Source organism: Crocodylus porosus, unplaced genomic scaffold, assembly GCF_001723895.1.
Source record: "Crocodylus porosus isolate Cpor-Errol unplaced genomic scaffold, CroPor_comp1, whole genome shotgun sequence".
Lineage (NCBI taxonomy): Eukaryota > Metazoa > Chordata > Crocodylia > Crocodylidae > Crocodylus > Crocodylus porosus.
In genome coordinates, this window is record NW_017728948.1 from 12,595,059 (window position 1) to 12,665,589 (window position 70,531).

At 44.8% G+C, this 70,531-nt stretch overlaps 1 long non-coding RNA gene across 1 annotated transcript; it reads right to left on the reverse strand.

The window, feature by feature from the left end:
* Positions 1–41,337: 41,337 nt before the first annotated feature.
* LOC109322411 lies at positions 41,338–59,132 on the reverse strand. Its single transcript, XR_002104386.1, has 4 exons — positions 59,119–59,132; positions 57,792–57,801; positions 45,931–46,033; positions 41,338–41,351 (listed from the first exon to the last, which is right to left on the reverse strand). It is a non-coding gene; the product is annotated as an uncharacterized LOC109322411 (long non-coding RNA).
* Between the last annotated feature and the right edge of the window lie 11,399 nt (positions 59,133–70,531).

Sequence of the window (70,531 nt, forward strand, 5' to 3'; positions counted from 1 at the left end):
GCAACTCCAGGTGAAGTCAAATGAGAGGTGGGGATGCTCAGGAAAATCCAGTTTAAGCTGTCTTGAGTTGCAAAAGTCAGTGCCTTTTAGAAATGTTATCAAGGATACATAGAGAAAAAAAGGGCCCCTCTGCAACGACATAAGATAATTGCGAAGATGATCAAGAGCCGCTCAGGCCAATCCGAAATGCTGACAAGGGGTCATCTTATTCCTGGTGCAGTGCACAGAATTACAGTACAGGACTAACATGTGTGAGTAAGGCCTGCTCCCACAGCTAGCATACCCCCAAGCCCACTCCCATTCTTCCCCATTCTTACAGGGCTCAGGGGCAGGGGAACCAGGTCTTCCAACAGGGTGTCCATACAGCTGAGCCCCCTGTAGAAAGGCTGGAGGAGAAGGAAAATGGAAGTACCAGCTCAGCCCATTCCTACAATGACACCACTCCATAGACCAACAAGCTTCCACCAGCAGCCTATCCCCCACCAGTGAATAAACTGCCTGTGGTTTCTTGCCACGGGCTCGGTCCTGGAAGTGGGCTTCAGGAAGGGACTGCAGGAGGCTGTTGGGGCTGGGTGGAACGAGCATGAGAATTGATCTTCCATGGTATATACCACAAGCAGGTTTGGATCCTGAAATTCCGTCTGGGGAAGGCAGGATTTGAGTATGTCACTGGGCCAAACGCAGTTACATTGCTGGGGAGCACCCTGATTTGTAGCTCCACATGCACTGCCTCTGAAACTGCCCTTGGGCAGTTCTGTGGGCAACCTATTTAGCTCTGGGGCAGTGGCACACTAACGTGGCCATACTGCTTCTGGTTGAGGAGGTTGCACAGGTAGGGGTAGCTCAGACATCTCAATAGTACTGGCTTGTGCCACATAGACATATCCTGATTAGCTTCTCTAGTCCAAGGTGTCTCTTTGCACATCCTGCTTCTCTCTGGGTACAAGGCAAAAGGCAGAGTCATGGAGAAATACCTCAGTTGTCTCTGTGTGTGCTGCCAGACACAGCATAATCCTGCTTGCCCGAGCTAATTAGCCAGCCTCCCGCACCACGATATGGTGAATACACGACGTCTGGCTTGGAAGGCGGTGTGCACACAGAGCTGTGTGGTATGTCTCAGCACAGAGAGGCTCCCTGGTACCATAACTGAGCTGCACACACGTCCTTTATGTTAATAAAAATTGGTAGGTATGGCTGGGGGAGTGGGGTTGGCTAAGACCCCTGCATCCACCCCTGCCTACAGGCCTGTCCTTGATTAATAGGTTTTGATCCAGAATTCAAGTGGCGATTATGGGTATTATGAAAAAAAAGAAAAATCTGCTTCAGTTTAAGTGCGTGTCTGCTGCTCTTGGTCTCGTTTCAAAGAGAACACCTTGTTCAGATTAGAAAGCGTTTTGCTTTTAGGAACTAGACACTATAATTTGAAGAGGGCTTTTGCTCTTCCCAAGGAAGGAAACAATATATGCCCCATAAACAGAGAAAGAAAATTTCTCTCCTGGACTCTCACTTCTTTGGTCTGTTTGTACCACATGGGTGGTGCAGGGTAGCCAGAACTAACATAAAGCAAAGTACTCTGTTGAAAAGTCAACCCATTGGCAGAGAGTCATGTTCCCACTTTCTGCTCCAGTGCCATCTGCACATCCCTCTGGCAAAGGGGCAAGAGGGGTGGGCGGCACACCTGCATTCTTCCAACTCTCAACTGGCATGATGTCCTCCAGAGACTATCATCAGCTATGGAAATTAGTGTGACTGCTAGGGCTGAGGCCAGCAGAGACTGTCCTAGATAATCAGGCAGCCGATTATGGCTCCTGAATTGTCCTACCCTTCCAGTCTTTGCCAGGCGGATCTTGATGTAGGAGAAAATGTAGACCTATGTGTGCAATTACTGTAATTTTATTATACTTTCTGGGTGGGTATGGATATTCTTTTCTCACGCAACAGTGGGAGGGCATGGGGAGATCTCCAACCAGCCTGCCTTTTTTTGGGCAACACAATGTTTTCAACATGGAAATCTTTGAAAGGAAAAATGTTTTTTTTTTTACCCAGAGCCTAGCCTTTTTGAAAGTCTGAAAGTCCTGATCCCTATTACCTAATGTCACACAGCAGGTAATACCTTGCAGCTATTTATTCACAGAGCATTCATGTTTAATGTGTTTTTGTACTTGGAAACTGTTTTGGCTGCTGCTAAATTTTTCAATGGGGGTGACCTACATTTTTATGAGAGACACTAAGAGTTAGTGGACTGTGTGAATGTGGGAACAGTCATTTCTAATGATATGACTGCAACATTCAGAGGCCAGTGAAGACTCTTTGTGTACAGTGACAGCAGTAAACTGGTCAAGTGTACCTCTGCATCTTATGTCTGATTGCTCCATTATCTTAGTACCTAGTGATAAATGAACCTTATGAGATTAAGAGATTCACTTCAAATGTTTATTTGAACTTCAAGTGTGAAATACTTTCCATCCCAGAACATGAGATTTTATTACCAATCCTGTCATTAGACCCCTTTTATTTGAGTCCCAGACCTTGCCTGATGAGAAGCTATTAATGATGGTAAATTATGTGGTGTTTTGGTAGGATAGGAATGAAAGCGTTTCCATTTGCTACATGTTACTGAATTTGGCCTCAGACCTTTGAGTGGTATAAATTAGTCCATAAATTCCAACATTTGCCACCAAATGGTTTCCTAATTTTTATTACACATAGTGTGTGTAACTTGATGCCTATGACCCCCTGGATTATTTCTGATTCCAAAAAAAAAGGGAAGCAATTATCCCCCTGTCTGAAAAAGCTTTATGCGCAAATGCTGCTTCTTTAAAGATTTCACACATTTATATTTTCCAATTGTCCAACTGGTGCCCGTCAAGTGAAAATGTTGCAAATTTAAACTATGTTGGTGTATACAAATTTGCAGAAATAATTTCCAGAAACTGAAGTTTTGTAAATAATTAGATGACAGAATCTGATGCTTGGTGTTCTCCCTCTTCTTAGCTCTCCATTACAGGGGACACTGGAAAACTAGATAATATGTCACTGATTTTTTGACTTGTGATAATGTGCACAATAAAATTAAAATCTTCCCTACTTTCTGGGCAAATGTTAATCTTCTGGCATAGACATACAAACAATTTACCCTGGTCTAAAAAGGAGATGGAGCTTTATCTCTGCTCAGCTACTCTGAGGGCACGTCTATGTGAGAGACTACTGTGCAGTCATTACTGTGCATTTATTTAATAGTTGTATTAGTAAGTACTAAATAAATGCACAGTAAACAGTGTTACTGTGCAGTAGCACTGGCAAACATCTTTTAGGTGATGCTACCGTGCAGTAACCTAATAATACTGTGCTGTAGCGTCCTAGCACTATCTGTGCTGCGATGTACTACTGCACAGTATTTTTCAGCTACTACATAGTCACCGTGTAGACTTGCCCTGACATAACCACCTGTGTACATTCTCGTATCCTTTACTGGTATTCAGCAGCATTAGCTGAAATGATGATTTAGGGCCAAACTCATCTTTGATGCAATTGCTTTGCATCTAGGTTGAATATAACCTTTCTGTTCAATCCAAATTTCAAAGAGAAGCTGATAGATTGACAATGAAGAATACAGAGAAGTGGATAAAAAATGTCACTGATGAGGATAAATAAATGTCAATAAATGTCATAGATGCTGCTTTAAACCATTTCAGGATCTGACCTTACCTGGGATGGCTCCATGGGAGAAGAGGGTTTCAGAATATCACTACCTAGAAATGGTTCTACCTTTCTAGGTTAGTATATCCCCAACTCCCTGAGGGAGCATCTTTTGAGACGCCCTTCTTCAAGCTGGTAGCTCATTGAGGGTAAAAGTATGTACGGTACTTTAGATGAATGTATTATCAGTCCCATCAGCCCCACCAAGTATCCACAGTCCATAAGCTTTATTTGAATGAAGAGCTGCTGTCCAAGGAACACTTGGTAAGGGGTGTAATAAAATTGAATGATGTGTAGATAGCAGGTTCATTTAAACATATTAGCAGTACATTCAAATAAGGTGTTTATATAAATCCATTCAGTTATTCTAATAAAAATCAAATAAGGTGTTTATATAAATCCATTCAGTTATTCTAATAAAAATCTTTATACAGAAAAATGTAAACAAGGTTTTATAGCTTAAACAAGTTCTGTCTACCAGGGCTTTCCTTTCAGAGGGAATGACATGAAAATATTTTTTAGTTATAATAGATTTATATTCTGCCACACAAGTGCATTTCAAATGAACATTGAACATTGAGTATTTCCACAGAGAAATGTATGGAATTCTTTAAGGGTTGTGACTGAACTTCTGGTGAACAGTATCCCCCTCCCACCCCCGGCTCGAGCTCAGAGCTAGCCCCGAGCTCCGCTCCCCTCAACCCGCCCAGGCTCAGAGGCTTGGGGCTTAGCCAGGCAGCAGTTGCAGCCTCCTGTTGCCTCAGCTGACCAGGAGAAATTTGCTCCCAGGTCAGTATCTACATGTGATGTAAGGTGGCTTAAGTGGGGTTCCCTGAGTGATGTACTGCCTGCCAGGTGTGGAGCCCCTTCCCTCAACTTTCTTGCCACGACTTGATGCTATTATATAATGAGAGGGTTCTGTCACGGAGTGGGGCCTGCGAGCGGCCGTGAGCTCGCTAGCGCCCCCTGCCGTGTCAAATTAGGCGATTCAGCACCCTCTTATCCTCGCCCGCCACATCTTTGATGTCAAATGGTTCAATTAGGGAGGCTGCCACCTATCGCCTAGACACTGTGCTGATACTATCTCCGCTCCTAGTGGGGTGCCCCGACACCCCCAGCCTTATGGGCAATGCGTGCCTCCTACCTCCCCTTTAGCATGCCCCAAGCCTCGCAGCTGTTTCCGGACGTTGTTCTGTCCTTGCCCTCCGGCGCCCTCTCAGGCGCCCCTTGGGCTCGTCCTGCCCTGGTGCCCCTCTCTGGCACCCTGGGCTTGTCACCCGCCTGGCGCCCCTGGGGCTTGTCACACCCCGGCACCCGTCTCCGAACCGCCTGGGCCTATCGCTACTGGCACCCCTTTACCGGTGCCCCTGGGTCGGTCACGTGCCTGTCGTCCCTTTACAGGCGCCCTGGGCTGGTTAGACAACCTGCACCCTGATACTGGCACCCCTGGGCCACTGCTGCAACCTGCACCCCGCTACCGGTGCCTCTGCGCTTGCCATGCCCAGGCCTCACCCCACAGGGCCTGTCTCTCAGGTTTTTTCCCACTCCTCGCTTCTCTCTGGAGCCTCTCACCCCCTCTAGGGCCTTTTGCCACACTCTCCGTGCTTCTCGCCCCCTCTAGGGCCTTTTGCCATGCTCCCCACGCTCGTTGCCCCTCCTGGGGCCCTTTGCCATGCCCCTCATGCCCGTTGCCCCCTCTGGGGCCTATGCCGTGCCTCTCATGCCCGCTGCCCCACTCTGGGGCCTGTGCCGTGCCTCTCGTGCCCGCTGCCCCCTCTGAGGCCTGTGCCGTGCCTCTCATGCCCGCTGCCCCCTCTGGGGCCTATGCCGCCCTCACGGGCTGGGTCTCCGGCGCAAACCACTGTGCCTCACTGGCAACACTCACTGTGCCCCAGTGGGCACCGGGAACCCCCAAGCTAGTGGGGAGACCCCGTGAGGCCTCCTCGCACCCTTACAGCCTCACCCGGTCCTCCGGTATAACGATAACTGAATCCAAAGCCGAGCGGCTATAACTCAAACAGCAGAAGCCTACCGGCTTACAACACAATCCTCAGCCCTGAGATTGCAAACCCAGCTCTGCTCAATGCCGGCTTTCACCCATACCTCTGTCCAAGTACTCTCTCTCCCCTCGCATCATTGCAGCCGGTCAAACCGCCACCATTGACTCTGCTGCTCAGCTGTCCTGCAGAGCTCCTGCTCCTGCAGCTGCCAGAGGGGAACTGCTACTCTGGCTCCGGCCTGGGCAGTTTATAAAGGCCAGGCCCTGCCCCCTTTTGGTCACCTGACCTATCTGGTTGCTGCGGCAACCAGCACCTGAGCTGCCCCTGGTGATTGGCAGCTCCTTAACCCTATATTAGTCACAGGACACCTCCTTGATCCTGTGACAGGTTCAGTGGAGATCTTCTTCCTGGGGCTCCCCGGGGACAGCAGTACTCATGATTCGGGTGCGATGTTCCATGGGGCTCCGCCTCCCCTACACCCCATCCACTTGCCAACCGGATGGGTGCCAGCAATGGTGCCTTGGTCATAAATCAACCACGGCTTGCCTTGAGGGGGATCCCACATCCGGCTGCCCCTTCTGTCTCGACGAGTAGCCTTCCCTCCCTAGAAACTGGCCAGCTATGTGCGTAAGCTGGCACCTACTCCAGTGCCTCTGAGTAAGGCACTTTGCTCTCATGCCTCTTCTCTCTTTTTTTTCTCAAAAGAAATAAACCCCTGGGAAGGAGAAGGGTGTCGGGTTGCCTCCTTTCCCCCAATCTCCTACAGGGGACTCCAACACCTCCCCTGCTCTGCCTACTGGCGTTGCACCAGCTGTGATGCTTCTCTCTGTAGCAGGAACCTCAGCACACAGGGACTACCCACTCCCCTTCGAGATCCTGTGGGGGCGTCTCACCACCACACCATACATGCACTTAGGTACATTCATTTAAAACACTGTTTTCTAGTACCTGTATCTGTTGGTATTAGCAAACTTTAATCTCCTGTGCAGTAATTGCTGTCCGTGTGTAGACAGTGATGCTTGACTACATATTAGATTAGTCTAATGTGCAGTAAAGCACATGTGTAGACACACCCAGAGAGAGGAAGAATACTGTGTGTTCTTACTGTTAATCCTATGTAGATCATCAACCCAGGAGTTACTTTATCCTTCATCCACATACCAGATAGGGCGATTGGATCCAGACTATTCTGTGGTGTGTGCCCACAGAACATTGGCTAGGCCATGGAGAGGCCAAAGCAATTACTTTTCTTACTAGTGCTTCAGGCTTGCCCAGTACAGAGAAAGCTTTTGTTTAATGCTTAATAATGAATTCCATTCTGTTCTGTTTATGTCCCCTTATCACACACAGAGCCTCACTATCTGAGAGACTGTAGTTTAAAACCCTACGTTTTCAAATGATAGCAGAACACTTTGCATTATTGATTTTAAACACACATTTTTTTTTCTGGGTTGCAACATTTTTAATGAAGCATAAAGGGCCAGCAGAAGCAGATGCACTGGAAGCAAATGTTGCTAAAACAACCAAGAAACACACAGATGGTTTGTATGTTCTGATATCAAAGAGGCAGTCATATAAATGAAGCACGTGTGATAACCAGTTACATTTTATATAAAAAAAATGCTGAGTAGTTTTTTAAGCTTAACAGGCTGTCAAAGAAAAACATCGACCAACTGGATTAAGAGATTTAACAGGCAAAAAAGCTGCTTAGTCCAGATGCTTAGTAGCAGCTGTAACCTTGTGAAAATTGACCTATAACATAGCCACAGGGTTCTTGATTCCAAGAAGAATCTTCTCTTTAAGAAAATTGATTTGCTTTATAGACCTTGACCTCTTGCTATTTTTCATCCCCCATCAACCCATGGGGCCTACTGACTTCACTGTGAGAAGACACATGCTTGAAACACCCCCTGCCCCCTCCAACCAAACTGAGAGCTTTCCATGTCAGGTTTGTTGGGCCAAGGTTCATAACAACAAATCCTTCCTTGTTCTGCTGCAAGATGAAGGCGAGATGACAGGCATAATTGGCAAAACAGTTTTATATTTTTTGCTCCTTTCTCTCCCATGCTTCTGCTGATTACAAGTCAATAATGCCGTTAAGGAGAAATAAAAAAAAATTGTGACTTAGAAATACATTAATGGGATAAAAACTCTGACTTGTCACATCACTAAACTTGAAAAGATAATTGAGCTATCAATTTAAATATCAGACTTATGCCTCCCTGCAAGGGGTGCTTAGAAATGCTGAATAGTAGATGAAGGCAAGCTGGGCTAGTAATAGCTGGTGGACATCCAGAGGCCTGGAGGTTGAGACTAGATAAGTATCTAAAAAGTTGGCTTTTTATGTCAGTTTGATCTAAAGTCTCTGAACTTCTTGTGCCTTCAAGACCAAACTGGGGACAATTATTTTGGGAACAGGTTCTCATGAGATTAACAGTATTTCTGGTTTCTGGCTGGACGTTTATCGCAACCCTTATTTCTACATGTCTGTTGCTGTTTGCAGTTAAAGCCCCAAAACTATAGTGACATAAAAATAAGCTTACAGCCAAATTCTGGGCACTTTCTACAAGTGAGCTGTTTCAATGAAGGCAACAAGGCAACTCACTCATGTAATGTCAAAATTATAGGGTTAGTAGCAGGCAGCCTGGGCTACAGTTGTCCCCAGCAGAGGCATGTGAGCAATCACTGGGCAACAAGCCCTCTCAGCTGAATGGAATCACTCTATGGGATTTGCATCCTGGGACAGGAACTCTGGTATTTAGGGCAACATCTGCAGTTGCTCCATAGGTAACCACTGTTGAAGCCTGTAGCTGTTGGTCCAAGCCCCTGTTCATACATTCGGTTTGTATCCTGACTGCTGACTTTGGCCCTGAATCCCTGCCGGGTATATTGATTGCTATGCTCCAGACACTCAGGTTGTATTGTGGTTCCAGACTTTGGCCCTAACCACTGAGAAACCCTGCCCATGCCCCACTATATGGGCGTACATATAAAACTTGTATCTTGTTGAGCCACCAGGCCAGAAGGTGGCCTTTACCCTGTGCTGCCTATAAAGATGGGGGGAAAATGGTATTTGAAAAGAAATCACTAGTATTACTGAAACAAAACATTTTTTTTTTGTGAGCCAGGGAAAAAGTGGAGTCTATCTTAGTCTTAGGCCCTGCTACACTTTGAAATTAAAGCTGGATCAAAACCAGCTGTAGAGTTGTTGCCAGTTTTCAAGCACTAACTTTATAACAGGCTGACTTTTTATAGCTAGATTGTCATTTTTATTGTGTGATAATTACTTTGCACATGTGGCTGGTCTAAATTTATTGCCAATTAACCAGTTAATTGTGTGATAATTACTTTGTATGTGTGGCCAGTCTAAATTTATTGCACAATTGACCAGTTAATTGCATAATATATTTAACACATAGCAACGGCCCTAGTTTGTTGCAGGGGAGTTTCTTTAAGGCCAATTTGACTGGCTTCACTGAGCTGAGGGATTTACTGATAAACAGCTTAGCACCTCCTTCAAAGTGTTGAATGCCCTCAGCTCAGCATATCCTGATCCTTCTACTACAGGGGTATCAAACATACAGCCTGTGGGCTGGATCTGGCCCATGGAGCTGTAAGATGCAGTGTGCAGGCTGAACCCAGCATAGTACAGGCTACATGGCAGTCAGTCCAGGGTGCAAAGGCATATGCAGCACCTACAAAGGCAGTCAGTCCAGGGTGCATGCCATATGCAGCACCCTACTAAAGTGGCCCTATACACTGGCATTGGTGCCACACTGGAGTCGGCACACAGAGCCAGTCTGGCAAGGTGCTGCATGCAGCCCAGCACCACAGGAGCTGCACAGGGGGTTGCTCCCAGTCTGGTCTGCATAGGCCATGTATGCTTAGCAAACCTGCAGCTGCCACCAAGTTAGTGGAGTTGCAGACACACTGGAGGGTAGGGCTTAGGCTTTAAAGTGCTGTGGATAGACTGGAGAAATGTTGCAGTCACTCAGATGAGATTCAACAAGAGCAGGTACAAAGCTCTGCACTTGAGATGGAATAATGGCATGCAAAAATACAGCCTGAGGAATGATTGGCTAGGCTGCAATACTGCAGAGAAAGACCCGGGGGTACAGAGTAGACCATAAGTTGCAGATAAGCCAGCCATGTGCTCTTGTTGCAAAAAAGTTCAGTAGCATGCTGAGTTGTCAGGACTGTCACTTGCAAATCAAGGGAAATTCATTTACTGTATTCTGTACTGGTAAAGCCTCACCTTGAGTAGTGTCCAGTTTTGGGCCCCACACTTCAAGAAGGATGTGGAGAGTTTAGAAAGGACTCCAGCTGCAACAAAGGAAGTTTAGGTTGGAAATTAAGAGGACCACTCTGTCTATGAGGTTAGTCAAACATTGGAACAGGCTACCTAGACTTGCCATCCTTGGAAATTTTCAAGAGCAGTTTGGATAGACCCTTGACTGGGATGATTGAGTCAGGGATAATTCTGCCTTAAGCAGGGGGCTGGACTAGGTGACCTTGTGAGGTCCCTATTCAGCCCTCCTTTTTTATGATCCTATGACCACTAGTCAACAACTGCCTGAAATATTAAGACAAGCTATCATATGTATAAAAAGAGATTATTGGCTTCACACTGTAGAGCTGGAACAGAAATAATGCCTTCTTGACCTTGCAAGTGGATTTTCCATCTTTGAACACCCCAACCTTAAGTCTGAATAATGGAAGGGCTATCCCAACTCAGTTAGACTTTAATGTCCCCGTTTAAAATATACTCAGAAGACCTTTGTTGAGCTGGACAGGTTAATTGTCAAGAGCATGGGAAATAGCATCCTTTTCCCTTTTTCAATTAGTCAAGTTATTTCACATATGTGAAAAATATGAACAGGAAACATTATATTCCCTGTTTTTCCATAGTTAGGGTCACTCCAGCACCATGGAGGGTTCTGAGAGTCCTAGGTGTGTATACACAATGTCTGTTCTTGGATACTGACACATGGTCCTATGTGCAAGTAAGTGTGTGTGTGTGTGTGTGTGTGTGTGAAGGAACCCACACACTTACCATCTGAACTAAAGCCACTCTGCCACTTTGTAGTAATGCTACTTGTAAAGGACACAGAAAATGTCTTGTCATCTTCTCCAGACACATCTGATTATTGATTTCTGCTAATGAACAGGAAGAGATTGCCCCTATCCCAAAACTGAATGTGATGACCCAGCAGGTGTTTTTCAGTCCTAGGTACTGAAGCAGAAAGTCTTTCTCAGCAACTGACCCTCTTTTCCAGTATTTCTCATATAGCATGTGAATTCTCGTGTTACTAGATGCAGGAGGAGATGAGGTTCTCAGGCTCTCCGAATGAAATAGCTCTTTATAGTTCAATTACAGCAAAACTTTGTAGATATGTAGCTCAGCACTCCTGTTTCCTCGATTCTTCTGTCCTCTCTCCGTCAGATTTTGATATAAGTTTCAAAGCATCGATTATTTCTCCAGTGACTTAGTAGTTGTAAACATAAGGAGTTCAACCCTGTGAAACCCCAACCCTTACTACAATCACATTCTCCACCAGAGGGATCATAATTTGAGGAAGGCTGACAAAATTATAGAAAAGTACGGCTGGAAGGGGCCTTCAGATATCATCTAGTCCAACCGCCTGCAAGCAGTAAGATCATCCTTAAATAGCCTTGATTACCCTGAGAAGCTAAAGGATTTGGTCAATACAGTCAAAGAGGAGTATAGATTCTCAATTAGTATCTCCAGGACAAAAGCAGTGGCCACACCAAAAGAAGAAAAAGACCTGAGGATTCAGGTCGGAGGGAAAGAACTTGAAAGGGTTGAAGAGGTCGCATATCTGGGCATCCCTAGCCAGTATAGTTCATGTGAATGGGAAAGTCAAGGATTAGGCAGTCATGGAAAACTTATCAAGGATCTGAAAGAGGAGGGGGTCGACTTGAAACAAAGATCAGATTTGTCAAAACAGTTGTGTGGTTGATAGCCATGTATGGCTAAAAATGTTGGACCTTGAGAAATAAAGACTGGAAGGATCTGAAACGCAGCCTGGCCAAAAAACAGGGAGAAATCCAGGGTGTTGGAGAAAGCTGCTGTGACAAGCGGTCTTAGCAACACAACTAAGAGAAGGAAGTTATGGGTATTTGGCCCCCTGGTAAGAAAAGAAGAGGACTGCATAGAGAAGATGATCACTGAGGGATTTGTGGAGGGAAGAAGGAGAGAAAGACAGAAAAGTCCATTCTTTATCCATTGAAGAACATAGGAAGAATGGATAGAACTGGGAATCAGTCATACAACAAGTTTAGTAATGAACAGACAACACTGGAGAGAGATGGCTTATTGTGCCATGAGTCCTTGAACTGGGAATGGTTTGCTATTACTGTTGTTTTTGTTGTTGTTATCGAATGATAATAACAGTCATACCAGAAGGAGCTGAGAGAGCAGGATTGGGTCTCATGCAAAAAATAAATTCCAGCCTGGCCCACTATTTGGTTCAATCAAATTTAGTCCTTCCTAAAAGCAAGTTGGGTCCATCGTAAACACAAACATCTGCATGCTTATCCCATCACAGATGAATCCAGCTCATTATTTCAAAGCAGGAGACCCATCTTGTTCTGTTCCTTTGGCACAGACACGTTTATTATTGCAACAGAGTAAAACAGCTTTCAGTTGCAGGCTTTTCCCCACCAGAGAAGTCCAAAATTGTTGGAGGGTTTCCAGGGGAGAACAGACAGCAGTAATTCAAACTGAAGGTAGTGATCTGAAGCACTGCACTAGGATAGAAAAGTGTCATGCATTTACGCGCTGAATAAATGAGAGCTGCATGCCGATCCATGATCCATCCACCTGGATGTCAACTCTCTAAGCCTCAGGTACACAGGATGGTGAGTAAGCTGTGCTGTCCCAAGAGACCCTGTGAGTCAGAAACACCCTTCACAAGGCACAGTGCCCTCCCTGCTTAGCTCCAGAACAAACCTCAGCACTGCCACCCTAGGCCAGCTCAAAGGTCCACCTAGCTCAGTGTCCTGTCCCCAGTAGCAGCAAGTACTCATTCCAGGGAAATTTTAAGTCTTTACCAGCAGCAAAATGCAAACCCTCCTGCATTCCCTGTCCTGGCCTGCACCCACCCACTTTAGTTTCTATCCCTCTTTTCTCCACCAGTGGGAAAAATAATCAGCACATATTCCCCCCAGGAATAAGGCAGCCTCTTATTCACCTTACTCTGCTGCAGGGAGATGAACGCTCCAGCTCGGCCCTGGTACTACATCAAACATACATATGTGTACACATGATGCTGCATCAAGTCCTTGAGCATCTGTATAATTCTGCACTTATTTACATCCTTTACTGTGCATGTATCTGGCAGGATCCTTTGCTTTGAAGAAAAAAAATTTACAGAGGGGGGAAGATTTAAAGAACCATAGTTAAGAGACTGTTGTGCAGGAAGGGAAAATCTGATAACCATCGACAGCAAGAGTGGCCAAGCCCCGGCACACGTGCCCCAACGGCATGGGCAGCCTGTGTGTGTGGCGTGTGGCAGATCCGGGAGGAGCAGGGAGCAGAAACGGAGGACCAGAGTAGGCAGGGAGCGTCGGGCTGAGAGCAGAAAGCAGAGCAGAAGATCCAGCTGGGGAAAGGAATTGGGGGGGCACAAGGGGAGGGTGCAAGGCTTACCTTGTGGCATGCCTGCCGAAAAAGCCACCCTTCTCTAGGCAAATGAAAAATATGAAAACAAGGGAGAGGAAGAAATGATTCAGGAAATGCAAGCAGACATAACCTGAGATTAAATAAAGAAAAGGCAAATGTAGGCTGAGCGTCAGGAGAAGCTTCTTGAGAGCAAGCTACAATAGGCTATGTTAATGGGAAAGTGTCCCAAAGGCAAAGATGGGAGCCAACTGCTTGGCACATTGAAAGCTAAGCTGGACAAAGCTCTTCAGAACGTGTTACAGGGACGACTGCCAGCCGAGCAGCCGGGGAAGCGGGAACGAGCTCAGAGGGCTGTGCTCAGGGCGCACATGTCTATTTGTGATTTTTAGGTGATTGCTTCAGCACGGACTTGTTCTCAAGCGAGTTCAGCTATGCATTGTTCAGTCCTATAGAGGGCAGGTCTGTACAGCACAAGTGCCTCTGCCATGCACGTTGCCTATACACAGAAACTGATACTCTTTCTTTTCACAATTGCTGATTGTGAGCAGAGCGGAGAACAATTTAATGTCACACACTCGGCATTTCTGTCATCCCGGGCCCTCACTCCCTCTTTATCCTTAATTTGGCCTCCTTCTTGAAGCTGAAAGCAGGCGTTGAACAATGGCAGCCTTTATGGTGGTTGGTGGTGGCAGATTGGAATGAGGCGCTGTAACAACTGGTATAGGGGCCCGGGCTGTGGCCTACCATTGTCTACACAATAATGTAGCCCTAATATGGCTGTTCATTAACCAGTTCGCTGCTGTGCCTCATTATTTTCCAAAGTGAACACTTTAATCATGCCTCGTTGTGCTGGAAAAGCAATGTCTGGTGGGGGCGAGGACATTTTATACTGGACTGAAGGTAGTAAATAGATTTTCTAACAGGGAGCACAAGGAGCATTGTGCCATTGTGGCTGTCTCCATTTTAACCCACTTTGGGGCTATGTGATGTCAAACCCTTTACCCTCCTTCCCCTGGGCAATGGTTACCTTTGCCGGGCTATTCAGGCTTCATTTAAACCTTTCAGGCTTAGTAAAATGCAAGAAGGTGTATAGATACATGGCCTGTGGGCCCATTTGGAAACTCATTTGTGGGTGACTGCAGCACAAAATAGGCAGATTTGGATGGCTAATGTTAGAATCTTTAAATAATATTTAGGAGTCATACTATGTATTAGTCACACTACAATAACGCCTAGAAATCCCAGTGCGAACTGGGTGGACTTAGAATTAATTTTTGTATTTTTGTTTTGTTTCTTTGTACAGGTCTCATGCCAAGCATCTCTGCTTCTGCTGTCTGAAGAATACGTGAATACGCAGCGCTGCTGGAAAACAGGCACCCAGGTTTGAAAATACCTGTCTCTGCCTCACTCTCTCACTCATTTTTACCTTCAGCTGCTTTAGCCTGATAAGTAAACTTTTTACCCAGCCAGTCACAGAGAGAATTAATCAAATCTGAGAGAAGTCACCCATTTTTTCAAAGACCATTCACACTATAAAGCTGCAGGGTGAAGTAATTACATGCTTTAGAAGTTGCAGCATCTGAAATGAAGATTTGTGTTATTAAATACAGCAGGGATAAACATTAATAAGGCATTACGGTGATTTGGTCTGAACGAGCCATGGGACGGCAGCTCCCAAGTGATTATCCTGATTCTGACTCGGATGTGCTGTGCAACTGTGGACAAATTGCTTAACTTCTCTGTGTGAGTCTTCCATCAAAACGGTGGGGATAACATTTGCTTGTTGGCCATACAACAGTGTTATAATTTATAAGGATGCTTGAATGTTTGAAGATGAAGCATGCTACGTAAAGGCTACAATGAGCAATAGTCAGTGGTATAACAATAGTGTATGTGTGAGAAGAAAAGCAATGTTTTATTGCAGCCCCTCATTACACATGCAAGAAAATCATGTAATGTTTTATGATTTGTAATGAGTAAGTACTTCCTAGGTGGGATTCAACAGAAATGTAATGTCACTCCTTCTGCTGAATATTATTTATCATGCATATAATCATGTTAATAAGTATGCCATGCTGAAAGCCTGTATCATAACTTTGTTGAGAACCCAACAAACCAGAGCTCCCGGCAGGTATGAGACCCTCATGCTTCTCAGATATGTCTTTGTGTGTGCATGCGTGCTGCCATTGCTTACTGGGTAGGGTATGAGTGCTGTGGTAGCCACATAGTCTGGAAAATTTGCAAGAAGTGCCCTTCATCAGGACCTGTGCCTAAACCTGTGTCTAAAACCTCTCCCATCTATACAGTTGGTCCCATAAAAGAAATTGTCAAGCCACCCTTGCTTCTTGAATTGTCTGTTGGGAAAAATTCACTTCTTTATGAGAGGATCGCACAATTAAAAAGTTGGAAGGGCCATCAAAGGTCCTGTAGTCAGATACAGGATTTGCAATTCCTAAATCATCCCAGAACCCACCACTCTGAAGTGCATAGGCAACCGGTAGGTGGTGTACGGGGGTGCACGTGTGCCCCCTGATGGCCAACACTGATGCTGTTGGTAGGGCTGGTGCCCCCCCGACAGGGCTGCCACCGTTGGTGGGTGCCCCCCGGATTCAGGAGGCGCCAGTCACTTGTGTGTGGCCCTCTGTGCAGGAGTGAATTTAACTCATTGTAGACCCCTTCTGAGCAAGAGTAGTTCCCATGTACCAAAAAAAAGGCGGATTACAGAATGTGATGCAAACCTGATACCTAATAACTGAGGCGGTAGAAGTGTCGCTCTTTTAGTAATCAAGGTAGAGGAGGAGGATGTGGAGAGATTAGCTATCTGGTAATGCTGTACAGATCTTATGCCTCTCCTCCAGCAGTTAGGAATCAGACGAAGGCTGCAAGTTGTGACGGCTCACGCCATCTGTTTGGTGGCTTTTGTGATAGGAACCGAAGGATCCTGACCCAGTTCCAAGCAAACAGGTGTCCGTGCCACAAAAACCACCATTACAGATGTCAGTGTTGTTGGCAGCTTTTGCTGGGGGAGAAATGACAAAATGGGCCACGGAGACCAGACGGTCCTGGAAAATGAACTTTATTCTTGGTTCCTGGGTGCAAGGGCCCCAACTACAATCCCGGCTAGTTCCATGTTGTACTCATTATTTTCTTTGGCAAAGTCACCATGTCTGTCTGTTTAAATCTTATGTTCAGAGGGGGAATCCTCTGCCTTTTTGGTAGGAAGGTCCTAGATACAGAGCTCCTGGGGCCAAACCTTGCAGGGCTTACTGATCTGAGTAAATTAAATACAGAATCTGTTCCCTTGATCTGGACTGAAAGAGAGAGGCAGTTGCCTACGTCTTTGATACTGGGTGAAATACCAGCCCCACCAAAGTACATGGCAAAGTCCAGCTGATTTCAGTTGGACCAGAATTTTTATCTAGGGGCTTGGTATTCCTGGAAAACTAACAGAGCTGCCTGTAAAATTAGGTGTTTGCCTGAGTAAAGGGGACCCAGATTAAGTTTACTCATCTGAAATCCTTGAAAGGCATATAGGGAAGGGGGCTTTATTAGACATTTATTGTTGGATACCTATGCTTGGGTTGAACAGTACGTTTGGGGGCAGATTCTCAAGATGAAAAGCCCCAGAGAAGCTGATGGACCTATTTAGCTTGACACTAGTCGAAGGTGTGACCTTGGGGTTTTAATGTGTAGTAGGATTCAAGTGCTGCCATTTGAATTGGCTGGGACTTTACACGTGATTCGCACATAAAGCACCTTTTCAACCTAAGATTTTTTCATTAAAAAAGCCTTCTGTGGGCACAAATAAATTCACTTTTCTCATTTGCATCAACTCTAGGAAGCTGGATAGCAGAAGAAATAAGCCATGATAGCAATGTAAATGGGCCTTAAGTGAAACAAGAGTATAAATTATAGTGTAGCTGTTCAGTCTATCAAGCTCAGTTTACACTTGTGGAAAAATAAAAGAGGAGCCATTATGTCCTTATAAAAGCTTGACCTTGGGGTGTTTCTGAAGACATAGAGGCCTGCATACAAAGGAAAAATAGACTGTATATGATTATTTTTTAACAGACTTTGCTTGGGTTCATATACTTACAGCCTTTGCATTTTCTTCTGGAGCTAGAAAGAGAGCACCTAACAAATGAATGTGTGTGGTTCAGCAGCCCCAGCTGGCCCACTTCCCAATTTATTTTTCTTGATAAACAGCGTATTCCTGACTATAATGTCACTTGCATTCCTCCAAACTTATCATTAATCATGGTAAAAACCCAAGTTATACTTGCACTGTGTGAGTGCCTATGAACAGCTCCTTTGATAAGAATGTTTTTACATGCCTGGAGGGATTTAGCGTTTTGGACCTCCATCTTATAAGCAATACACTGGCCTTCCTCTGCAGTGGGTAGCCTGCAGGTCTGCTCTCGCTGCTGTTTCACACTGTGGAGATTTATCATGGGAGCACTTGACATGAGAAGGTGTTCTGTGCTAGTGTTCCTTCATTGTATCTGCCAATCCTTTGCTCCTTAACCGTATTTGTAGTGTGGCAGAGTGTAGTACATTCACTATCAATTTTCAACAGTCAAAGAAGAGAAAGCGAGAGAGTTGGGGGGATGGGAGAGAGGAAGGAAAAAAGGGAAAGCAGATGCTAGGGTTTAAATGTGAAAATATTTAGACAAGTAACATTGAGTAGTCACACAATTATGTTTCTTATTAGTACGTAAGCCGAATATAGCAGTTTGATAAATTACTCGTTGCCTCAGATTATAAGAATCAGCTGCTTGAGTGATGAGATAAATATACAGCTATGAGCCTTTTCCAAATAAACAATAGATGCATTGTCCTCACAATGCATGGATATACAAAATCACAGCTACATTATTATCATTCATAATTATAGTATCTGAAGGTACCCCTCACCCTTGTGTCTTGGTACACTCTGTATGTTTTGTACTGGAATTAATTAGCATGGATGTAGTCAGAGGTTTCAAGGTCAGAAAGGACCAGCACGACTTTCTAGTCTGACATCAGGCATAATACAGGCCAAAGAACCTCACAAAGCAGTTCTTGCACTCAACCCAATTGCTTTAAATTGGGCAAGGGCATATTTTATAGAAAGAAATCCAGTTCTTAAAGAAAACAAAACACAAACAAGCGATAGAAAATTCATTACATCCCTTGGACGTGTCTAATTATTCCCCCTGCCAGATGGACAAATTTGTCCCTGGACAAATTGTTCATCTGTTTGTTCTGAAACAAAAATATCCTATGGTTGACGTGTACCCACATCTCTCTTCTAATCAGGATTTAGGCTAGGGACAGAAGCTACACATAAACTGGATTAAGTCATCAGAAACTGGTTTAAACCTGTAACAAAACAGAAGCCCAATGCACATAAACCAATTTCAAAATTGCTGAAACTGGTTTAAGATAAACCTGGTTGAATGTAGTATATCAGACTTAACTGATTTGGGTCAAACCAATTTATGAAACTTCTGTCCCAGACCCCTTCCTGGTTCTAGTTAAATCACAGTCCCCCAGCATCACACAGCATACTTTCCAGCCCTGGGCTGGGATATGCTTTCTGTTCCAGCAGAGAAGGTTTGGTGGCAGAGGGGTGGCAGGGGGGTGGGGGGATGGGCAGGGACTACCTCCCCCCCAGGCAAACCCCCACTGCGGGGCTGAGGCCAGGGACAGGGCTTAAATCCTCCTTCTCCAGAGTATAGAGCTGCCCTGCTGCTAAACTTACTGAAACTTACTCCTGGACGCAACTGTGGATTACAAATCCCAGAGGCAGCTGGAAGCAGGAAGAAGAAGTGATAAGGAACCCTGGAGAGTCCTGCTACTATGATTCTGGACTGCAAATCCCAGAGGCCTTGTGGGCAGCAAGAAGAGGAAGGAAACACACAGCTCATGCTGGTTGTATGCCAGAGAGCCATGTCCTAGTGCCCCCCCAGCTTCTGGCCTGAGCCACTGGAGGCATGTGGCAGCATTTCCTGAATCAAAATTAAATGTGTGTCCAGTTGTTTCTCAGTTTAATCTCTGCATCTTAGACTAAGCTGCAAAGATTGAATCAATTCAGCCTTCGGTTTTTTGATTGTCTGTAGTTAGCCTTAGTGACAGGCTGAATGCAGTGCCACTTTCTGCCATTGATTCAATGATGCAGTCCCAGGATAACTGTTCAGATGCACTTTGCGATGTCCTGAGATAAACTATCAGTACTTGTTATCCTGTAAACCTTTTTAGGATTTATCCTGGGACAACAGACATAGACGTCTGAATGATCACAAATAGTTTATCCTAGGACAAATGTTTATAGCTTATGACTCAAGCACACTGAAAAGGTGAATTTCTGATACAGCATAGGACTAGGTTCCAGGATGCTAGATATATAACCTAGCCCGGGCCATAGACTTCCTGCCTGATCTGAGGTAAATTGCTTGATATCTCAGTGCCTCTGCTGCATCTCTGCAGACTGAAGATAATGCTCTCCCTTTCTTCCCTTCTTGTTGGTCTTCCATCATGAGGCTGTAGGGATCCTTCAAGACAAGGAGTGTCTCCTGCTGTATGTGCATTCAGTGCCAATCAACACTGGGCCTTGATCTCAGTTGCGGCCTCCAGACACTACATAGTATAAATAATAATAATAATAAGAAGAAGAAGAAAAATACTGATGTTGATGTGTTTCATGTGATCAAATCAAAGACACTGAACACATGAGTCCTTCTAGAGGGAAGTTAGTCATTTAAACAAAGCTACAGCGTCTTCTCAGCATTCATCAACCCATGCTTGTGTGTTCTGTAAGGTCCCAGCCCTACAATTACTTCCATGTGTATGGATCATGAGGCTCACATGCAACCAGTCATAAGGAGAGGGGTTTAACTTTGTCTTAAATAACTTGGCTACATATATCCCTTCTTTTGCCTTTAGTCTTTTTGTAGATCATAAGTGAAATCCTGCTCCCAAGTATAGCAGTGCAAATTCAGAGTAACTGCAGTAACCGCAGCAGTAAGGGGTTGATCCTGCATCAGCAAAATGAATACAGTATTTGACATCAGTGGAAGCAGGATAAAATTCAATCTGAAGGCCCATTAGCAACATCTGATTTTTTTTAATAACTTCTCTTCTGGGGGGTGGGGTATTCTTGTTTTCATTAAATGTATCTCAGTGAATCACAATAAAGTAATCTTTAGGAGAGGAAAAACAAATGACAAGAATGAGTTATCCAGCTGGTGTAGTTAAAAACAGATGCTAAATTTAGAATTTTGACCCAAAAGGAAAAGGATAATTAATTAGTGTGTACAAGTGCTGAATAAGACACAAGAGGGAGCTCACACAATAAATAATACTGACAAATAAATAACATTCTGAAATGGATCAAAACCATGACATATTTGAGTATGGAAAGCTAAAAAGAAATACAGGAAGAATATAATTCCAAGTTGTTGCTTGTGTTAGTGGCTCTAGTATGTAGGAACTCTAGCCATAGCATAGATCGTGACCTCATTGGGCTAGGGGCTATACAAATAGAGAACAAAAAGATACTCCCTTCCCCAGTTTACAGACTAAGCAAGATGAGAGATGGTTACAAATGGCTAATGGAGGGTAAGGAGATGATAAGCAATCGTCTCAGCATAATGGCTGTAGTTAGAGGTAGTCTAGTAATATTTGTTGTATAGTATATTGAATGAATTTGGATATGTCTGTAAAAATCATTTGATGCATAGCTTTTTCACTATTTTCCCAATTCTAATTCAGGTAAAAATTAGAGTCCCCAAGAGAGTAGTGAGGTTGAGACCAAAAATATAAACCCCAAAGTTAATTTTGTGTGTGGAATTAGAATTAAAGAAGTGGTCACCTGCAATTGTAGCCTGCTTTGGGGAAAAAGTCACACTCCTGTCTTATTAGAATACAGAACAAACCATTTTCTTTTTCCAAGTTAAACTTAATTCTTTCGTGCATTAGTTCAGTTAACCACGCAGTGAAGATAAAGAGATATCCATATAACTCTGAGTGCCCTACACACCCTGCTCTAACTTTTGTCAGTTGAACTTCCTCTGCCTTCAAAGGCTTCCTTGGCACTATTCAGTCATCACTCTCAGTCCAAGGGGTTCAAAAGAGGGTGGGTTTTTTTCATTTTTTTCTAATTCAAACCTCACTCCTCTGAATGCATCTGCATAATAAAACAAATATGGGTACAATGCTCCTGATTCAGACTTCTTGGCTATATCTAGAAGATACAATGCAATAATAGAATATCTGCTAATATGCAGTAGTATGGCGAAGTAGATTCTGGTCCATTCTGCTCACACAGAAGAATGAATAAGTGGTATAAGATACTTAATTCTCTGCTCTGGTTCTCTGTACCTTGAATTGCTGTGTGCAGGATACAGGAGGCTCTCCAAGGCCATGGCACTCCTCTGCCTGCCCAAGAGCATGGGCAGAAGAGAGTAGTGAGTGAATAGTGAGTTAACTCTCCCACTTACACCAGCCAGTGATCCACAACATGCCGGACAGTGCTTTGTACCATGTGGTGGAGAAATGTACACTGTGCTGGGTAAGGTCTTCTTGAGTTGTGGGGGAAAGAGTTAATCTGGTAGACAGGAGACACAGTGACTGAGTCACAATCTTTTCTCCGGGCCACACAATCTCCTCCTGGAAGTCATAACTGAGCCGTAATCAGAGAGGGCAAACAAGAGTTTTTTCCAAATAGTCACTAACTCTCTAATAAGGAGGGTACCTACATTGGGTCTTTATGAGAAAACAGAACAGAATAATACAAAGAGCAGCATTTGTTGTTGTAGATTAGACTATTGAGATTATCAGAGCCATTTGACCAACAAAGCTGTTAGTTAGAAACCCTGAGAACCTCATTATACTATATTATACCACATAGGAAACATAATGGTAAACCAGGTCTGGTGAATTCCTAGAGGCTGTATGCCGGGGCAAGGTGCCAAGGCTTTCAGAAATAGGTCTGTAAAGCTCAGCAAGGTACTTCAGGATGATCCATCTTTAAGTATGGGAATGCCTCCATTGACTCCACTTGGACTAGTCACACGCTTACGTTTAGACATACGCTTAAGCACTTTAATGAAGTAGGGCCTAAATCATAATGTAGTCACCCAAGTGATCTCATTTTCTAAACATGTGAGCGCTTATCAGTCCCCCATCGGTTTCCAAAAGGCTCAGTGCTTTGGAAGATCAGGCCTTGTATTTAGAAGCTAAGATATATATTTGGGTGCTTGACTGTAGGCACCCACTTCTGAAATTCTTGGCCTATACACACGCAGGGAATCAAATTTGTCTGGAACTCCCAAGTGAGTCTCGGGAAACCTACATAACTAATAAACAACATTTGCCCTTATATTAGACATAATAAACCAATAAATAATAAAAATAGGCCATCAAGAGCAAACATTTGACTGGAATAGTTTAACTATGCATGATCCTGCCTTGAACAATGGATCAACTAGATCAGTGGTTTTGGGCCTATGGTCTTTAGACCCCTTGGGGTCTAAAGGGTCCATGAAAAATGAGAATAATCAATCCAAAGTATGTGAATACCCACACTTATCATTGAAAGGGGTCTGCACCTCCATTTGAAATTTCCAAAGGTCCATTCAAAATTTTTTAGGAGTCTGCAAATGAAAAAAGGTTGAAAACCACTGGACTAGATGATCTCTTGAGGTCCCTTCTAGCCCTACTTTCATATGATTTTGTTTCTAAGAGCAGAGAAATTCTAGTATTTCCTACATGTCTTTATCATTGCCCCTATTTGTTTTGTTTTGTTTGCGGTCAAAAGGATTGAGAACCTTGGCAAAAAACAAAACCAATAGGAAGCCTTACAAAAACTTTGAATGTGACTTGTACATGGAGCTCCCATTGACTTGACTGGATAAACTTATGGGAGTCCAGTAACTGGGAACAAAATGTAGACCTTGTTATTTTTCACGTTCCTCAGGTATCACAGGCATTCTCTACAAACAAATGACAACACTTCTAGCAACTGAAATGATCAGGGCTATCTACTTATGTGATTGTCATTACAGTAACATTTCAGCATCGATGGCTAGGTACAGACATTCAAAAAGCTTGAGGCAGAATCAATCTAAATTGCACAGTTTTCTGTAAGTGGTGTAGTTTAGATCAGTAGTGAACAGAAAACACATTCAGCTTTTTTTGCGTGGGGCGGGGGGATCTTAGACCACCATTCTTAAAACAGTTTGTGTGTGCTGAACTTCAGTTCTGTTGTGGGTGTAGATCAGTTTCTAATCACTTATACTGATACAAGTGTAATGTCTGCACCTAGCCTATAACTTCCTAAAGAATAAAGCCCCTAAATAGAAGGGATGGGTCAGTGAGTCATGACTCTCTTTTCCATGGCTTTGGACTGAGTCAATACATTCTTCAGCAGAGAGGATATTCTGTAGCCAGACTCCACAGCTGTGGAATTGCAGGATGCTGGGGCCTGGTTCCTGGGCTGGCAAAACTGCTCTCACAGTGCACTTGATGCATTTGATCTCTGGAGAGGAAGGAGTAAATACTACATTCATGGCACCCTTGCCAGCTGGCTCAGGAGGAGCAGCATTGGCTTTGATTGTGCAAGCAGGTGTTTGTTTCCCCTCTCCGTCAGATGGAGAGACTGAAGGAACAGCTGTAAGCAGAGCAAGGTTAAAAAATAGGGGGAAATAGAGATTAAAAAAAAATAACTCACTTGTCTGGCACTGGGAACCCGACATGTTTTTCATCAAAATTAAAGCAAAAGTTGCGTTGTTATTTTCTGCAGCAATACAATTGGCTAATACCAGAGCCACACATTTTTGAGAAGTAAAAATGAGCCATATGTCTTCCATAAAAACATCCTGCTACAGTTGAGCCTGCTATTTAAGCTCTATGGTAAATCATTTTCTCTCACATGCCATTGTTAAAGCAAGCAATATTTGGATTTGCCGGAAAGTATTTACAGTGCAGGATTATCTTTCCTTTTTATCAATTTTGCATTTGTTATTATCAGCACGTGGTAAAGAAGTTTAAATCATCTCCAAACTCAAGAGCAAGGAATTTTTACTATTCAATACGGTCTATTTTACTTCCAGTATCTACGTTACCATAATACAAATGTTACTGAAGTTTCCTTTTTCTTCTTCCTTTTAGTGAGGCGGCTCACTTGAGCAAATAGTTCCTTTGAAATGCTAATCCTTCTCAGATGTGTTTTTTGTTAGATCAGCTGCACTGTTAAAATACTTTCTCTTTTCCCTTTAGCTTGAATACAGAATAACACTTATTAGCCATATGGACACAAAGTAGCTCATTCGATGAAGACAACTGAATTAAAGCTTCATGTAGAAAGATGAATTAGCTGTGACACAGGATGAATAAACCACAATTATATTAAAACTGGGTGTCTTTTACAGCAGCTTTATTTTTTTAAAATAGAAATAAGATCATAGATGTTAATAATCATGACTATCCCAAATTCAATCCAGCACAGGTCTGTAAAGAACATGTAAAGGAAAGTGGATCAGGAAAACAGAGGAAACAATTGATTTGGAGCAGAAGGGGTGTTTCCAAAAGAGTCTATCCTGTCTGTATTCACAGCACTTTCTTTTAGGGCATATTCCTGTCTTTTGGAGCACTGGAGGGCTTACATTTAAGAACTGAGCTCCCAGTTAGCCCTACCTGAGTTAATCTACTTAGGTTTGCAACCCTTGGTTAGCCGAAGCTAAGTACAAACTTCCAACCTTCAAAGCTATCCACAAGTAACTCTGTGCTGTGCTCGCTCCTGTATGTCATTAAGATTTCTGGGTTCATATACTGTGGCACATTGTGCTGCAAGAGTTGAGCACATCTGTGCTTCTTTTTCAGTGAATTGTGAAACATTGTCTACATGAGGGGACTTGTGGGAAAGCTTGAGAGGACTGGCACCTTTCAAATGTTGTAACCTGTACCCTTACACCAGACTGGATAGGTCATCAGCCTGTATGAAAAAAGAGATCTTGGTTCTAACCCCAAACCCCAAGCTAAGCAGACCAGTCTCAGATGCAGTCCCACCGAACTCATGGATGGGAGCTGGAACATGGGACTGTCGGGGGAAGAGCCTGGGCTAAAACTGAAGGGAATATGTGCCATAAATGTCCAGAATTTCTGATATGCTAAGCATGTTGTAAACTATTTGGGAACTCTGTCCTGCGTGTCTGAATGGCAATCTCTGGGGTTGAAAAGGGTGTTCAACCCTTTTGAAAATCCAACTGCGATTTAAGTACCTAAATGACAATTCAGCTCTTTGGAAAATATGGCTCCACCTTACTTCACTCAGAGATTTATTCTTATTCCCCAACGTACAGCCTCAAGCCTAAGTCCAAATGTGGGCATGCAATATTCCACAGAAATATTTGGGGAAGCAGAAAATATCTACTTACATATACAACTTCCAGAGAGACAGGAAGTTTCTACTGTATACAGTGGCTGTGTAAGTAGATCCAGTACAGTTCATAGCTCTCCAGGCTGTACTTTCACTAGAGGGCAAAAATAGTATCAAAACCCTGCCCACACCCTCAGCTACACCTGTGCAAATCCATTGATGCCCATGGCTTTTTTTATAGGGGAGAGGTCAAAATAGATCCTGCTTATACTAAGCAAGAATGTGGTAAGCACTCGACAGAGACCGGAAAAGATAGGAGCCCTGTGGAGAGCTACAATAGAAACAGAGGCAAATAAGTATAGGCCGCCAACCCACAAGACAGACCTCCCCCAAAGGAATCCTATATGTTCTGCTCTATGTAGGTTCTTATACTTTTCTTGTTTCTATAGTATCTGAGCACTATTATAAATATGATGAATATCTGTCACTTGCAGTTCATTTTTCCCTGTAATGGGGGATGTGTGTGTGTTGCAGTGTGTTTTATTTTGGTAATGTTTCGGGCTGTTAAGCAAACTCTTCTCTAAAGATGGTGACAGGTGGAAGCCTTTTGCCCACTGAGGATGTGGTGAGGTTGAAGATGGTGTTTAGTTGTTGAACTAGTTTGACTTAAGGCCTCTAAGAAATGTCCACCTCCTGCACAGGTAAGCCTTACTGCAACTGCACTGGTGCACTTTGAAGGCTCCTCAGCCCCTTAGTCTGAAAAGTATACAGCTGACTCAGACCTCCTGTTTCCCATTTCAATGGTTACTTTCCTGTGTTTAGAACTTCTAGTTTAAAGGATCCAGAAAGGCTGGAAGGATATCTATTCCTGTGAAGTTGCCTTGTGTAACCAGTGATGCCGGAGACCAATTTGGAGTCTCTTGCTGCATGCTATCTCTTTCTAATGGCACAATAGCTGGGTTGTGATGATTTTACTCTGTAGATTTGCAAGCTATTATGTTAATGTGTTGACATGTGTCTGCAGAAGCTGTACTCTTCTGGCATTGTGCTTTCATGAATAATGGTTTGTGGGAAAACTGATTTCAAAATAATTTATATTCATGTAGTTCTCCTTGGCTAAGTACAGACAGTCAAAAAGCCCAAAGCTGAATTGATTCAGTGTTTGCAGGTTAGTCTAAACTGCACAGATTAAATTGAAACAGAAGTGAACAGACATTCACCTTTGATTCAGGAAATGCAGTCATAGGCCTGCAGTGGCTCAGGCCAGAAGCTGGGAGGTGCTCTGTGGCTGTGTTCACTTCCTCTTCCTGCTGCCCCTGAGGTCTCTGGGATTTGCAGTTCAGAGTTATAACAGCAGGACTCTGCAGGGTTTCTCATCACTTTCTCTTCCTGCTTCCAGGTGCCTCTGGGATTTGTAGTTCACAGTTCTAGCCAGCAGTAAGTTTGAGTGGGGGAAGGAGTGTTTACTCTTCCTCCTTGGCCCCAGACCCCAGCTGGGGTTTGCCGGGAGGGGTGGGGAAAGCAGCCCTCCCTTCCCCCTCCCCCTGTAGACTGGGTTGCATCCCCAGCAGGGCTTGTCCCTTCCACCCCCTTGTCAGCCAGCCCTCTACTCCAGCTACTTCTGCCTGATTTCAAGCCAACATAGCTAACCATCTCTCACTTCTATGAAGGACCTTCGTGCAAGCACTCAGGATGTGAATTTGCCTTAAGTTGGTCAACACTTTGCAACATTATACAGTAATTTAGGACCAGAAGTGTAGGCAAATATCTTGGCCCAGAGAAACATGGAGGATTATAGGCTGCCAGTGCATAGTGAAACCCACTGGAATTTAGCTAGGGTGCTAGTAGGAGCTAATGCCTCTACTTTTTAAGAACCAGCAGTGACCCTTTTAGTAACACTTCCAACAATATTCAGGCTGGGATCCAGTGGGAAACACAAGAAATTGGACTTGTCTTATTCCTGACCTGGAGTTTTGGTTGAATAGGAGACTGGAAGTAATTTCATGTAATGTTTTGCAACCTGGTGATGTTTTCATATTGTTTCTAGGCAGAAGACAGTGAAGCCCTCTACCACAAGCACCATAAACTCTTAATGAGTGGGTCCATTCAGTATGTTGGATATTCTGGTTTATCTTGACTGTCCTACTTGATGGTTTGTTGTAACCTTCCAATTTCCAGGTAAATTCAAGTTATGGGGAAAAAAGACTCTAGCTTCCCATCAGCATTTCTATGCTTGTGGAAGTAAAGCAATATAACAGAGAGAGAGAACAACACTGCATTTCCTCTGCTTGTATTTTGACTGGTGAAATTCTCTGAAACAGTGGATGTGTTGGGAATCAGGTGACACATGCTAAAGCCTTTCCCTGCTTTGCCTCACTATGTGGTGTTTTTGTGCCCAGGTTCTTAAATGGTAATAAAATGCTACTTTTGTATGTCATGTGCAAGCTCTTTGGAGCAAGGACTGACTGTTGGCACATGTCTGTGCACAGTCAAGCACAATAGGGTACTGCTCTTTGCTGGATGCTGCTGTACGGTAGATGCTACTGTAACGAAAGTAATAACACAACTGACATACATAATAGAGGAACATATACTGCCAGTCTTTGTGCTGAACCTTTTTTATATTATTCTGGTCATCATCATCAACAATCGGGTGCTCTTCACCCAGCTCTACCATGCAGTTTATAAATGGGGCTTTTTTGAGTCTCAAGAGGAGAATGAAAATATGTCTCTTACTATTATAATTTCAGATTTTTTTTAATTAATTCTTCCTAAAAGGCATTCAACCAGTTCTAAATCCAAGCCTTCAAAACTGAGTTGCTACAAATGTAATGCTCCTTTGTTCATTCCAGTGGGATATCAGAAGATCTCCCTAATTTATTTTTTAATGCATTTTGTAGACATACTGGCCATTCTTTGAAAGGAACATAAAGTCATCATTGTTAGTGCATACATATGGGGTAACAGCACATGCTTCTGGAGTACTAGACTTTCTATAATGACATTAAATGAAAAAAGGAGATGAAGTAATGCTGATCTCTATGACAGCCTCTGTCTGCAGGACAAGGATTTAATTCAGAATTAAACCACATTAGCACTGAAGAAGCCATTACTCACTTGCAAACTTTTTTCAGAATCATTTCATTGCTCAGTACAATAAGGCACCACATTTATCCACAAACTTATGATGACTGATGCTTTATTTTGCCTTTGAATGTTTCTTTAATGAAATCTTGGTGCTTAAAAATATCCGGTAACATAGTTACCATTTTGCTTTCAGATGAACAAAACAGCCATTCTAGCACAACTTGCAGGCGATTTGGCTTGGGAACGTTGACCCTTTTTTCAAACAAAACCAAAAAATCAGAGATTAGTGGATTTCCAAGAATGATACTTAATATCCATAAATACTTCTAGAGTAAAACCTTAGGTGTAGTTCCCTGTCACTTTTTTGTAGACAGATTTGTTTGTGTTTTTCATTAACTGAGAGAGACTTTAGCTTGGTAAGAAGGCCTGGTCTGTGAGTGCACAACATAATTTCATCGGATACTGAGGTTATTCGTTTTGTTCTCTGTAAAAGGCTATGATGAATCATAGAAAGTTAGGGTTGGAAGGGACCTCAGGAGGTCATCTAATCCAACCCCCTGCTCAAAGCTGGACCATCCCCAACTAGATCATCTCAGCCAAGACTATTGTATAGCTAGGTCTTAAAAATCTCCAAGTATGCAGAGTTTACAACCTCTCTGGGTAACCCATTCCAGTGTTTTACTACCCTCCTAGTGAGAAAATTCTTCCTAATATCTAACCTAAACTTCTGTTGCAGCAATTTGAGGCCGTTGCTTCTTGTTCTGTCATCTGCCTTTTTGGAACCCGCTTCAGGCAGTTGGAGGCTGCTATTCTCCAAACTAAATAAGCCCAGTTCCCCCAGCCTTTCCTCAAGTCATGTGCCTCAGCCCCCAAACCATTTTTGTTGCCCTTCACTAGAGTTTCTCCAATTTGTCCACATCCTTTCTGTAGTGAGGGGGCCAAAACTGAACACAGTATTCCAGATGTGGCCTCACCAGTGCTGAATGGAGGGGAATAATCAATTCCCTCAACCTACTGGCAACACACCTACCAAGGCCATTTGCCTTCTTGGCACCAAGGGCACACTGCTGGCTTCTATTCAGTTTATTGTCCACTGTAACCCCCAGGTCCTTTTCTGCAGAGCTGCTGCCCAGCCAGTCAGCCCCCAGCCTGTACCGGTGCATGGGATTGTTCTGCCCTAAGTGCACTTGTCCTTGTTGAATCTCATGAGATTCCTTTTGATCTAATCTTCCAATTTGTCAAGGTCTCTCTGAATCCTAGCTCTATCCTCCAGCATATCTACTACTCTGCCCAGCTTGGTGTCATCTGCAAACTTGCTGAGGGTGTAGTCTATGCCATCTTCCAGTTGTTGATGAAGATATTTCATAGATTCATAGATTTCATAGACAGTAGGGGCTGGAGGGGACCTTGTGAGATCATTGAGCCTAGCCTCCATGGCATTGGCAGGAAGTCTGCTGGGGTCAAATGATCCCAGCAAGATAAACATCCAGACACCTTTTGAATGAGTCCAGAGTAGGTGCTTGCACCACCTCTGTGGGGAGTCTGTTCCAGACCCTGGGCACATGGACTGTAAAGAAGTTTTTTCTTATATTCAGTCTAAATCGGCTTTCCAGGAGTTTGTGGCCATTAGACCTTGTTAGCCTTTGAGGAGCCCTAGTGAACAACTGTTCTCCCAGGTCCTGATGCACACTCCTTATATACTTGTAGGTTGCCACCAAGTCCCCGCTTAGCCTTCATTTCTCCAGGCTGCAGAGTCCCAAGTCCCTCAGCCTTTCCTTGTAAGGCTTGCACTCTTGGCCTTTGATCATATAGGTGGCTCTCCTTTGGACTCTCTCAGGCCTACCCATGTCCCTCCTGAAGTGGGGGCCCAAAACTGGATGCAGCACTCTAGCTGTGGCCTCACTAAGGACAAATAAAGCAGGAGGACGATGTCCCTAGTTTTGCGTGAGATGCATCGGTGGATGCACACCAGAGTTTAGTTTGCTTTGCCAGCTGTGGCATTGCATTGGTAGCTCATATTCAGCTTGTGGTCAATCAAGACCCCAAGTCTATTTTGGTCATGGTGTTAGTGAAGGTAGCACTGCTGAACCTATAAGCATGCTGCTGGTTCTTCCTCCCAAGGTGGAGCACCCTGCACTTCTCTACACTGAAGGTCATCAAGTTTTGGTCCACTCACTTGAGAGTATGTCCAGGTCAGCCTATAACCCCAGGCTGTCTTCCAGTGTGACCACTTTGCCCCATAGTTTAGTGTTATCCATGAACTTTGCCAGCCCGCATCTGATGCCTGAATCCAGAAGATGTTGAGGAGTACTGGCCCAAGTACTGAGCCCTGAGGGATGTCACTGGTCACCTTGCACTGTGTTGCTTCACTCTCATCCGCTAGTAGTTTTTGTGTCCAACCCCACAGCCAATTTCCCAGACATTGGACCATGTGATCGTTGAGGCCACAGCTCCCCAGCTTAACCATGAGGAAACTAAGTCAAAGGCTTTCTTGAAATCCATATATATGACATCAACCTCGTCTCCCTTGTCCAGGCAATGTGTCATCTGATCATAGAAGGAGACGAGGTTGGTCAGGCAAGACCTACCAGTAACAAATGGCTGGAATTCAGAAGGTTGCCAAAACCAGCCCCAGGACCAACCCCTGGGACACTCCACTTGATACTGGTTACCAACTAGACATCAAGCTGTTGATATCTACCCAGTGAGCCAGTTTTCTATCTACCTTACAGTCCATTTATCCAACCCATACTTCTATAGCTTTCCTACAAGAAAGTTGTGGGAGACCGTGTCAAAAGCCTTGCTAAAATCAAGTATCACATCCACTGGTCTCCCTGCATCCACAGAGCCAGTCACCTTGTCATAGAAAGCAATCAGGTTGGTCAAGCATGATATGCCCCTGGTGAATCCATGCTGACTGTGCCTAATCACCTTCTTCTCCTCCAACTGCTTAGAAATGGATTCCTTGAGGATCTGCTCCAGGATTTTTCCAGGGGCTGGGGTCAGGCTGACTGGTTTAACTTACTCAATTACATTTGACGGTATGAAGGAATGAAGACCTACTCAGTTACATATACCTCAGTAATTCTGAGAGGAAACAGGTATAGTCCTATGCAGCAAGCAGAGGTGTCTCTTGGGCTGCTTTAAATTATACTGGCCACTCATGGCTCCTGATACATATATCCAATATGAGAAATATGGGGAATAAACAAGATGACCTGGAAGCTGCAGCTTGTGAAAGGAACTGCAATCTGATTGGCATCACCAAGACCTGGAAGGACAGATCTTATGACTAGAATGTGAACATCGAGGGTTACACTCTGTTTTGGAAGGAAAAGGTTGGGAGACAAAGTTGGTGCTGTTGACTCATATGTTAAAAACACATACACTTGTTCCCAGGTTCAGGAGGAAGAAGACAGCAAAGCAGAATGCATTTGGGTGAAGATGAAATGTGTAAGGCATCACACTGATACAATGGTGGGGATTTATTAGAACCCACCTAATCAGGAAAAGGAGGTGGATGAGGCATTCTTCAAGCAGGTGACCAATCTATCCAGGAGCTATGGGATGCTATTGATGGGAGACTTCCATTTTTTCCACATCTGCTGGAAAAAGTGCAGCCAAACATAAAATGTCAAGCCAGTTCCAAACTTGTGTGGAGGACAACTATCTTTTCCAGAAAGTGGAGGATACCACTAAGGTATCATCTATCTTGGACCTTGTTCTGAGCAACAGGGGAGAACTGATGAAGGATGTGAAGGTGATGGCTAACTTGGGACGAAGCGATCATGAGATGTTAGAATTCCAGATCCTGAGACAGGGAAAGCATGAGGTCTGCAAAACTAGGACACTAGATTTTAGAAAGGCAGATTTCATCTGACTCAGGTTGCTAATAGACATGGTATCATGGAAGAATAAATTGAAGGATAAAAGCACCCAGGAGGGCTGGGAGCTTCTAAGGGGCAAGGTATCAGAAACCTAACAAGAACCTGTCCCAACAAGATGGAAGCATGAGAAGAGTGCCAAGAGACCAATGTGGCTGCACAAGGAGCTTCTAAAATGCCTCAAATGCAAAAGGAAAGCATACAAGCAATGAAAGAATAGGCAGGTCACCAAGGATGCGTACCAGGAAATAGCAAGAACCTAGAAATCTGTCAGTCCTCTGTTAACAAGCCAAGTGGAAATCCTAACCACAGATACAAAGAATGTGGAGCTACTCAACAGCTACTTTGCTTCTGTCTTCACAGAAAAAATTAAGCTGCAGCCAGACATCTAATAGAGATTATCTGGATAAGGAAGACGGTAATCTGAGGGAGGAGACAACAAAAGACATGGTCAGAGAGCTGAATGAGTTCAAGTCAGCAGGGCCAGATGAACTTCATCCCAAGGTCCTGAAGGAAGCAGCAGAGGAGATCTTGGAGCCCCCTGGTAATGATCTTCATGAAGTCATGGGAAACAGGCCAGGGACCACAGGACTGGAAAAGGGGCAATGTAGTGCCCTTCTTTAGAAAAGACAGGAAAGAGGACCCAGGGAACTATAGACCAGTTAGCTCAATACCTGGGAAGTTACTGGAGTATCTCCTCAGGAAGGCTATTTGCAAGCATCTGGAGGTGGAAAAGTTATCACAAGCAACCAGCATGGATTTATGAAAAACAAATAGTGTCAAACATGATCTCCTTCTTTGACAAAGTAACTTCTTGGGTGGGTGAAAGGAATGCTGTGAATATAGTGTATCTGGACTTCAGCAAGACTTTTGATAAGGTCCTGCATGACCTTCTCATAAACAAATAGGGAAAATGCAGGTTGGATAAAACTACTACAAGGTGAACAGATAGCTGCAAGCAAAGAGTAATCATTAACAGGTCCATGCCAGAATGGCAGGAGGTTTCAAGTGGAAACCTCCGTGGGAGTCTGTCCTGGGCCTGGAGCTGTTCAATGGGTTTATTAGTAAAATGCATACAGACATAGAAAGCTTCTTGAGCAAGTTTGCAGACAACATGAGATTGGGAAAAAACGTGAACACATTAGAGGATGTGAGTGCAATTCAGACGGATTTCAACAGATTGGAAAGTTGGCTAGCGCTAACAGAATGAAGTTCAGTGCAGACAACTATAAGATGCTACACCTTGGGAGGAATTATCAAAAACACATACACAAAATGGGTGTCACCTGGCTAGATGGCAGCACTATGGAAAAGGGTTTGGGAGTTTTAGTAAATTACAAGGTCAATATGAGGCTGCAGTGTAATGCAGAAGCACAAAAGGTGAATGTGATTCTGGGCTGCATCAATAGACGCATTAGGAGACAAACACAGGAGGTGATAGTGCCTCTCTACTTGGCACTGGTTAAGGCCTCATCTGGAGTGCTGTGTGCAGTTTTGAGCTCCCCATTTTAAAGAGGACATGCAGAAGTTGGAGAAGGTCTAGAGGCAGGCAGCAAAGTTCAAGAGCTTGGAAGGCAAGGCATATGTGGGAAGGCCGAAGGAGCTAGGTACGCTCAGCTTGTGAAAAAAACACTTAGGAGGGGGCATACTAGCAGGCTTCAAATACTTGAAGGGCTGCTTTAAAGAAGAGGGAAAGCACCGTTTCTCTCTTGGTGCAGAGAGGAGGACATGGACCAATGGCTTGAAGTTGCAGCAAAGTTTAGATTGGTTATCCACAAAAACTTCCGCATGGTTTGAATAGTGAGGCAGTGGAATAAACTGCCTAGGGAAGCTGTGGGCTCTCCATAACGGAGGTGTTCCAGAAGAGGTTGAACAGCCACTGGTCAGGGATGACCTAGACAGAGCTATGCCTATTTTCTACCGTGGGTATTTCCCATGATTCTGGGCTTTGATGGCTGCTTGCATCCCCACCTCCAATCCCACCTTCTTCTGTATCGGGGTGTTTTTAAGCCTCACCAGAGATATTGGGTGTTGGCTACAGCTGAGGCTGGGGACTTTAATTGGGGTGTGCTGACTTTTCTGCTAGAAACAAAACTGGAGGTTCCTGGCTAGAGGATCTTGCCCTTCTGCTCAGGGTCAGACCGATCACCAGATTTGGGGTCAGGAAGGAATTTTACCGTATGGTCAGATTGATACTAACTGTGCGGGGGGGACTGTTGCCTTCCTTTGTAGCAGGAGGCATGGCCTCCTACCCAGGACCTATTGAGCATTTGTTGACAACATTTTATAGAAGCAGGACATTGGCTGCTGTGGTTCCCATGCTTTACCTGTTGCAGGTTAGGGTGTTATGTCTGTGCTGTGTCAGGGTTAACAGTAGTCTTTTGCAGAGTGTAGATTATGGTTGCATGGGATAGTTTGGACAGGGCTGATCCTGCCTCAGGCAGGGAGTTGGACTACATGACCTCTGGAGGTCCCTTCCAGCCCTGCTACTCTATGACTTCCCGGAGCCATTCTAGCAACCAGAAAAATCAACAAGGCATGAATACAAGCCAGGGCAACCCTCTGACTCTTCTCCATCTGAGAATTGCCTCGCATAAGAGAGATCCCCTGAGATGGATCTGCCAGGTTGCCAGCTACCTCATGCATTGCTACAGTACATCATAAACAGGGCAGGGTCCTGGATTTAGTTCATGGCCTAAATGGATTTTGTATATATAGTTTCTACTGTTCATATTTGTATTGACCTATGCTTGAAGGGCTGCTATACTTGAGAACTTTGCCGCAACTTCAAGCCATTGGTCCATGTCCTCCTCTCAGCACCGAGAGAGAAAAGGTGCTTTCCCTTTCTTTATAGCAGCCCTTCAAGTACAGGTCAATACAAATATGCATAGTAGCAACTGTATATACTAAATCCATTTAGGCCATGAACTAAACCCCTCTTCTTTATAGCAGCCCTTAAAGAGGTCATATTATTATTGACCTCTTCAGGATGCAAAAGCAAGGATTCTTTTGGTGCTGAGTTTCTGTCACCTGTCTATCTCCAGTTTCCCAGCAGAATAAAGTGACTTTTGCCTGTAAGAGGGAAGCTTTTGGAGAAGAAGCCTGCAGCCCCCATTAGCAGGATGCTAGAGAAGGCACCAAAATGCATTGTGCAAGAAGGTTGTTGCCCTGAGACCAGCTCCCGACCCGCTGGGAGAACTCTGAGAGAGTGCAGGCGTTTCTTTCTTTCAGTGTCATAAGCTGGGTATCACCAAACAGTCAAGAGCAAAAGTCTCTGTTTAGGACTGTGTTATATTAAAACAAATCAGTAGGCCTTCACAAGAAAAAGGGTTCTTGTTTCCTTTATTAAAAAATCTCAGACTCTTGGTTAGAAAGCCTCTTTTGAACAGGGCCCTACCGCACCCGCTGTTTATTTACTGTTATCTCTTAATGTTACACGAATACAATTTAAAGTGTACAGAGGCCAAAATGTTCGGCACCTGTCAAGGTAAAACAATAAATGTGCAGATGCTGGAGCATGTTGGGTAGGTGCAAACTTTTGAAAATCAGCCCTCGCAATGGTGGGTACTAAATACTTCAAAAATCTAGTTTGTGGTACCTAGACAGGTGTGCAAGAACGCCGAAGGACAGATAACATGAGTCGTAGGCATGTTCTTATTTTCTTAAGACCAGCTCCAGTGGAAGTACCACTTTTAACCTTTAGTCTTCTAAACACATCCATATGATGAAATGTGTAACCCAGAGTTCAGTAGTTTTCACAGTCTCATTTCATACGGCATGGCAGCCTTTTCATGTGTACCACTGATTTTTTTAGACTCAATCGGCTCATTCCCACTGGTTTCTTGTTACTTTTTAAGCCAGCGAGGGATGTTTGCCCTTTTGCACTGAGCACTGTACTCTCTGTGTTGACGTGAGCTCTGCAGAGGGTTATCGGTTGGACATGCTCGTTGGTGCCAAGAGAAGATAATGCACTCTTTTCAGACTGAAGCCTGCCCGTAGGAGTGTTCTGAGCATAATTTTCACAGGCATTACAGCAGTTAATCTTTCATTTGGCACTGCAGGGAAAAATAGCTTGGCCTTGACTGCCTCCTCAATAATGTTTTTAAGCAAGCTAATGACTCTTTCAGGGTGGGTAATCCACAAGCCTTCGCAGTGTTACATTCATCTCCCTGTTTCATTTTTGCCAGGTTGGCTTTGTTAACCAGCTAAGCATGCAGTAGTAGCATTTAAATAAGAGGAATCCAGCTACAGGAAGGTATTGGGTTTTTCCAACTGTATAATACTGTTGGAGGGAGGAAGTATTCTTTCTGAACATGTGAGATGGGGTCTTTTTGCACAGCAGTAAGTAAATTTGCACTGCCGGTTTATTTTTAGTCCAAGATTTCTATTGAAAGAAAGGCATACACGGGGAAAGTCCATCAGGATGTACAAAACAAGGCTGGCCAGTCATTAAGTAACAAGTAACCTGCAGATCTGATGGTTCCTGTACACATTTATGCCACAGGTGTTTGAGACTAAGAGCACTTTCCAACTGATTCAGAGCCAGAACGAAGTCCAGCTGAATTCAGCGGTGCAGTTGCCATTATTGACTTTGTTTTGGGGTCATGGATAGGATACAGATAGTACAGTAAACCTGGAGGCAGGACACCCAGGGACTATTCCTATTACTTGATTGTTGATTCAACACATCAGGTTAGTTAAGCAAGTGGCTTAGCTCAAAATTTACAGAAGTGGCCTCTGATTTCAGGCAGCTCAAATTTTGCATCTCTAAAGGAGCTTGAACCGAATTCTTTCAAGCTCCTCTTCAATGAATGGGAACTGCAATGGTTCACTACCTCTTAAGTCATTCCCAAGGGCACTTGTACATGTGATAGGGGTTTAGCCCTCAGGGTTTTATTCTATGCCCCCAATCCTTTCTTTCTTTCTTTTTTTTGGTCAGAGCTGGAATCTGCCCATGGCCAGGGGCAAGCTGCCAGTGGGCTGAGTGGCCCCTGGTCCTTTGCTCTGTGATGGCGGCCCCCCCCCTCCCCCTCTGGGGCCATCTGGGCAGGCTGCTAGTGGGCCGGGTGCTGCCCCCAGCTCACAGATAGATCCAACTGTTCCCTGAGCCTGCCCAGGGAGCAGCACCAGTGGGTGGGTTCAAGGACCAGTTGGATCAGGCTAGGTACTACCTCTGAGCTGGGGCAGCACCTGGCCCACTAGCAGCCCACCCAGGCAGCCACAGGAGGATCTGCGGAGGCTCTGCTGCTGCAGAGGGAAGGACCGGAGCTCCCGCAGCTCAGGCACTGCTTGGCCTGCTGGCAGCTTGCCTCCTGGCTCTGCCAAAAAAAAAAAAAAATGAGGATCGGTCCCTTTGCTTGGAATATTTTGATACTTTGATCATAAGCTCTTTGTGACTTAGTTTCCCTCTCTAATCGGTAAAAATGATAATTTTGGCAGTGAGTCAAGACTTCTTATAGATGATATATTTTATTGGACCAGCTGGCAACTTTTGGGTATCATAATGCCCTTCCTCAGGGAGGCCTTGAGGAAATTTTGGAGCCATTAGCTATCTTTTTTGAGATCTTTTGGAGGTGGGTTAAGTCCTGGATGATTGGAAAAGGCACATATAGTGCCCATCTTTAAGAAAGGGATGGAGTCAGAGTCGGGGGACCATAGACTAGTCAACCTGACCTCTATACCTGGAAAGATCATGAACAGATCCTCAAGAAATCCATTGTGAAGCACCTAGAAGAGATCAAAGAGATCAGGAATAACCAGCATGTATTCACCATGACCAAGTCATGCCTGACCAACCTGATTTCCTTCTATGATATAATGACAGGGATAGTAGATAGGGAGAGCACTGGATGTGATATACCTTGACTTTAGCAAGGCTTTTGACACTCTTTCTCACAACATTCTCAATGACAAGCTAAAGAAATACAGACTAGATAAAAGTACAGTGAGGTTGATACATAACTGGTTGGATCATTGTGCTCAGTAAATAGCTATCAATGGCTCAGTGACTAGTTGTGAGGAGATATCAATGTGGGGTGCCCCAGGGGTCTGTCCTGGGTCCAGTAGTCTTCAACATTTTCACAAGAGGTGTCAGTGATGGGACTAAGTACATCCTTAATGAGTTTGTGAAGAATACCAGGTTGGTAGAGTTGTAGGTACTCCAGACAGTATGGCTAGGATCAAGAATGACCTGGATAGACTGGAAAAATGATTCACAGTCAATCAAATGAGATTCAACAAGGACAAGTCCAAAGTCTTTCACTTGGGACAGAATAATTGGTGGCACCAGTACAAACTGGGGAATGACCAGCTAGGCTGCAATACTGCAGAGAAGGACCTAGAAGTTAAAGCAGACCAGAAGCTGCATATGAGCCAACAGTGTGCTGTTATTGCCAAAAAATAAAAGCTATCAGCCTCCTAGGTTGTATTAACAGGAGTGGCCCTTAGAAATCAAGGAAAGTGATTCGTCTTCCCTACTCAATACTGGTGAGGCCTCACCTGAAATACTGTGTCCAGTTTTGGGTCCCAGACTTCAAGAAATTTGGAAAGAGTCCAGTACAGAGCAACAAAAATGAGTAGGGGCCTGGGAGGCAAGACTTATGAGGAAAGGATGAAAGAACTATGGTTATTTAGTCTGCAGAAGAGAAGACTGAATGGGGGGGATTTGATAACAGTCTTCAAATACCTGCAGGGTGACTTGAGAGAGGGTGGAGATGGGCTTTTCTCTGTGACGGCAGGGGACAGGACTAGGAGCAATGGCCTCAAGCTGCAGTGGAGGAAATGTAGGTTGGAGATTAGGAAGACCTTTTTGACTACAAGGGTACAGACCACTTAGAGAAACTGTGAAATCTCCATCCTTAGAAGTATTGAAGAGCAGGGCAGACAGACACTTGGCTGGGATGGTTTAGTCAGGGATGATCCTGCCTTGAGCAGACTGGACTAGACCTTGTGAGGTCCCTTCCAGTCCTACTTTCCTACAATTCCTATGATCCTATGAAAAGTGTTAATAGCTCCAGAACCTCAAACAAATATTAAGAATAAGGTGGTAAGTAAGAGGTTTTCTTTAGGCACATGTAGTGTGTCACCTAAGTGAAGGTGATAAAGATCTCTGCTAAGTGAGGGAGTAGATACTGAAGTATCTCTACCATACACCAACTGTGGCCCAGATTTTCCTACTTCTTACTTTTGAATTTCCCTGGTATACTTTTTATGTCTCTGGCTATTAAATGCCAGATCTTCATCAAAAATCAAGACTATAGCTGATGCTGGTATGTCAGTTTACCCCATTTCAGTATCCAGACACAAAGACACAATGGCACCTTTCACAGGAGGAATTTTTGCCCTAGTATCCTCAAGACAAATGTTCCTACCCACGTCATTGTGTGCTTTTCATATTTGCCTGATGATCTTCCATTCCAGCTGAACTGTTTACAGGCCAGCTATGCTGTAGTCACTCATATAGCTGCAAAATGCTTTGGAATGAGAGGCACTAGGTAAACTGCAATGTCTTCTGTCTCTAGCATTACTCACGGGATGGCCCACCCTGCTTTCCGGCTATGAAAAGACAAGAGGAGAGAGAGAGAGAGATAGTCGGTGGCTTGTTTTTTTGAGTCAGTTAGGTCCATAACACAAAGAGAACATCACCTAGCCTTCTGCACAGGGGAATCATTAACTGGTAGAAAGCTAATAGCAGCGGAGAGCAGTTATGCCCAAAGAGCACAGCAGTTATGCTTAAACCACTGCTGAAAGATTCCCCAGGGACCTTCCACCATTGGCATAAGCATTAATGTACACGCACACACTGACAGACAAAGTGATTATTGATGACTTTTCTCTCATTCGCAGGCATTTTTTTTACAGGCTTCGACATCTTGATCCCTTCCATAAGGGAGCTAACTTGTGCCAACAAAACAAAAGGCAAAGTGTTCATATTTTCTTAATAAATTCTGCTACTTTCCTTGAACCTGCTCTAAACCTTCTTATCTGATGTCAAGTAATTTAAGCATTTTTAACATTCTAAAGACTTGTTAATCCTTTTATAAAAAGAAGGTAGAAAATGGGCTTAGAGTGACATTTTAACAATGTCTGTGGAATGTTAAGCCAATGAAAAATCCTAACAATGGTTTCGAGCATTTTTGCCTGAAATGTCACTGGAGTATTAGTGCATAGTAAACTGTAAGCAATTTATTTTATTTCCAACTGCTTGTCAGTGACTTAAAATACTCTAGAGGCTCCCAGCATGAGTTACTGGTTTTTCCCAGCAAGCCAAGATCCCACACATGAAGCATGAGTCCTTTACAACCACTAGCATCGTCATTAGAATTGCCAAGTACTATATTAATATCTAATTATCTCCCATCAGGAAACTCCCTCTTGTGGATATGTTATGCAGTCAAACAACACTTGATTTGTGTCTGGTTCCAGAGCCCTTCCTCCCCCTATTTTATTATGAAATTCTGGATGAATCCTAGTGTGGAAGGTAGTTGATGAAAGATCCTAGAGTTCTGTTACTGCCAACACAATGGGCATCATAATTATTTACTTATTTATTTGATTTATATGTCACCCTTCCCAACAAAGGCTCAGGGTGAATTACAGGAAGGGGACATAAACAGAAGGTCTACAAGAGAATAAAACAACTTAAAAGGGAATTAGAATATCAACGTAAAAAAGCCCCCCTAAACAATATCTCAGGCTGGTTTAGTTCACTAAATGCCTGTCCAGCTAGAAAGGTCTTGCAGTGAGCCCAAGAGGGAGGGAGGGAGTTCCAGCCGAGGAGCAACTTCCAAAAACAGCATCCCATGCATTTTGCTAAGTGGAACTGGTATCCTAATAGTACTTGTAACAGGTTGATGTTGGCTTATCTTAGGGATCATGATGGGGCATAAAGAAGAAAGCAATCCCTCAGGTACATAGGGACCATATCATTTAGGTCCTTACAAGTCAAAGCCAACACCTTTAGTTGCTCCCAGAAAGAGGCTGGGAGCCAGGGCAGACTTTAGAGCACTAGAAGGCAGGCGTTCTGCAACAGCACTACTAGGGTCCATTGCTTTCATAGCCCAAGTGCACCTGGAGCTCCAGGCTAAATTCAGCCCTTAGCCTCTGTTGCAGGAAGATAAACACCACTGAGAGAGCCACCTGGTTTTGCATAATTGTTATTTTAACAGTGCATTAATGAACCTAGAGCTGCTCTTGTTCTGCAGTCAACATAAATATGACTGTGATCAATGATGTTCCTGCCTCTTCCTAGGTAGTAAAGTCAGGATTGAGTCCCCACAGCATCAAATAAACAACTACACAGCCGTCAGATAGTCAGTTTTGAGTACTACTGACCAGTGATAGATATGAAGTGAAAAGTGTCCTGGGTGTATACCAAGCCACTGAACATATCATATCATACAGCAGAGCGGGCAAAATTGGTCTGTGGGCCAAATCTGACCCACCAGGCCATTCTATCCATCCTGTGGAACCCCTTAAAAAATTAACAAATTAATATTTATTCGCTCCTGGCAGCCTGTCAAAGGTGACAGGAGCCAGGGGCAGTAGGACCCAGAGAGAGCCCTCAGCAAGCTTAAGCAGTCCAGCCCTGCCAGATCCCCAGCCACTTCCCTGCTTTTCTGCTCCCACCCTGCCCCAGCACCATGTGGCTCCCAGCTGCATCACCAGACTGCAGAGCACAGGACCACGCTGGTACTGGGGAAGGGTGTGTGTGTGCATGTGCAGGCTCATGAGCAGACTGTGTGGGTGTGCAGGCTCAGGGGCAGGTTGTGTGTGTGTATGTGCATGTGTGTATTCATAGGATGAGTCCCACATGTACACCCCACCATACACATGCACCCACACCCCGCCTCACACTGCCATACACAAACACCACACACCCTCCTCCCATCTCCCCACAAATGCTATACCTACCCACACCCCACATGTCTACACACCCACCCACATGCTCCCTCATCCTACATACCCACACACCCACAGCCCCTCAGAAACTTATACCCACCCACCACAGCATACAAGAGTAAGACTTCATTTTAAGCTATTATACTATTACCTCTATGACTACACAAATGCATGTAAATCAAGGCAAAACTATTTTTTTAAATCAAATTAATGAATGTTGTAGATATTTGCCTTTTAGAATATAATATGGTATTTTTCTGGTTCCAAGATGGCAAAACTCCTTACTTAGAGGAGTACTTCTGGGGGCAAGGGGAGGGACTTCTGGTGGCAAAGGTCAGGAGTTACGGGGTGGGACCTTCCGTTACAAGATGGCAACCAGGGGGCGGGGCACCTGTCAAGGGGTGGGGCTACCCATGCAGTCCTTGAGAGCTTACCAAAACTTGGTACGTGGCCCTGTGCCTGAAATAATTGTCCACCCCTGTTATACAGTATATAGAATCATAGAATCATAGAAAATTAGGGTTGAAAGAGACCTCAGGAGGTCACCTACATGACCTCAGGAGGCCACCCCCTGCTCAAACCAGGACCATTCCCAACTAGATCATCCCAGCCAAGGATTTGTCCAGCCAGGTCTTAAAATCCTCCAAGGTTCTGGAGAGTCCACAACCTTTCTGGGTAAACTCTTCAATAGGGCTGTGCAAAGCTTTGGATCACAATTCAGATTCAGAGATGATTTGGATGATTTGGAGATTGAAACTATAAATCTGAATCAAATCTCTAGAACCATCAGGATTTCTGAATCGATTTGCAGCTTCCAAATTGATTCGGAAAAGATTTGGAAAAGATTCAGCGATTCGGAGATTCGGCCATAGAGTGTAATGGGGAATCAATGATTTATTTATAACTTTGTTGTTTTTCGGATGATTCAGATGAAATTTGCAGGGGTAGTAGTCACTTCTGGGAACATGAAGCTTTCCAAGTTTCAGGGTGATAGGTGCAGCGGTTTCTGGGAAACTGCACCTCAAATCCCAAAAGCAAAATTCATGTCACATGTGTGTGTTAAGCCACAATGGGGTGCGAATTGCAAGGTGATAGCACTTGCTGAGGCCATAAAACCGGTCCAGTTTCAAGGAGCTAGGTGCAGGGGTTTCTGGGAAACTGTGCCTCAAGCTGATGACAAGCAAAACTCGTGTCACATGTGTGTGTTAAGCCACAATGCGGTGAAAACTGCAGGGGTTGTAGCCCCTGCTGTGGCCACAAAGCCTGCCAGATGTCAAGGAGATAGGTGCAGGGGGAGTCTGTGTTCTGGGGCCCTGCACCTCTGGCCACAGGCAGCAAAACTTGTGACATGAGTGCTTGTGGGACTATGTGTTCAGGTGTGCCTTTCCTGGCACTGCAGCCTCTGCACAACATGGCAGTGTGCCCTCATGAGGCCTCCTCCTCCCCTACAGTTTCAGTCCGGTCCTCCACTGTAAATGACAGCAGCTCAAAATAACTTAGCTGGCTCAACACCAACAGCACCAGCAGCATCAAAGGTACCCAGACGAACTGTCACAGAGCCTTTCTCTTTATAAAGGAATGGACAGCAAAAACTAAAGATGTTGTGTTGGATATATGTTACTCATGGTGTGTGATGGCTTATCTTGTGTTTTTATGTTTATATATTTATTATGAAAAAAATTAAATAGAAAAATATATCTTAGGAAGCCTTTGGGTTGAAAAACCCTTTGTCAGGCTCAGGAAGTACCTGCAGTTTATGTGTCTCCTGGTCCTGGATGAAAGGAATAGTAAAGAAGCCAGAGGCTGGCCTGGCATGCAATGCAGGAAAGAAAGCCAGTCAGTGAAAATGGAAATGGAGGCATCATGGGGTGAGAGACAGGCTGGGGTGGAGGGGTGGAGGAAAGGGGGATGTAGTACCGCAGGTAAAAGAGCAGAGGTACCTGGGGAGTCAGATGTCTGAGTTTTGCCTGCCTGTGGCTGGACGTGCCGGGTCCCAGAACCCAGACTCCCCCTGCAGTTTTCAGCCTCTTGTGCCTTAATATACACACAGTGTCACCTATGTTGTGAGTTTCGCTTGTCATCAGCCTGAGGTGCAGTTTCCCAGAAACCCCTGCACCTATCTCCTTGAAACTTGGCAGGCTTTGTGGCCTCAGCAACTGCTACCACCCCTGCAAGTTTCATATGAATCAGCCAAAAAACAACAACGTTATAGATATTTCATTGATTCCCCATTATACCCTGTGGCCGAATTGCTGAACCTTTTCCAAAACTTTTCTGAATCGAATCAGCCAAATCAAATCAGAAATGTGATTCAGATCTCTGAATCAAATCAGGCAAATCCAAATCAGCTGAATCTGAATCAAATAGTTGTCTATTTGCACAGGCCTACTCTTCAAGCATTTTCTTACCTTCCTAGTGAGAAAACTCTTCCAAATATCTAACTTATGTTCCCTTGCTGCAACTTGAGACTATTGCTCCTTGTTCTGTCATCTGCCACCACTGAGAACAGTCTAGGTCCATACTCTCAAACCTCCCTTCAAAATCCCCTCTCAGTCTTCTCTTCTCTAAACTAAAGAAGCCCAGTTCCCTCAGCCTCTCCTCATAAATCACGTACCCCAGCCCCCTGAAGCATTTTTGTTGTCCTCCAATTTGTCCATATGCTTTCTGTAGTGGGGGGCCCAAAACTCCAGGTGTGGCCTCACCAGTGCTGAATAGAGGGCAATAATCAGTTCCCTTTAGCAGGCCAGTAGGGGGTGCTACTATGCTGTGCCACCCCCCTCACTGTGCCTGGTCCAAAACCGTGCTTCAGGAGTCTTCCCTGGGATGTCTATGTCCAGCCAATCCCCTTCCCGGAGACCTCCTGCAAGCCTTGGGTAATGCTGCCATCACCCAGGCACTGGTCTCTGTTAGGGCTCTGTACAGCCTGGGGTACACAGACCCAGCCTGTCTTGGGAGTGCTTTGCCCCCTGGAAGTATGTCTGGGTGCTCCTTATAGCCTGGAGCCTCCCTCCCCGCCACCCAACCTCCCAAGATATTCTCAGGTAGGACTGAATTAATCAATAAACCACCAAGCACAAAACACTGTCTGACCTCTCCCCTCAGGCATACACAGGTAGGCATGCTGAGCAAGATAGCCTTTTATTAATCAAAGAGAGAGAATAAGGGAGGGGAAAAACAAAAATGTCATGAGCAATTCAGAATAAGTTGAGCCTTTCATCAAATTTGGGTTTGGTGACCCTTTTAACACACGGCTTGGGTCTAATCTACCAGCTTGCTTTCTACTAACAAATCATCCAGAGAGTCTGTCTCTCCTGGAGGCACAACCTTCTGAGCCTGTGTTCCCAAAATGACTGCCACAGGGAGCAGGAGTGACTTCCTAAACCAGGTTACCTGACCCTTTTATACTTTTTCTGACCTCATCACCTGGTTCCAACCAGAAACAGGCATCATTTGAACACAGCTGATGCAGACCAATCCCTTTAAAAGCCATCAGCATCCCCAGAATACAATAAGGGGGAATGGGAGAGGGTCCTCTCCAGCCTGGCTGCCTAGGTGACCAGGCTGAGCCCAGGAATCAGAGTGAAAATCAGAGGCAGGACTGGAATGTCCCAGACCAGGGAGACAAACAAAGGAGGATTTCTTCACACTCTTGACCTGCTAGCAACAAAGCTACCAATGCAGCCCAGTATTCAGCTTATTGTCCAGTGTAACCCCCAGGTCCTTTTCTGCAGAGCTGCTGCCCAGCCAGCCAGCCCCCAGCCTGTACCAGTACGTGGGATTGTTCTGTCCTAAGTGCAGGACTTTGCACTTGTCCTTGTTGAACCTCATGAGATTCCTTTTGTCCCGATTTTTCAATTTGTCTAGGACACACTGAATCCTAGCTCTACTCTCCAGTGTATCTACTACCCAGCCCCCAGCGTGGTGTCATCTTCAAACTTGCTGAGGGTACACCCTATGCCATCTTCCAGCTTACTGATGAAAACATTGAACAAAACCAGGCCCGGGACTGACCCCCTGGACATTCCACTTGATACCGGCTCTCAACTAGACACAGAGCCATTGATTACTACCCTCTGAGCCTGGTGCTCTACCCAGTTTTCTATCCACCTTACAGTCCATTCATGCAGCTCATGCTTCCTTAGCTTGGATGTGAAGATATCATGGGAGACTGTATCAAAAGCCTTGCTAAAATCCAGGTATATCATATCCACTGGTCTCCTCATGTCCACAGAGCCAGTCATCTCATCATAGAAGGCAGTCAGGTTGGTCAGGCATGATTGGCCCTTGGTGAATCCATGCTGACTGTTTGTAATCGCCTTCTTTACCTCAAAATGCTTAGAAATGTATTCCTTGAGGATCTGCTCCATGAATTTTTTCAGGGACTGAGTTGAGACTGACTGGTCTGTGGTTCCCTGGATCCCTTTCTTAAAAATAGGCACTTTGTTTGCCCTTTTCCAGTCATCCAAGACTTCTCCTGATCGCCATTAATTTTCAAAGATGACGGCCAGTGGCTTTGCAGTCTCATCAGTCAGCACCCTCTGGTGCATCCCATCCAGCCTCATGGACTTCTATACATCCAGCTTTTCTAAATACTGCATAACCTGTTCTTTCACCACTGAGGGCTGCTCACCTCCTCCCCAAATTGTGTGGCCCAGAGAAGTAGTCTGGGAGCTGATCTTGCCTGTGAAGACTGAGGCAAAAAAGGCACTGAGTAGTTCAGCCTTTTCTGCATCCTGTATCACAGAGTTGCCTCCCCCATTCAGTAGGGGACCCACGCTTTCCCTGATCCTCCTCTTGCTACTGACATACTTGTAGAAACTCTTGTTATCCTTCACAGTCCTTGCTAGCTGTAACTGCAATTGTGCTTTGGCCTTCCTGACTTCCTAGTAGGCAATACAATAGCCAGATAAGAAAAGCAGCTTTTGCAACATGCTGCAGATGTTCAAGTGTAATTAAAAAGCAACTGTTTTATCTTGCACACTCAGATGTAAGTTCATGCATGGCAGGGGGGATCCAATGGTCCCAATCTGCTAGAAACTTTCTGTGTCAGGGGTGAAAAGAGTCTTCCAAATGGAGGGAAATGTCTTCTTTTGCTTTTCAGCTGACTAAATTTTAGTGTGATACAGTTTTTCTGTGTGCTTCTGACATTGCACAACTCTTACCTCTTTACATTTCTTAAATTATCTACAGTGGGCCAAAAGTATTTAGTAATAGAAGTCTGGTGTGGCAACTGCGAGTGTACATTCAGAGATGTCAACCTATTGATCTTCTCTGAAATTAACAGTCCTTGGCAGTAGAAATAAGGCAGAGCATGTTTTTCAGCAATACCAGAATTATGGGAACTCAGTGTGCAGTAGTTTAAGTTTCCAGTCCTGCCTCCATTGAAGTAATGGAAGTTTTGCAATTGATTTCACCAAGTGCAAGGTCAAACTTCATGTTTAAGTACTTTTAATACTGCACATATTTTGCTGTTCCTTCACTGAAGCAACTCACCTGAGTTGGCAGCACTGGCTATTAGCTCCACTCGGCCACTGTGCACTGAGATACCTCAGTTGACTTCAGTGGAGCTATACTGTTTTCCACCATCAGATGATCTAACTGTAGCTGTGGTTTCTTATCCCTAAACACAAGCATCCTCTTTTATTTGGCTTCCCTAGGACTAAGTACAAACAATCAAAAAGCCCAAGACTGAATTGTTTCAATCTTTGCAGGTTAAGCTAAACTGTGTAGGTTGAACCGATAAGGAAGTGAACAGACATTCACTGTTGATTCTGGAAATGCAGCCACATGACTGTAGTGGCCCAGGCCAGAAGCTCAGGATCTTTAGAGCATGCCTTCCTCCTCGGTTAGAGCAGACAGCTTGGGCCAAGGCAAGTGTACTTTAAAGCCCTCCTCACAATGTTATTGAGCGTGTCTGTGAAGATGCTGTTCCCTCCCAGCAGATCAGGTCGACAGATAGCTTCTTCCATCGCAACAGAAGGGAGTCTCTAACAACCACCACCACCCATCGCTTCTTCTTGGTGGTAGTGGTCTCCATTCTTCCTACCTTTGGGAGGCCTAGCCTGTCCTCTCCACCAAATGAATGTGCTCCTTGCCTTGTGTTGCTAGGGCTTCATATTTGTTCTTCAGACAAGCCTCTGCAGGTGGAGGTGAGTATATACACACAGTCTTCTTTACTACTTACATACCCATTCAAGTTTGTCTAACCTTTGATGGCAAGTTTGTCTAATCTTTGATGGATACTGTGTTATGAGGGAGTCATTCATAGATTCATAGATGTTAGGCACTAGAAGGGACCTCATGAGATCATCAGGTCCAGCCCCCCTGCACTTGAGCAGGAAAGACTGCTGGGATCAAATGGCCCTAGTAAGGTGAGTGTCCAGATGTTTACTGAAGATTTCTAGAGTTGGTGGTTGTATCACCTATGAGGAGAGTCTGTTCCAGACCCTGGACACTAGAGCTGTAAAGAAGGTTTTATAATCTAAATCAATCTTCTAGCAATTTATGACCATTATTTCTTGTCTTTTCCTTGGGTGCCTTGGTAAACAGATGCTCCCCCAGGCCCTGATGTGCACCCCTTATATACTTGTAGGCTGCTACCAAGCACTTCTGGTCCACTTCTGGGCCTGCCAGGGAGCATGCGGGGGACCTGCTCCCCTGGCTCGATGACTGGTGCCTCCCAGGTCTGCAGAGGCACCCAGGATCCCCCCGCAGCTGACTGCCGAGCTGGGGAGGTGCGGGGAGTGGAGGGGTGTCCCCCGCACACTTGGAAGCAGATCCAGAAGTAGACCGGATTACTACGAGCACGCAAGGGGCCCCCTTGTGCTCCTGTGGGATGCTCTATCCACCCCAGCATCGCAGCAGCATTCACGAACCATGCCTGGTACCCTGAGGTATGTAGAAAAAACATTTAAAGCTCTCTGAATCAGCATTGAATCTTCAGATTCGAATTTGGCCAAATCAAATCAGGACAGTGATCCGAATCAATGAATCAAATCACTGTCCCCAATTTGGGCCGAATCCGAATTGAATACGGACCATTTCACACACCCCTATTCACCAACTATGAGTGGGAAATGATCACCCCTACCTTGATCATCTTGTATCCTGTCAGGCAGGGTAACACCCTTAGACTGTTGGAATACCAATGCAAAGTATTCATTTTGGAGTTCGGTTTTCTCCTGTCAACCACATTCAAGAGAGTGAACAAATTTTTTTGCAAGTGTGCTGCAAATGAGCTTCACACCTTCAACAAATGCCACTTTGATCCCCTTCCTCTGTCCACTTTACTGCTCTGCTTCCAGCTGCCTGCCCCATCTGTCACTATGCTGCCTATACCTTCCCTAATCTGTTGCATGCCATGGATAGAGACTGCCTGTGCCACTTGTGGCAACAGGTTGGCCACCCTGTTTTAGAAAACATTTAAGCACATGTCAAGTGCCTTCCTTAAATGAAAGGCCTCAGAGAAGGGCCAATGCATTTTCTGGCCTTAAAAAGAGCCATGCCAATGATCTGTTGTACTGGAGTGCCCACCCTTCCCAATTACATCATGGATTTCAGTGTCTAGTTTTAGGTAACCAAATCTGCCCCTTTGAGCTGTCACTGTGCCTTGGCTAAGCCAATTTTAAATATCAGGAGCTCTATTTATCCATTCTTTGGAGAGAAAGGGAGAGAGGGAGTGTGCATGCATGCATGTGTGCATGCGTGCGTGCGTACGCGTGTGTGTGTGTGGAGAGTACATTAAATAAGGTCAGCCAATGGAAGAAGTGAGATTAAAACAGAGAAGAACCTTATTTGTTTGCTCTCTCACTTTAGAAAAAAATAGTATGAGGCAAATATCTGAACGTGGAAAGTGCACCGACACACATTAAAATGAAATGCATTAAGCAGCAGCCCCCGCTTACTATACTGCAGAGGCAGCAGAACAAAAATAAACCAGATCCCTTGACTTACTTTTAAGGAACAACTCACACCATATTTGCTTCTTCAGCAACCCTCCCTCCATAAGAAAGCGCATCATGAAGCCCAGCAGACATGGACTTTTTAAAACCAGTCTTCTTGTTTCTTTGTGTTCTTTTTACTGCATAAAGGCTGCATCCACATGAGCGTGGACATTCGGTTCCCTGAAACAAGTAGCAGTGGCGCACCTTGCACTGCAGCTACTTGTCCCCAGGGACCGCCTGTGTCACACATGCTTTGGTGCACAGCAAGTTACCCCAGGTGGGTAGGGGAGGCTAGGATTACTGGGGTCCTGGAGCCCTCCCAGGTCTACAGCAGTAGCGATCCTGCCAGGCAGAGCCTGGCTGGCAGCTGCAGTGTGGCTCCGGGCAGCCTGGTTCTGCTTTTGAGTGGTGTGCACCACCTATGCATGTACTGCTTCACCTATTTTTTCCATGAGTTTTTTTGACCCCTGGATATCCCTTTCCCTCCCTTTCTCTCCTTTTGTCTGGATATCCAGAGGTCAAAAAAACCCATGGAAAAAAAAAAAAGCGGAGCAGCGCATGCACAGGCAGTGCTCCCTTGCAGGGCGGAGAACACTTGAGTGTGCAGTATGTGGCACTGCCGACGTATTTGCAGCACCACATACTGCATGGCTGTGCTTGTCTGAATGTGCCCAAAGAGGGTATTTTGGTACCAGGACTGTAGTTCTCTGAGCAGTTTGGAGGCCTAAGATTCATAGATTTATAGAAGTAGGGTTGTAGATCTTCAAGTCTGACCCCCTGCCTTGGTCAGGAGAGAAAACTGGCCTCAAATGACCCCAGCCAGGTAGACCTCTAACCTCCTCTTAAAGACCCCCAGGGTAGGAGCCAGCACCACTTCCCTTGGAAGTTGGTTCTAGATCCTAGCCGCCTTGACTGTGAAGTAGCACACCCTGATGTCTAGTCTTAAGTTAAGGATGTGGCTACTTCAGGTCTCTGTACCTTATAGTTGGGCTGTGGTAGCTGCATAGATATATAAAAGGAAGTCAGAAGGCCTGGGTTCTCTTCCTGGATTAACCAGCCACTTCCAGAAAGACGAGAGCCAAATCATTTAACTCACCCCCAGTTTTCCTTGCAACTTCCTTATCACAAAGGGGAGAGGTAAAGATAAAATCCATTAATATCTGTGCAGGGTTCAGATATATGGTGAGAAGAGCTATGCTTGGTAAAGGAGCAGTGCTACATGACTATAAGGTAGCGCATAAAATGTTCTTCTCCAAACCAGTATCTGTTATAAGGAACACAGACCAGTGCATGAGCTCTAGCCTTGGGAATCTATAGTTTTCTTTTATTTTAAGATAGATTTACATGATATTTTGGGGTCCACTCAGAGCAGAAAGTACAAAGACATGGCTTTTTACTCCACTTACATTACCCATAGGAGGAAAGCAGGAAAACATTGTTGTTAATGCAACAATCTGTCTGCCTTAATACTGAAACAGCCTGAAGCTACACGCAGTCCAGGAAAATATCTTTACCCTTGTTCTTGTCATGAACTGCAACTGCTGCTTTCTTTAAATGCTCTCTTTAAATGCTCCCAGAAATCCAATGAAAGGTATGAGAATGCTTAAAAACCTTAAAACCTTAATTCACCTTAAAATTTCAAAGGAGGAACAACAAATTGCAGAGCTATCTGCTGAAGCCTGTGGTGATTAGCAGTGAAAACTGTTCGATCTTCACCTGACAAGAGCAGAACTGGAGTTGTCTTCTGTTTGAATTGTTAAATAAAGGAAGAAGTTTAGAGCTTTCGGTTCCCTCTGGTTCTTTTTGTGATTAGCAGCAGTGAAAACAGCAATTTCTGTTTGTTTTTACAATAATATCCTGTTTGTTAATCTACAGGAAAAGGAGTATGCAAGAAGCAACCTTGGCCGGGGGGGGGGGGGGGGTAGGACAAGGGACTGTTTTGTGAAGTCTGGGATCATAAAAACACAAAGGCTTGGAGGAAGTTCCAAGGAGAATGACTGTCAAATGGTGCAAGAATGTGAGGACAAGGAAAGAGAGAAGCTGTTTATTCCTCTGCTAAATAAAATCTTCTTCCAGGGAATTTTCCTTCTTCAGTGCTTCTGTGATCTATTAATATTAAATGGGATGGACACCCCCCCATATATATAATGGGACACACACAAATACACACACACACATATACATATACATATACAGACCTACATATATGTATATATGTAGGTCTGTATGTATGTATACATATACATACATGTATGCATGTAATATAAATGGAAGCTGCCAAAATACATCACACACAAACATATTGAGGTAATTTCCATTCAGTGATCACTACATTTGAAGGGATAGCTAGATTAGATTTTTCTCCACAAAAGTTAATATTTATTCAGCTAATTAAACCACCTTTGCACTTTCATTTCAAAAGCTGGAGGGAATTGGTGTAAGTACGAGGAAAGGACATTTTAAAAACAAGGTCTATCAATGCCATATTTCAAAGGGCCACCAGCTAAAATAAATATTGATGCCATAAGGGAAAAAATGATGCCACAATGATATATTGTTTTTTAAAAGAGACAAGATAGAATATGAGATCTGTACTAGGTAGACTTGGAAAAGGACCAGCATCCAGATTTTTAAAGGTATTTAGTGATTTAACACCAGTTGAGTTCAATGGGAGTTGGGTTCTTAAATTAATTTAAAAACTTAGGGGCTAAAGATACTTAGGCTCTGTTCTGTTTCTCTGTTGCTCTATCCTTGGGCTCTTTCCCAGCTATGGAGAAGAGAAGCACTTTCTTGGCATTGTAAGAACCAGGATCAAGCGATCCTCAAAGCAGTAATACTTGGCTGTCCCCTTGAAGGCAGTCCCCCTAGAGCACTGGCACCCAAACTTCCAGCTTTGTGGGCCAGATGAGCAGTGTGGGTTGGTCTGTGCGCCAGATCCCAGGCAGGATCAGTGCAGTCCATCACACTGGGGGGACCCACATGCTGGATCTGGCCACATGCCAGCCCAACCCCATAAACTTAGATCTGGCCATGTGCTGATCCAGTCTGGCTTGTGGGGCCATATTATCCAGCCTGCTGGGCTCCCTACAGGTCTGGAAATTTAGCAGCAAAGGAATGGCAGTTACGTTGCTGCTGATGCCCCACTGCCAAATTTTCTGCCCCTTAGGAAGACCTGCAGACATAGCTCCATGGGCCAGGATTTGAGCACCCCTGCTACAGAGGGCTTCACGGGGTCAGGGACCTTAAATCTGTCCCCCAGATTTCTGCACTGACAGTGGGGTGGGGGGCTGCAGCCCAGCTGAGCCAGCGCCAAGCGGCAGCAGGTGCAGCGGTGGCAGTGCAGAGTTGTGCCCCCCCCACCAGTCTACACTTACACATCAACACAAGGCCAGCTGGTGCTAGGACCCAGCCTCCCAGCCATGGTTGCTTCTCCCTGCCATCCAGCTGTCTCACAAGTGAAGACCCCTGCTGCCAAATGCTGATGAAGCCTCCCAGCTCCATGGGCCAGATCTAGTGGCACTGTGGACTTGGACTGGATCTGGCCCACAGGCTTGCTAATCCCTGAAAGGAAGCTCTAGCAGGAGAAATGCAGAGAGTGTTAAGCTCTATGAGCCACCACTATGTGAATGGTGCAGCGCTATGTCAGGAAGCTTCCTCAGGTATTCTGCCAGAGTTTTAATTTTCATCATTTAATCTCTGGATTCCTATTTCTCTCTCTTTGTACCACTGTAAACCATCCCTCTCAGTCCTTTGGTATCTACATGTCTAATACTTTTCTACTTTTAACTGATCCTATGTAAGCATTATGTCTCTCCTTCATAATCAATTAGCCAGCCAACCTGGGCCAGATTAAATCAGTGTTCAGAGTCAATGCCATTAAAGTAATTCTCACTACCTAAGGATGTGGTCTGTGCATTTAGGCCCGCATGTGTAAGAGTTCCCGTTTGTTTGACTTCCCAACCTGAGACATTCCTAAAAGTAAGGGATCCCAAATAAAGTCTTGAGTTTTCTAATCTAAGTAATCCCTTTACCCTTCTAGTTATTAATATGTTATTTCATTCATGACTTCTAGGAATCAGGGCTTCCTGACAGACAGACAGGCTGAGGCAAAAAAAAAAAAAGACCCAAATCCTGACAGGGGCTTTGGGCATTTTGAGGTTTTTTTGTTTTGGGGTTTTCCTTTTTTTTTTTTTTTTTTTTAAAGCCTAGTCTTTATTTGGAAAACTTCCAGTTGAAGTTAGGAAGCTTGCTCCTCCTCTGACACCTGTATTACCTAGGTGTAATTTGATTTACTTCTGCTGAGCTAATTCCCAGTTGCTACTGGCATATGCAACAGAAGGATCGGGTGAATTGCCTTAAACCCCCCCCAGCAAACCCGATGGAAGAGAGAGATTACACTTTGATCCATTTCTGTTAACCGCAGGAGGTGTAAATTTACCTAGAATAAGCTGAAGGGCTCAAAGTATCTAAGATGACTTCAAGGTCATGTCTATACCATTTCCATGCTACACCTAAGAGAGAGCCTGCAATGATGAATACCCAACTCACCAAATCTCAGAAATGAGGCAATATGCACGCTCGAGACAGAGAGCCAAGGAGCAGCATTGAGTACATGCTCAGTGCCGTTCTGTGATGGCTACATTAGTTCCCTATTGGCAGTTGGCCAATAGACAGGACGAACATTAGCATCCTCTCATAAGCAAAAACCACAAGCATCGAGGCGATGATCATCTGACATCAAATTTGCTGGGCTGGCCACGTCACCTGGATGTCCAACTCCAGACTGCCGAAGCGAGTCTTATTCTCCCAGCTCAGTCAAGGAGTACACTCAAGAGGAGGGCAGAGAAAGTGCTTCAAAGACATCCTCAAGGCCAATCTGAAAAAAATGAACACTGACATCAACTCATGGGCAACTGTTGCCCAAAACCACCCCACATGGAGAAAGAGTCTGCTGCAAGGATCTCAGTACTTTGAAACCTTATGATGACAACAGGAGATGGAAAAGTAGAAGCGGCAGAAACACCACGTTGGGGACCAAATCAAGAATCGGGAGCCACCCACCCCACACACAAACACATGCCCAAGTTGAAGCAGAGTCTCAATCCTGGATCAGCCTTGTCAGCCATTTTTGGACCCACAGATAAGACAATCATGGGAGAAAATAATCCTCAATTGTGAGGGATTGCTGATAAGATAACTAGTGGTTGGCACACACAGAGTGGGGACAAGTAGGCAGGAGTGCCTCACAGCAGTGTTCCCAGGCAAGGCCTGGAGCCGTTGCGGATACTCCTCGTTCACTACAAAATTCGATAGCACATTTAGGAGTAGTGTTTCTGTTGACTTTAAATGAAACACGCCTTTAGAAGCTAGCAGTTGAACCAGGTTCAGAAGAAGATTACACAACTTTCAGGGGGAGAGGTCCATTAGTGGGTATTAAATATTATAGCCACAAGTGCAAGCTCCAAATGAGGACTTCCTAGGCCTCTAAACGCTGGATGCTATAAGGAAAGAGAGGAAAGGCAGATCTGAATAGGCCCTATATAAATATTCTTCCCCTTGGCACTCACTCTTGGCCACTATGACTTAGAGAATATTGGAATAGATGGACCTGTGGTTTGACCCAGGATGTTCTTATGTAAGAGTAAGGAAACCATAAAATTACATGATTATATTGTATACTACCTTTTGGTTACTTACCTATAGGGCCCTAGTCACTTGTTACACTTAAGACATGCTTTATTTAGGTTGTAGTAAGCAGTGTTACAAATTAGAAAGATTTCTGAGCTGTTGCATGATAATGCTTAGTACAATCTCAGCCCTGTGAGTGGGAGTAGACCCAGCTACGCAGCTGACAAACAGCTGATTGTTGGTCCCAGCCTGCCCACTGCACCAGAGCCTTTAATTGGGTCCAGTGCAATACTGGGGCTGGGGCTGACAATCCGCTGTATGTTGGTTCCAACCCCAGCATCGCACCACAGCCACTGAGGACTGCTGGTATTATCTCTACAGAGCATCCCTATAGTAGCATAATATTTATTACTTACCATAATCTGTATTTCTTACCATAATCCTCACCCAAAAAGTCCTTATTTTATTACCATACGGTAGCACTTAATACAAGTTTTCCTGCCTGAACATATGGATGCCTGTGTTTAAGTGCAGTTTGCACATTCTAAATGTATGAGGCTATGAGACCAAGCCCTGAGTAAAATGCAACCAATTGACTACAGTGGAAGAACATTTTCATATTAAAAGGTTCAAAACACCGTGCCAAATTTTGCAATCTGTGAATAGCATGTATCATCATGGTTTCTCAGCAACATTGATTGATTGCAATGCTCAGAACATATTCATCAATGTCCTTCTTAGGCAATTAAGTCCTTTTAATGCCATGCTGATTTAAAGAAAGGAGGGGAAAGAGATTCAAATCATGTCCCTATTTTATGCGGCAAAGCAAGAAGGCAAATTTGGATTTGCTAGACAGTTCAGTAGCTGCTTATTTGTTTCAGCATGTTGGCAACATGGGAATTCCTTCTCTTATAATGAGGTGAGATACAGATAGCTCTAACCACCCTAGAACAAGAATAAATTGTTGATAATACTATTATTAATAATAGTATTATTAAGAAGAAATTACTTTTCAAATGGACATTTGCATTCCTAAGAAATCTCGTCTCAATTTTCAGGGATTTTAGTGACTGATGTAAATGAACAAAGTTTTAAAAGTATCTAAATCACTTGGGAACTATTTTGTTTTCTATAATGATTTGGGGCATTATTGAAAGTCCTATGGCTAAGATATGCCTATGTCTCTTTTAAATATCTGAATTAGGGTTATATATTTGAAGGCATTTGGTGCTTAAAGATGCAGGTAGACCCCCGGTGAGTTTTTATAAGATACCGAAGCACTTGCATCCTCTTGGTTGCTGTATACCACAATAAAGGTTGCAATACAAAAGGAAGGTTCCACTCCAAATTTAAGGTGACAATACAGCGTGGAGCCTCTGAAGAAAAATGTCATTCACAGAACAAGAATGTGTGGAGTTCACAATTGATACATGAATATCCTGCTCCATCACAATGATAACAGCTCATTTTTTCTTTTTAAAAGATGCTTTATCATGGTTCTTTTATGCCCTGTGACAGGGATGTCAAAGATATGGCCTGGCCCATGGAACCCCCTCATCTGGCCCCTCTGCTGGCCCTCGGTTACAAGTTAACCCATAGGCCACACAGCATGCACTGGACCAACCCGACACACAGGGCCTGGTACACACGATGCATGCTGTGCCTGATCTGGGACCCATGCTGCACACAGCACCTGTGCAGGGCCAGCCAGAGGATCCACACCCGCTTCCCTCCCACATGCCAGATCCAGCACCTGCTGTGCACACTCCAACCAGCATAAGACTGCACAACACGTGGCACCCACCCTGACTGCACCAAATACAGTGCCTGCTCAGGCCAGTCCAGAATGCAAGCTGAATGTGCATGCAGTGTGGACTTGCATCCCAGGTCGGTCAGAGTGAGTTCTGGATCTGACATGCAGGGCGGAGGGGGTCCATGGCCCTGATCCAGCCCTTTGGGCCGGTGCCACACCCTTCATCCAGTCCATGGACCAGTCCTGTAACATGCATCCGGCCCACTGAGCCAGATGAGTTTGATAGCCCTGCTGGATGACTTGCTGTGAGGCAGCCACCAAGATACAGGGTGAGTTGAGGTTAAAGAAAAGCCCAGTGGGAAATAATGGTGGAACTGAGACAAAGACACAGCATAATGGGTTATGAATGGTGGCCTCAGTACATACTGCCTGTGCCTATACAAGACATTGACTGCTCAGTAGCTTGTTACTACTGCTCAGTAGTGTTGCGTGGCACAAAGTATGACACGACGCTACTGCACAATAGTAATGAGCTACTGCACAGTCAGCATCATCTATAAGTTGTTCAGCAATGTTGCACAGTAATTCCAGTTACTTCACAGTCATTTAGTACTTGTGTATGAATGACCAGGCAGTAATGAATGCGCAGTTAGCGTCTCCTGTAGACACGGCCACTGAGTACTTCCAACACACGAGAATGCATTAGTATGAAGCTTCCTTAATGGCCTCCCCTCCAACTCAGATGATTTCAGAAGGTTGAAGATGGCCAGAATATATCAGGACTGTACACATAGTACCTTTACGCAACTCAATAGCCTTTTCAAGAAGAGGAATGGCAATTTCTTCAACACACAGAGCAAGACAAGGAAGGAAGTGAGCTTCTGGAGGCATGGAAGTGAAGTGGGGAGGAGGATAAAGAAGGAAGATAATTTATTTACTGCAGGATAACCTGACAGAGAGATTAGTATGGTAGCACAACAGATGCACATAAGGACCAAGTGAAAACAATGAGAGACTTACATTGTGAAATTGTAGACCAGGACTAAGACATGGTTCTACAGACAGAGAAGAACCAACAATTAGAAGAAACCCCTTGCATGGGGAAACCAGAGATATAGTAGGTTTGGTTAGTGATGGCTTGGCCTACATTCCTTGTGAGAGTCCACTCACCCTCATCATTGACAATCACTGTCCTAGTTGCTGGTTGGGTGACATAAAAACATGGCTTAGAAGGGCGAGATCTCCATCAGCTCATCTAGGGTGCACTTCAGGTGACAGCCAATGACAGCAGTGAGATTTGGGGATTGTGAATAACCCTTGGTCCCCCAGTGCTTTAAATGCTTCCCAGCATCCCTCTGTTTGGAGGATGGATGCTGGAACTGTAGGAAGCTGATCATACAGTAGTTAAAGAGATTGGATGCAACATGTTGCCAAACCCAGGTAGGCCTTTTACAAAGCCTAGGCCCAATGTACAGCTCAAACAGCTTCAGTTGATTGATTTTTTTTTCTGGTGCTAGAGAACTGGAATGACTCCTGTAAGGCCTGGAGCAGCTCAACACTTTTGAAAAACAGATGGCTCCTTGAGTGTTCAGATATGGATTTAGATGCCTAGTATTAGGCACCTTATTGGAAATTTTGGGGCGATATATGTATGACAAGAATAAGGTCTATGTGGAGAAAAAGAAATGAAACCCCATGTCCTATGGGGCAAAGGCTGGTTATGTCACAAAAACTTCAATAACTCTAAATTTTAAATTAACTTGGAGAGTTTTAATCCAGAGCTCATATTTCTGCCAAATAAACATACCTCTGCTTCCCATATCCAGGAAAGCATGGAGTCCCACTGAGTGAGATAACAAACTAATGAAAGAGCAGTCCGTTAATTATGTTACTTTAATGAAGTGAGGTTTTGCAACATGTCTCTTGCTTTAGGTACTGCAGTGAGACTTTTGCAGGTGAAAGGCCTGTGGTGGGACATACAGGTCTTTGATGGCTCCTGGCTTCTCTACTGATCCACAAAACCTTGCTGTAGTCAAGTGGTTAAAAGGAGTTCTTGCCAAGCCGGGTATACATAGTTAAGTCAGGAAGGTCTCAGGAAAGAAAGGCAAAGGTTACTGCCAAAAAAAGGGAAGGGAGTGGGTCATGCAAACAGAAAACACGAAGTAAGTTCTGGGGCCCTAAGAGTCTGGTAGCTCTTCAGCCTCTGCTGAACTTGTAACTCTCTGCCTCTGGTTCTTCCATGATTCTCGTACAACTCACAACCATATGCTATCAAGCAACTCAGTAATTTGCTTGTGCGGAGTCCCAAGGTGTGTGGTTGAGGGAGAGTCTGCATACACCAGGAAGATGGGTAACTTTGTAATCTCTTCAACAGCATACGACTTGGAAGCTGCAGCAGCTGATGGGACCCCAGGAATAAAAGCGGGTTTGGGAGTGGTGGGGATCAAGTGACAAGAGCACAAAGGATCAAGAGAAAAGGGCACAAATCATCAGAACTATTTGGGCCTGAACTGGTATGGTGCTGAGTGAGCCAGCTTCAACAGGAAAATACTCAAGGCCTGGTGGTTAATGTACTTTGCTGTGATGTAGGTTCAACCCGCCCCCCCCCCCCCCCCCCCCCGTTCCTATTCTGGGAGAGGGGCCAAAGAACCTAGTTCTCTCATTTTCTAGGCATCTGCCCTAAACAGTAAACTATTGGCTTGAAAGGAGGGAGGGTCAGCCTCCGCCTCCACACAGCCACTCCATCCAGTTTTTCTCCCATCAGTTTTGAAGATTTGTACGATGTCGTCTCCCTTCCCAGGCAGAATAGCATCACCCAGAGCATCTATATGACCCTAGTGGATCAAATCTGAGCATGCACAAAGCATCTCTTACCTAGGTGTAGACACATAACCATTAGGTGAAACAGTATTTCGGCTCTCATATCTGCAGTTCCCAATGGCTTTAGTAGAAGTTGCATGATAGTTGCCTCTGAGGATCAGGACCAATTCCTTGCATTTATAGGCTAAACCCAATTGTTCTTCCTCCATTCGTTGTCAGATGAAACTCTCCTAGTGGATCGCCTGGGATTTAACCTGAATATGGACTGTAAGGTGGACCTCTGTGTTTGCTAGTGATGTGTGAAATTGTGTCTGAGCTACTTTCCCCATGAATCATCCCAGCCATTGGGGGAGGGGGAGATCGCTCACTTCTTAGTCAACCTATCTTCCTTTTAAGAGAGAAATATTTTTCAATAAGATGTACTGTACAGATCTGGCTTTTGGCGTCTTGTTACTGCCAGCTGTCACTCTGATAATGTGTTATAAATGAGAGAACATCAAACAGACAGAGCTGGAATACTGTGTGACTGTATAGTGTTATCAAAGTGACAACCAGAAAGAACAGGAGGCCTGATTCTGGATTTGGTCCATAAGTTCTATTTTAAAAATATTTATATATAAACATGGGACTTTAAATATATCCAAAATAAGAGAGAGAGAGAGAGGTTTCTTTACAGGATATGGTAGGATTAGAGTGACCCTGTTATACTGTGATTAGAGTGACATATACAGTGAAACTCCCATCTCTTTCAGAACAAGAAAAATAAAAATTCCTCATTAATGAGACAGATCTAGAGATGTACTCACAGGTCCCACTAGGAAAGTACTTTTGGGACTCTATTCTTAAACTGTCATAATTCAACCAACATCTGTTGGATGAATTTTGGTCTATATTACCAGTGTCTCAAAAGACGTACAGAAGCGGAACATCATTGGAGGGTGAGGTGCTTCCTCTTTCTGGTACTTCTCATGAGCACAAACTCACAGTAATTCACAGAGCACAAACATCAGAAAGTAAAAGGCTGTAAAGCAAGAGCATTGCTCTCTCAAAGACTGACTCAAAGCTAACTGTGAAATGCATGGGTGAGTGGTAAGATAGTAAGTTTTTTTAATGAAGTCAGGTTAAAAAAGTATGAATTTTGGTGCTTGCTTCCCAATGTTTTGGTGCTGCAGCCAGAAGGAGTTTCACTTTTATACTTCTGTTTATGGTATATCATAGGAACAGCCTTTCCTTTAGTATTTTAGCTGTACTTCTTCCAGATTCAGATGAAACCAGGAAGTAGAGATCATGCTGTTTGAATAATAAAACACTGGTTTCAGCTTCTGACATCACTGAGGTTAATATGAGACTGAATACACCCTCAGTTTGGGCCTGGTTATAGTCTTGTGCATGTTGAGGCAATTTGTATGTTATCCAAGCCCTTTCACCCACCTATAGTTATGGAGAACTTGATTCTACACAGAGACAGTCATTCTGTGTTTCATCGTTGAAATAAGTAGGTGCAGGATCATGACTACAAGTCCTGGCTGCGGGCTGCTTTGTTCCATAGGATGATGGTAGATGGTATGCTCCTACAGACAGAGAAGCAGTCCAGAGATGTAATATTCAGCGGGTTCAACACCACTTAGCCATGTACCATTCTTGTGTGTAAGAGGTGCCCCTAACCCATGTTCTTTTAAGAGGGAGTGAAGGCATCATTGGGTAGCTGCGAGATTTCTGGCAGCTGAATTGGTGCCAACTGCAAAGAGATGGGCAGAAGGAGGGAGTTAGGAGTCATAGCTCCAAGGCAGTAACAAGCTACCAGCCCCTTCCCTTAAGCAAGCAGGAATAGGATAGGGTGCTGAACTCCAGGCATCTATTTGAGTGGTGGCTGTGGCAAGACTGCAGGGCTCAGGAGAAACCCTTGGACCCAGTTAAGAGGTTAGACAGGATGTGACTGGAAGGCTAGGGACAGACATTCAAAAAGCCTGAACCTGAATTGATTCATTCTTTGCAGATTAGTCTAACTTGGCTAGGCTACATCAGTTTTGTAACTGGACAGACACCCCAGAAATGCAAGCACATGCCTGCAGTAGCTCAGGTTAGAAGCTGTACGGTGCTAGAGAAGCCCTCCCTTTCTTCCACAGCATGGAGCCAAGAGGGGCGTGGCGTGGCCAGGCTTCAGCAGGAGCTCTGATTAGCTGAGCAGGGAATTGATAGCAGTGTTTATCACCCAATTAAGAAAACAACAGAGGGACATTACCAGCTATTTGTTGATTCTGCCTGTTGATTCTACCTGTTGATTCAGCCTGGACCATAGCCAGCATGTGGTCTGCTAGCTAATACACGGACACCTTCTCACCAAGGCAGAGGGGAGGGGGAAATTCCTGTTTAGAAGAGAGTGGTGAGGGGTGGTGGGGAAGCAGCCCGCAGTCTCTGGAGCTGCAGCCAGGGAGCAGAGGGGAGGGCCAGCCCTGCTGTGGAACGAGAGCCCTGCCCAGTCCAGGGAGCATGCCGGGATGCTGGGGGTGTCTGGTTATCTTAAACCAGACAGACATTGCATAAACTGGTTTGAGCCAAATCAGTTAAGTCTGATACTACATTCAACCAGGTTTATCTCAAACTAGTTTCAGCCATTCTCAAACTGGTTTATGTGCACTGAACATCTGTTCTGTTACAGGTTTAAACCAGTTTCTGATCACTTAAATTGGTTTATGTGTAATGTCTGTCCCTAGCCGAAGTGGCTCAGGCTCAGGACACAGGGGAGAGAAGAGCTGCCTGAAAACTGCTGCAGCGCTGCCTTTGCTAGCCTTGGTAAAGGAGTCCCTGAAAGTAAAGGAAGGTTTTGTAGCCCACAGGAGACTGAGGCTGTGGGGCTAGTGAAGGAAAGGAGCTGGGTAGAAATGAGAGGGACAGCCTTAGGGACAGGCAAATCCTAAATTAGAATTTACAGGTTACAGAGAGGAGCCAGAAAGGGCAAGCCCAGAAAGAAGAGGGAAAACCTAGGGGGACAGCCCCAAGGCATGGGGTGGCCAGTAAGGGGTGAGTGGAGGCCCTAATGGACTGTGCTGAGTACAGATAATCCATAAGGGACTGTGCCAAAAGGTAAAACACCTAAAGGGGCTGCTCTGACTTCAAAAGAGCCACCTAAATTCGTCATAATATTTGACACAGAAGATGTGGCACTTCCCAAAAAACAGGAGATAATACAGAGATGGGGGAGTGCAGCAGGTGGACCTGATCACCAGGGGGTGTCCAACTCTGGGGTTGGAGCCCTGATCCTGCTACAGTGTGGTAGTATGTGACATTCTCTTTCTCCCATGGTATGACAGTGTTCTGCCCCCAAATGCATGCACTGTGGGCCCGCCTACATGTTCATTAATGCACAGTAGTTACTGCACATTTAATTTAGAATTTGCTTAATAAAGTTCTAACTAAATGAGCAGTAACTAGAGTTACTGCACAATAGGGCTGGCACACAGGTTTTTAGTGATGCTACTGTGCAGTACCGTACTACTACTGCACAGTAGTGTTTTAGCATGGTTTTTGCCTGGCACATTACTGCGCAATGGGCAAGTTACTGCACAATTAAGCATGTGTAGACACAACCTGGGAGCAAATTTGCTCCCAGGTCAGCGCTGGCACTAGACGGCCAGCCTGAGGCTAGTCCCAGGATTCCAGGCTGGGAGTTTCTCCAGCCCAGGAGCTAAGCTGCCTCTATGGCAGCCCCTGCCTCAGGCCGTTAAAAGCCTGCAGGAAATTTGAGCCCTGGGGTATACCAGCAGGCAGCCTGAAGCCACTCCAGGCCCTGTTTCCCCCCTGAACAAGCTGAGGCTAACCTCACCAGCCTGCCTGAACCCCTGCACTGCTGCCTGGCACTGCAGTGCCATGCAGCTGCCAGACCCATGCTATCCAGGCTTGCAAGGAGCTTCAGCCTCCTACCAGGCCTGCCACCTCCCAAGCCCAGCTTCAGGCAGCTTCTGGCTGGCAGGGTTAGCTCCCTGGCTGCAGCTCCAGAGACTGCGGGCTGCTTCCCCACCTCCCCTCACCACTGTCTTCTAAACAGGAATTTCCCCCTGCCCCAGCAGCCTGCTCAGAGCTTGCAGGTGCTGTGGGTCATTGCTTCTGCCGCACAGCTGCCAGTCCCATGCCATGCCCCTGTGCTGGATGCTGGCAGCTGCCCAAGCCTGGAAGCACAGGGATAGCTGCATGGAGGCCCAGAGAGCTGGTGCAGGATTTCTGAGGGCATCCTTCTCACTGACACCCATGCCCACACCTGTGCCTGCCTCCTGGGGCCCCAACTGGTCACAGGAGGAGACTGGCAACTTTGTGGCACTGTGGGGTGAGGCAGAAGTGCAGTGCCAGTTCATGCAGGGCTGGCGCTCCAACGCCCATGTCTATGAGGGGCTGCCAGGCTGGATGCAGGAGCACAGGAATGACTGGTCAGCATGACAGTGCCGCATAAATGTTAAGGCCTTGCGGGTCACCAGGACTGGCCACAAACATTGGTCCAGGGTTCCCAAAAGTCCATGCCCTTTATGCAGCAACTGATTTATGAAGATCCTCAAACCCCGGGACCCAAGCCACAGCCATGCTGCATACAGTAGCATGGGTGGCCTGCCTGAGCCCCTGCCCTGGCCTGGTACCCGTGATGACAAGTCACTGGGGGAGGGCCCCTTGGGCATCCAGCAGCCCATTCTACCAAGCTTCCTGGCTGCAGTCTCCACCAGCAGTGCGGGGAGCCCCGACCAGTGCCTACCTGGCTGCAGTCTCTACCAGCAGCGTGGGGAGCCCCGGCCAGTGCCTACCTCACCAATCTCTGCGCTGTGCAGTCTGCTTCTGGCCAGGGAAGTAGCTGGCCAGGGAGCAGAGAGTGGGCCTGGCTTGCCAAGAGGGCTGCCAGCTGCTGCCAGCTGCAGCTGGAACCTGGAGCTCCCCTCAGTGGCAGCGGGGGCCCACTACAGAGCTGCAGGAAGTTTGGTGCTAAGAGCAACAAATCTGCTCCCTAGTCTCTGCATGTGTAGACACCTGCCCAGGTGAGTAGTTTACTTTCAAATAAACTGATCTCAGATCAAATTAATGTACTAAGCTACTGTGCATTAAGGGTCTCATGTAGACATGCCCACTAACTGTCAAATTCACTTCCATAATCATGGAAGTATGATCGGGAGATAAAAACCCCATGTGGTAACACAAGCATGCAGAACTAAAATCCATTAAAGAGCTTTAAAAGAAAAAGAGCAAAAGGATTGAATAATCTATCACTTTTCAAAATGTTAAGATAGTTAAAGAAAAGAGAGAAACTTTGAAGAGGCCTAAAAGGCTAAAAACACTGAGGTAGATTTTAACATATCTTAAAGTAAAGTAGCCTGGAAAATAACAAGACAAGCTGTAGAAGGGCTTTAGACAATTGAATGCAGGTAATACTAACTTGGTGTTCTTAATTTTCCCAGGTGCTGAATTTGTGTTATTTCTTTCGGGATAGAACGCATCAAAAATTGTCATCATTGCTATTTGTGATGAAAGCTGATGGAACATTATTGGATAGCAGCTGAAAATATTTTGTGAAAAAAAAATTAAATTCTCTGTGTGACATATTTGTTGCTACATTTGACCAGGTCCTTGGGTGGTCAATTTACTTTGAAGTGGGCAAAAAAAGAAATTGCAAGAAATTTTGAACATTTTTCATCATTGTTTACCTCACTCTGAGGGGAATGGGATCCCTTTTTCACAGACCACATATTATTTGCAAAATGATCTAATTTTTCTTCCAGTTGGTTTGCTACTTTTTTTGCCAAGTCAGCTGGACAAATAATTTTCAGTTTCTGGGTTGTTTGTGAACTACTCATGGCTAATACCAGTTGGTCAATGTAATTTCATATTCTTTTTAATAAGAAACTGGTATTTCTTTTTGTAATGAAAAATGTTATTGGGAAAAGTGTTCAGTTCTCTTTGGGCATATCTACACAAGACACTATGGCACCCTAGTGACACACTACAGTGCCATAGCATACGTTGGCAAAAACCATGATGCTGTCACTATATTGCCATAGCAACATGCTCCCTCATTACAGCATGTTGTTTTGGCATGGTGTACTGTTACTGGGCTGTTACTGTGGCTTCTTTTAATACTTCCAAAAGGAAGTGCTAAATGACAGCACAGTAACAAAGGGGCCGTACAACCACGTGTAGATGCGCCCTTTGCGTACCTATTTTTGCTACTTGGTATTCTTGTTGTGTGGCACTGTTTCTGTTCCCTTGATTTATGACTGACATTTTCAAGTAGGAAAACCATACATAACAAAGAAGGAGGTTCTACTAACAAATTATCATCTGTGTTCAAGTCTGCCTAGCTGGGAATTTGCCATCATTTGCATAAACACCTGGGATTTGTCTGAATATTCACAAATAACAAATATGGATCCGTGAATTTCTGTGTATCAAATGTAGGTCTTGGATTCATGAATGGGGGGAGTGGGGCTGGAGGGGGGAGGGAGTTCTGTTCATCCACCTTTATTCCTAGGTTATCAGGGAGTGAGAGCCCTGTAGAGCTACCTGACAGCATCTCAGGTTGCTCGCTGTGGATGTAACTCACCCTTATGTAGAGACCCCCATAAAACCCTTTAATTGTGCAAGATACACCTTACAGGCCTTGTGCTGACCTTCTGCATTCTAAAGGCTTAATCCCACCATGTGCTGAGCTTTGCTAGAGGCACTCACAGCTTTCCCTGGCAGATACCAAGATTAGGCACATGTTTACAAGTTCCAGTGAAAGACTTTGCTGACCCAGGAGGGATAATAATGCCTTCCATGGCAGGCATTCACTGGGTGAAATTCCAAGGCCCATGCTATCCTAGAGGTCAGACTAGATAATCATAGATTTTCATGTTGCCGTTAACATATTATTCTTTGACATGCCCAGCATTTTTCCACCAGGATGAGGAGCCTTTGTGAGGGCATGTATAAGAGGTAACCATGAAGACCAAGAAGAAATTGGGGTCAGTTAAGGGTTCAAAAAGACCTATATGCAACTCCAAAGAGCTCTTAATAGGCTCAAAGGAACTAAAGAGAGACAGAAAGATATTAAAAATGCAGTTGCCACAAACTCAGTGTTCTGAACATATTCAACAGAAATACCTACAAATTGAAATGACAATTTTTCATGAATTACAAGAGCTAATGTCATTTGAAGTAATTACTGCAAAGGCAGCCGGAAACTGTGTTTCGTAACAAATTAATGCTAAGCACGTTAAATGATGTAAATACGTCAAGTGATATAAACATGTCTTTGGATGTAATTACATCAAAAAGGACATTTTTACTAAGCATATCCTATGTTACTGCATAAGTGTCTTCAGGAAGAAAAACAGTAAAATAAAGTTATTTAACAATAAAATTGCGTCAGCTTGGTATGATACAGTGTCTCTGCCCATATACTGGAATTCCACTGTGCCTTGGTACAAAACTCATGTTGTGAATGCCTTTGTTCTTATGGGTATTGTCCAGAAGGAGTTGTTACTCTAGTGTCTGAAATTAAATAGATCTATAGATTTTTTAAAGTCACAAAGGACCATTTTGATTATCTAGTTTGACCTCCTGAATAATACAGGCTGCAAAATGTCTACTATATGTTAGCACTCTAATAGCTTCTTGCTATCACAGAGCCTTGCCTTTAGGTGACCAGCTGTCTCATTGTTACTTTTGGGCAATAATCTGGGTTTGAAGCTACACTGAACACTAAGATTTTTGAGTCCTAGGCATTTAGTAGTCTCAGCCCTCTACTTTCACTGATCCACTGATCCTCATTCCTAGCATCACTTCCTGAAGGATCAGAAAGGATGGTGACCTCCTCTGTTTCTTGCAGGCATTGGCAATGATGTGGTGCTCAGGCTTCAACAGTGACAAATTATATTGTACCTTGCCTATATGGTTTAACTCATTGGCCAGTTAGGCCAAGTAGCTTTCCAAGGCCAGAAAGGACTCAAAGTATCAATAGCCTGTCTTCAAAGATGCAAAGCTGAAGCATGCTTCCTAGATGTACATGAAAGTCTGAAGAGCATGAGAACATCTTGTGGGCAGTAGTAAATGCTCAATTTGAATTCACATCATCCTGCCTCTTCAGTTCCTTGGCCAGAGATTCAAGTGTGGCACATACCGCACATGGGCACTAGTCTGGATGTGCCCCATGAGTCTGTTTACAACCATTCCAGAGTCATTTTTCAGTGTTTCAGGTTTTCCCTTTTAGCTGTTTTGTTGTTAGTGGATGTTCCTAGAAGCTTTTTGTTTCTTGCAAGACAGGATACTCGTCAATAGCCCCAAACAGCTTAACTGACAAATACAGTATATACATTGCATTTAAAATCTAGGATGGCATCAGCACGTATTTTGCATCCAGAAACTCAACACTGGCTTCATCTACATGTGCATTTTATTTCTGAGTTGACTAATTAGCTCCACAATAAATCATCACTGTCTACATGTGTGTGGGTATTAGGGCACAACAAACTAATTAACTCTGCCATGAGGACAGCAGTACCCAACACAAGTACAGCAAAGTAATTTAGTGCACTGCAATGCATGTGTAGAGAGTGACCAAGGGCTGACTGGGACATAAGGGTGCTACTGTGTGGGGGCTTCCTGTCAGCTAGGTCTGCATTGTAGCACCCTCATGCCCCAGCCAGCCCCTCCACAGCACTGTTGGAAACAGTACTATCTTATGATAACTGCATTGAAATGCATGTGTAGACACTGACAGGGGGCATAAATTGCTCCTGGTCAGCCCAGCCAGCTGGGAGCTTGCTCCATTCTGGCTTAGACAGATGCTGTCCTGAGCACACATGTAGACATGGCACCCAGGAGCAGTTTACTCTGCCTCAAACTGCTCCAGAGTAAATTTCTTCTCATTAATTGCATGTGTAGATGCACCCACTGGGGGTATCTACACATGTGCTTTACTTTGGAGTTGACTAATTAACTCCACAGTAAAACCTCATTGTCTACACATGCAGTGCTATTAGGCCAGAGTAAACTACTTAACTCTGCCATAGGATACTAATGCCCGACACAAGTACAATCCTACAGTGGAGTTATTTAGTAGGCCTGTGCAAAGCGGCTAGTATTCACTTTGGATTTGTATTCAGCCAATTCAGGGGACAGTGATTCGATTCAGTGATTCAAATCACTGTCCCAAATTGATTTGGCCGTATCCGATTTGGGGATTTGGCTGCTGCCGAATCTTCAAATCCTGGATCACCAAAGCCAGGCCTATCCCCCACCCGCTCTCCCAGCCCAGCAATAGCTGCCCCATCCACTCAAGCTCCCAGCTCTTTGAAAAAAAACACAAACTCACAGGGTGCTGCTCGGTGGGGGGCGATCCCCACTGCCTCCCACTGGCACACACTGCATGGGGGGCTCTACATGAGCCTCATGACCCCCCCCACTTTCCCAGCCCCCACCCATAGCTGCACCACCCACCGCTCCAGCCCTTTAAGAAAATAAAAAATGAGAAAAACCCCTGGACTCACCATTCCTGCCAGTGGGAGGGGGCAATCCCCACTGCCCCCTACTGCCCTGCAATGCATGGAGGGCTCTGCACAAGCCCCCAAAACCCTGAGGCCACTGCAGAAATGGTGAGTCCCAGGGCTTTTCTCATGGGTTTTTTTTCTTAAAGTACCAGAGCTGGCCCGGGTGGAGCACCTATGGAGGGGCTGGGGAAGCAGAGGGGGTCAGAGGATTCATGGCAGAGCCCCCCATGCAATGTGGGGCAGTGGGAGACAGTGGGGATTGCCCCCCCACCCAGCAGCACCTGGTGAGTGGGGGCTTTTTTTTAAAGCAC